Below are 60,948 nucleotides of genomic sequence, written 5' to 3' on the forward strand. Positions count from 1 at the left end.
GTCAGTTTTTTCAGTGATCATATGATGTTTCACTTTTATTCTGATAATGTGGTAAATCACATTGACTTACTAGTGTTGAACCTCCAGTAAACCCTACTTGTTCAAGATATGTAGCTGGATTAGATTTGATAAAATTCTATTGAAGACTTTTACATCTGTGTTCACGAGGGATCTCAGTCTGTAAATTCCTTTGTTGGACTGTCTTTGCCGGGATGTGGAATTAGGGTTTTGTTGACCTCATTAAATGAACTACAAAATGTTCTCTCTTCTGAAAGAGCTTGTATAATGTTGGTAATATTTCTTCATTAAATGTTGGATAATTTGGATTTTTCTCTGGAAAAGTTTTATATAATGATTAAAATATATAGGGCCACTCCCATTTTTATTTCTTTTTGAGTCAGTTATGGTAATTTGTATCTTTCAAGGAATTTTTTGTTAATATGAATTGTCAAATTCATTGGAGTAAAGTTGTTTAAATATTTCCTTATGATCCTTTTAATATGTAAAGGACCAGTAGATATTTCTTCATTTCTGCTATTGGTTATTTGTATTTTCTTTTTTTTCCTTCATTAGTTTTACCAGTTTATCAGTTTTACTCAGGGAACCAGTTTTTGGCTTTGCTAAATGTTTCTATTATTTATTGCTCTTCCTTTTCTAGCTTCTTAGATTGTTGGTTTTAAACTTACTGTCTTTTCTCTTATATGCAATTAAATGATAAATTTCCCTCTAAAGCATGTTAGCTGTATCTTACAAGTTTTGATGTGTTGTGTTTTCCTTTTTTATTCAGTTCAAAATCTGTTCTAAATTTCCTTATATCTTCTTTGATCTCACTCACCTGAGATACTGTGCAGTGAGCTGGGTAATCCCACAACGGTCCATTGCCCAGACTTTACAAAGTCCCACCGAGCTCAGTCTATACACATCAATGCTGCTGTCCAAGAACACAAGTCATATATCACATTTTAAGTTTCCTACAAAAGAAACAAGTAAAATTAATTTTGGCTATACATTTCACTTAACTTAGCAGATCCAAAATAATATTTCAACCAATATAAACATCATATATGTTACTACTGAAATATAGTTCCTGATCTTAAGAAAACTCTAAGTGGAGTCTACGACATGCAGGACAGCCAGACAGCTCAGGAGCCATGAGCGGCCAGTGGCTTATGAACTGGATGGTACAGGTGGAGACCCTTACCTCATTTTATGTAAATATCAAATATCTTTTGAATTTTAGTGTAGTTGAATTTTCCAGCAATGCGTTACCATGCAAATAGAGGCTTGAGGGGATTTGGGTGTTGGGGGTTTTTTTGGCCATGGTGCATGGCTTGTGGAATCTCAGTTCCCTGACCAGGGATTGAATCAAGGCCACAGCGATTAAAGTCCAGAATTCTAACCACTGGGTCACCTGGGAATTCCTGAGGTTTGAGTCTGCTTCTTTCCCTGAACTTTACCATGAGTTGTTCACCAATTTGGAAAGTGATGTCATGTATCAGCACAGCACACTTGAATCAGCTGCATATGTTATTAATAGCTGTTGTCTTCATGGTCATCTTCCCTGGTAGCTCAGCAGGTAAAGAATCCGCCTGCAATGCAGGAGACCCTGGTTCGATTCCTGGGTCAGGAAGATCCACTGGAGATGGGATAGACTACCCACTCCAGTATTCCTGGGCTTCCCTGGTGGCTCAGCTGGTAAAGAATCTGCCTGCAATGCAGGAGGCCTGGGTTCGATCCCTGGGTGGGGAAGATCCCCTGGAGAAGGGAGAGGCTACCCTCTAGTATTCTGGCCTGGAGAATTCCGTGGACTGTATAGTCCATGACATTGCAAAGACTCGGACATGACTGAGAGACTTTCATTTTCATGGCCATCCTACCTGTGCATACAGGCACTGCGTAGTTCAGTATTCTGCCTTCTTGTCTCCCAGTTTATCTGTGTCTAAGCATCTACTTACTGAAACACATGTTATTCTATACCACATTACTTTTCTTTCTTGTATATATTACAGTTGAACATCATGCTGACTTTTAAAAATTATGTATGTAGGTGGCTTATGCTATGTATGCATTTCTTCTCAGGTACTTACCATAGGAGATATTTAGATATATTCAAGCAATATTAAACTATTGCAAAGTCATGTAAGTACCGGTCATGAGTAGAGATGTAGAAAGTACTAGTTATTCAAAGGCATCTCGGGCCCCTGTGCTGGAGGCAGGGAGAGGTCCCGGGGGCCTTGCGGCAGAGGCAGAGCCCTGACTTGGGGCCCAAGTGCGTCTCTGGAAGCAGAACAGAAACCAGAACCAGTCCCAATGGTTGGGGTGGAGAAACGGGACAGGTCACTTGCTTTACTGGCTTCTTTATGTGGAAGCCGCACCAAATGTCCCTGATTCTAGAAAACTGGGTGATGCCTTCAGATTATTTTCCAAGGTAAAGGCCTTCCCAGAAAATATCCCCTACTGTGTCAGTGAAGTGAGGTGTTAGTCGCTCAGTCGCATCCAACTCTTTGCGACTTTTTTCTCAATGGCAGTAAAAAGATAAAGGACATGACCTCTTAGTACAGATGTAGTAACCAACAGGGAAAAATGAAAATGTATTTTTAGGATATTATGAGTATGAATTCTGAATTTCCATGACCCTCTAACTCTGTTTTCTAGTCTGTTTTACCCTAAGGTGAGAGGCCAGGGAAAACGGAGACCATCTGCTTGACCCCAGGGCCCCTCTTCATCATGCCTGCCCCACAGTAACTGAGCAGTTGGTATCTATTGATGAAGTTGCTGTTGGTCTCGCCTCTTCCCTGCACACATTGAGGGAATGAAAATGTCCACCATTCACCCAGCGCTTTCTGTGGACCAGCCCTGTGCCGGCTGTTTGAATCCTTCAAGATGGGGGTTATTGTCCATATTTCACAGATGAGGGAAGATCTGATTTATGTTTCTACGTGCTCCAGAGGCAGGCCCGGGGATTATATACGCAGTCACTAACTAAATGTGGTTGAGCTAATTTAGGTTTTAAGCTCATCTGTTTTTCAAAACAATGGCCAATTCAGCGGCAGTAACCACAGGTTGGTGATCTCATTGACTCTTCTGCGAGCCCTTATTCAACCAGCATTTGCTGAGAGCTGGCCCCACGCAGGGCCCGGGAGGCTTGGCGAACCCCTCATGCTGTGTGATGTGAGCTGGGCCCAGGGGAGGGTAGGAAATCCTTGCTCCCCCAGATGACTGCTCCGTATTCGAGGGTGAAGTTAGAGAGCTGCCAGAAAGCCCAGTCTTCGATGAGCGCAGCCTCCGCACAGGTGGTGGTCCTCTGGCTTCAATGAGAAGCAGCACCAGCTGCTGGCCTGGGCTTTCTTCTCAACATTTAGAGGAATCAGCCCAATCAAGCCTGTAGGCTTGAAAAGCCTGGACACTTCCAACATGCAGCCAAGGTGGAGGATCAGTGAACCTGTGGATGCCAGCCACTTGGACGACTGAAGCAATCACGTTCACCTCTGGCCTGGAAGGACTTCCTTGAGAAGGCCTGGTTGCCTCCCTTGCCGCAGTCGGGGGCCAATTTGGGGACTGGCAGTGCCAGCTCCAGCACTCACCGCTAGGAGAACTTGGGAAGCTACACTGACCTCTCACCGCCTCAGTTTCCTCATCTGTAGGATGGGGACATGAGAGTGCTCTCTTTATAGGCCTGCTGTAAGAATTGGAAGTTAATTCACATAAGGCACGAGGACAGTGCCTGGTGCACGCTAAGTGCTAGGTAAGTGTTAGCTGTTGTCACAAACTACAAGCCAGACTGAGACTCAAGTAAACGGAAACAGCAGCCTTCCTTTCTCCTCTCTGCTTGCCTGGGCGACTTCAGCTGTACACAGATACTACTGCCTGGTGTGGGTGGGACTGTGGGCATGGACTCAGGTGTGCCACCCCAGGCCTAGTAGCTGATGGCCACCCTTGGGGCCTGGGGCTTCCCAGGCAACACTAAGGGTAAGGAACCTGCCTGCACTGCCAGAGATGCAAGAGACCTGGGTTCAATCCCTGGATCAGGAAGATCCTTTGGAGGAGGAAAGGGCAACCCACTCCTGAAATCCCCATGGACAGAGGAGCCTGGCAGGCTACAACAGAGTAGCCCATAGCGTCAAAGGGTCAGACATGACTCAGCCCACACAGACACACAGATCCATGCCCACCCTCCATCCCCAGGTCCTACAGCCTATCCGAGTCGCACAATCTCTTCTTCACAGGTGTCACATATTTCCTAGCTCTTTTCTCAAGCATTCTCTAACCTGTTACTGTTTTGTTGGCTTGTCTCAGGTTTATATAAATCCCAGAATGAATTGTGTATGTTACCAAAGATTTAACGTCACATGTAATGTGGAAATTTATCATAGCATTCTTTACCTTTAAAAAAATTCTTGTAGATGTTTTCAATCTTTTCCTTAATCTGAACCATAAATGTATTTATGTGTGTATACATACATCCAGATGTATGTCAACTTACAGTCCCATCAGTGATGCATTGGAATACATAAAAAAAGGTGTTTTTTTTTGCCAAATCATGCAACTTTTGGGATCTCAAATCCCCAACCAGGGATTGAATATGGACAACTGCAGTGAAAGCCTGGAATTCTAACCACTTGGAATGCTAAACCTGGAATTCTAACTCCCAAAATATTTTTTAAATTATTGTTTTGAAATATAGTTGATTTACAATAATGTGTTAGTTTAAAGGGTACAGCATAGTGATAATTCTTTTTTTGGCCAAGCTTCACAGCTTGTGGGATCTTAGTTCCTCAACCAGGGATCCAACTGAGGCCTGGCAGTGAAAGTACCAAGCCCTAACCACTGGACCACCAGCAAATTCTCATGATTCAGTATTTTTGCAGGTTATTTTCCATAGGTTATTACAATAAAATGTATGTAATTCCCTGTGCTATATGGTATATCCTTGTAGCTTATCAATTTTACATACAGTAGTATCTGTTAATCCCATACCCCTCATTTGTCCCTCCCCTTTCCCCCCTCCCATTTGGTAACCACAAGTTTATTTTCTGTATCTGTGTGTCTGGTTTTTTTGTTTGGCCAGGCTGTGTGGCCTGTGGGGTGTGGGATCTTAGTTCCCCAATCAGGGATGGAACCCAGGTCCCCTGCAGTGAGTGTGGAGTCCTAACCACTGGACTGCCAAGGAATTCCATTGTTTTGTACATACATTCACTTGTATTATTTTTTAGATTTCACATATAAGTGATATTATATGGTATTTATCTTTCTCTACCTTATTTGACTAAGCATAATATTCTCCATGTACATCCAAGTGGCTACAAACAGAGGTATTTCATACTTCTTTATGGCTAGTATTCCCTGGTCAAGGAACTAAGATCTCATGTCTCGGGGTCTGTGCACTCTGGAGTCCTTGTGCCACAACTAGAGAGAAGCCCATGTGCAGCAACAAAGATCCTGCGTGCCACAATTAAGACCTGACGAAGCCAAATAAATATTTAAAAAAACAAGATCAGCATAAATACTTCTCCAAAGATGATGTGGCTTCCTTGGTGGCTCAGAGGTTAAAGAATCCACCTGCAATGTGGGAGACCTGGGGTCAACCCCTGGGTTGGGAAGATCCCCTGGAGAAGGAAATGACAACTCACTCCAGTATTTTTGCCTGGAGAGTCCCATGGACAGAGGAGCCTGGCGGGCTACAGTCCATGGGATCGCAGAGTCGGGCACGACTGAACAACCAAGCACAGCACAGCAATAAACACAGTAAGCGATGCTCATCGTCATCAGTTACTAGGAAAATGCACATCAGAGTTACAAGAGACCACCTTAATGCCCACCAGGATGACTATGATAAAAAAGGTGGCAATTACAGGTGGTGACGAGGCTGTGGAAAAGTTGGAACCTTGTGCAGGACTGGTGGGTATGTAAGATGGTGCAGATGCTTGGAAAACATTTTTGTGGCTCCCCAAAAGATTAAACAGTCATCATATGATCCTGAAATTCTACCCCTAGATATAGATCTAAGAGAAATAAAAATGTATGTCCATACCAAAGATTGTACACGAACGTTCACAGCTGAATTTTTAATAGTGAAAAAGTGAAAACACCTCAAATGTATCTTAACTGATGAGTGAATAAAACAGTGTGGTGTATCTACAAAATGGAGTGTTATTTGGCAATGAACAGTAATATAGTACTAGGGAGATGAGCCGAGATGAAAGGGCAGGAAGACCTTGAGCTTGCCGCAGCTCGTGAGCACACCAGAATTACAACTATTTACAGAATAACCATTGAAGAAAAGGACCAGAGCCTACATGAAGATATTGTACAACTAAAGGCATACCGAAGGAACCACAATGATGTTCTGGTTTTTTAAAAACATTTTATTTCTGACTGACTTCTCCACCTTTCCCGTGAAATGCACAAGGCTGAGAACTGGAGCCAGGCTCCCATTTCTGCTGGAGCACCGAGAGCCTGAAGGTCCTCTGGCCTAACTGGACTTTTCCAAGAAAAGTATACTCTTCTAGGTTCATGGTCTTTTCCCTTCACTTCCCCTTCCTCCTGTTCTAATGGGAGAGCATGACCACTAAACACTCCAGCCAGGTCAGTAGTTGGACCACTGCCCAAAACACCCAAACATCCGAGTTTTCTGTAACAACTGACGGTGGAGGTGCCCGTCCGAGGAGGACAAGGAAAAGGCCCTTGCCCGGGTCCCTCGAGTTTGAACAAAATGCTAAAGGAGGCCAGGCTGCTGGCAACTCTTCAGGTGATGATTATTCCCTGAGGGAGAATAATCATATCATATTTATGTCTGTAACATCGGTTTACTTAAGACATTACATAGGAATATACATCCCCAACCTTTGCTCCAAATTCTCATTTAGCTTTATTCCCCCATCAGAAACAATCTCTACATGTGAAACTTCCCAGAAGCGTGGACTCCTTATTTTATGCTGGTCTAGTTTAAAGGCAGCGTCAGATCGCTGTTGATGTTGGATACACATAAAAGGAAATGTATAAACTAGACTGTATTTTCTGGGAACACCTTTTTACATGACTCGGTGAGTAAGTTGTATCCGTTGCGCTGGTGAAGCCCGAGGGTAGAGCAGAGCCTGAGTCGGGTCTGTTTGCCCTCAGCATCAGGGTCACCAGAGCTGGCCTGGGACAATGGAAGGACCACTGGCGGCCGTGAACCCGCCTCGGCTGAAGCCTGCCAGGCGAGGTGCTGCTGGGGAAGGGCAGGAAGTGTGCACTTCTGAGGTGAACTCACGTGGACCCACGGAAACAGTGGCAGGATTTGAAGGAAGAAATGTGTTGTCACAGACCCACCTTACACTAAGAAAATTCCCACGGGAAGGCGAGGGAGAAAATGACTTCCAGCCAACTCCCAACCCCACCCCCAACACAGGTCCTCCAGGAGAGAAGGCAAGTTCTTGGAGTCTGGGCCCCACCCAGCACGGAGGGGTCTTCAGGCCCGGGGGTCCTGCCCTTCAGCACCCAGCCCACCATGGCGGCGGGGACCTGCGTCTTGATCCCCTCACATAACCTCGCACTGGAACGACTCTGGGAGGATGGCGGCAGGCCACGTCACAGCAGGTCCTGAGAGGAATATTCCAGCGCCAGCCATAGTCTCCAGACCCTCGCTTCTGGGAAGGCAAGGCACATCTTCCCCAGGTTCCCTAAAAGGTTTGATGTTATCGTGAAAAAATGGTAGAAAAGAGAGGAAAACCCGCTACCCACTCCTGGCGAGCGCCCCCGTGCCCTCCTAGGTGGGCGTGGCCAACGTCCTCAGCCGCCAGAGCCGCCGCCTTGCAGGGTGCGGGGCGTGGCGGTGGCGGGGCGGAGGGGCGTCACTGCCGGCGAGAAGTTTCCTCATCCCTGACCTCGCTCTCCAGCAAAGTTCAGCCTCTGTTAACTGTTTCCTGAAGGTGAACGGGAGCAGGTCTGGTCAGGAGGCAGAAGACCACCTGCTCTCCGGGAAGCCATCTTGCCAAGACTTAAGAAATCCTGACGCATTTCCAAGGGAAGCTCTGATGAGAGGAGCCTCGAGGAAACGCGGAAGGAGGGTCAGATTCTTTCGGATACAGAACCACCGAGAATGCAGGTCCGTGCTGCCAGCTTCCGCTCCTGGGGGGTGGGGGGGGGAATGACTGCGTTTCCGCGGGCGCCTTGGCAGTGCAGTCCCCTGCTCCCGGCTACATCCTGCAGAGCTTCAGCGGGAAGTTCTCCGTGATGAGGTGGTCGGGGTGAAGCAGCACCACGATGTTCACCTCAAACTCTGAGGGAGAGAAAAGACAGACAGGCTCAACGCTCACCGACCCCGGAGGCGGAAGCCGAAGGCCAGCCCCGCTCGGGCTCGGCCGAACTCCGGACAGGGAGGCAGCAGCTCCTGCCTTGGGGGTCTGCACGCGCACCCTCCCAAGCTTCCAGGAGAAATCGGTGTACTCTGTTAAGGTCCCGCATTCTCAAATACTCTCTTGTCCTCTGTCTCTACTGCACAGAATCTCCTGGAAGCCCATCTGCTCACATGTGCACTCTGGCTTTGTTTTTAACCTGTCCTACCGTCCTGGGTGGACTCGCGGACCCCACGCAGCCCACCAGGAGCACATTTCCCGGGCCAGGCGAGAAACAGCGCTTGGAAAAGAAGGCAAGCCGTCTCCTGGCCATCCCTTTGCAGCCTGATTGATTTGTCCATGACACCTCTTCAAACATTCCTCCGCTACCTTCAGCAAGCAGAGGAGTCTCCCCCACTCTCTAGGTGCTAAGGGTCAGCATGTGGATGACAGGGAAGGGGGTGCCTGAGGAGGGGGCCCCGAAGAGAGACAAGCCCGGGTCCCTCCCCAGTGTGAAGCGAAGGGGCTGCGGGCTGGCTCCTCCAGGGCCCCCCTGTGGCCGGAGTCCCAAGGACAGCATCTCCACGTATGGCCGTCGCCTTGGCCTGGCACTGGCCAGGGCAGAAGTGTGTACCACAGCGGCTGCCGTGTTCCCTTCCTTTCTGATGGCTGTCACAGGTCGCAACACCCTCTGGGCTGCCCAGCGCCATCCTGCCCTAGTCCTCCCACCACCTCACTGGCCTTCCTGGAAGGGACAGAGGAGGCCCAGCAGGCACAGAAGGCCCACGGCAGGACGGCGGCTGGCTCCCTCCCAGCTCAGAGGACCAGGGATTCAGCTGGGGACAGCTGCGGGCCTGACCACGCCCAGGAGGTCCCCTGAGGCGGGCATCGTCGGGCTGGAGGGGCACAGTGAGTGTGCGCCTAACGCAGGACGCAGGGCTCACCCTATTCCCCCTTGAGAACAGAGCCTGACCTCCCAGCCATGAGACGATGACCCCAGGGAAAGGAGAGGCTGCGGCACTCAATGACCGCAGGCCCCCTCCTTCCCGCGGGGCCCCCTCAGCTGAAGGGGTGGCCACTGCACAAGCCCCCAAGCAAACGAAACATGAGCCACAAGGACAGAAGCACCGCCGATGTCTTGGCTGATGGGCTGAGGGCGTTACTTCTATGGAGGAATCATGGGCGTTGCATTAAATGTTACATGGACGCTTTGTCAAGTCTGACAGAAATAAGGTGCGGACAGTACAGGTGCCTAATGCACAGTGCAGCAGAAAAAATTAATTTTTGGATCTTTCTTAAAGTTTACATAGCAAAATCAAGTTGAAAAATCGACAGATAAGCTCCTCCTCCTTAACTTAAAAATCAAAGGTGCAGATGACCCTTGAACCACCAAGGTCAGGGAGGCTCCCACCCAGAATTAACAGGTTGCCCCTTATTTGGCACTTCCACCACAATTGCAGTTCTCTATCTGCAGATTCAACCACAATACAAGGTGAATGGAGAAAAAGCAGGATTGAAAAGTGCATCTTAATGCGACTCAGATTTTGTGGTCCAAGTATCTATCATGTGATCACAGAAAAGCACCGACTCCCCCTCAGGTGCTAGAGCCAAAGCCCTTGGGAAGATGACTGTTCACTGGGCTCTCACATCTTGTGTCCCCATCAAATGCCAGCCCATCAGAGGGCCAATCCGACCTCCCCACGAGCTTGGCCGGCTGGTCCCTGGCCAAGTTAGTGTCCTTCAGAGAGCGCGTCATGTGAGCAGCCCATGCTGTCTCCTGGGGGACAAAGCAAGTTCAACCCTGGGCACCACCCAGCTGCTCTACACGCGTTTTTCTGCAGCAACCAAAGGGCTGGGTGCTCCGCGATGCACCCACGATCAGCAGACCAGCAGATCCATCCCCTCCCAGGGGCACCCTGAGGGCGTGCACGTACCCACTTTGAAGTTGGTGGTCTCCAGCGTCGGGCAGGTGAACAGCCGGGGGAAGACCATGTAGATGGGGATGGAGAGGCCCCGACACACGTCCCCATCGGCGATCTGAATGTTCTGAATCTCTGTGGCGTCGCGGGCATACCCTTCTGCACAGCCTGGAGCAGGGAGAGGGGATCATGGGGTCAGGACACAGCGCACGTCTGTTCAGGCCAAGGCAGCAGCCAGTGACTCTTGGAGAAGGTGCATCGACAGGAGAGTCCCCTGCTGTCCTGCTGGCTCTGCGGGACCCTGGAGACGAGAGGCAAGCTTGTGGCTGTGGGCTGGTGGTAGCAGAGGGTCAGGGGGCCTTACCGCATGTCTCCACACGCACCAGCTGCAGCTCGATGCTTTTGATGGCAGCCTCCGAGCTCTCCACCACCAGCTCTCCCGTCAGTGGCTGTGTGATCACACAGTTGGTTGAGTTGAGATGTCCTCTGATGAGAAATTTTGGGAGCAAGGCCCTCTGAAAGGAGACAAAACCAGACACATCAGAAATGGGAGGTGCCAGAGGAAATGACTCAAGCCACTCTGATACAAAGAAGAACTGGACACAGACTCTGGTAATTTACAGGAAACTCACTGGGAGTCTGGCTGACAAAACTGGCAAAAATGGACAACAGCGCTTACATCTTCTGTCATCCTGAGTAACAGACGGAACAATTCAATGACTATCTACAGACCTAAGGCACCTGACAAAGACCAACTCTCTCACCAAAGCACCCTGACTGCCTGCTTCAGGTCTGCACAACTCTGTGTGACCAAGCACCATGACATGAGAATGTCTGAGGGACTTCCCCGGTGGCGCAGTGGATAAAAATCTGCCTGTCAACACAGGGGTCTTGGGTTAGATCCCTGGTCCAGAAGGATTCCACATGCCGTGGAGCACTAAGCCACTGTGCCAGAACTACTGGACCTGCGCCCTAGAGCCCATGCTCAGCAACGAGAGAAGTCACTGCAGCAAGAAGCCCGCGCACCGCAACGCAGTGGCCCCCGCTTGCTGAAGCTTGAGAAAGCCCTCGCAAAGCAGTGAAGACCCAGCAGTCATAAATAAGTCAACATTTCTAAAAATGTCTGAGGAGGTTAACCGGGAGTGTTTAAAGATAACCTGTCACCAAGGAAAAAAAAAAAGATAATCAATTTTAAAATGTTCCCAAGTACACAATTTTGAAAAACCGAGAGATTAATTTTATTTCTGAAAAGAACAACTTTTCTTCCATGCTTGACTGAACACCTATGGATCTTTTCTCTTTGGACAGAGGAATATGGCCATGGGTGAGTGATGGTGTGGTGGGAAGAACAGATCTGAGGAGCTAGAGACACTGCCTAGCAGTCTTTCCTACGGTCATATCCCAGTTACTGAAGTCAATTCAGAGTTTAGAACACACTGTCCAATAGAAACATGAAGTAAGCCACAAATGTGAAGAAGCCAATGTGTAATTTAAAATTTTCTACTAGCCACATTAAAAAAATTAAGAGGAAGGAGGCGAAATTCTTCAGTATATTGAAAATGCTGTCTCTTTCACATACAATCAGTATTTTACAGTTATACATGATGCTTTAAATTCTCTTTTTTCATACTGAGTCTTTGAAATCCAGTCGGTCCCTCAACTCCTGAGCCTACGCCGGCTGTGCTCCACGAGAAGCCACTGCAGTGAGAAGCCTGGGCGCTGCAGTGATGGGGGGCGGGGGAGGCAGCTAGAGGAAGCCTGCACAGAGCAATGAGATCCCAGCACAGCCGAGCGAGAGAGGGAAGGAAGGCAAGTCGCCCTGGTGCCGGGGTGTATGGAGCACGTTACCTCTTTGACGTTCTGTAACGTGTCAGGTGTGATCGTGAAGTCCACGGGGCTCGGAGTCCATTTCCCCTTCTGAGGCTAAACCAGGAGGAAGAACCGAAGTCAGGAGAGTCCCACAGCTCCACCGTGTCTTTCCCCGTTTCAGGAAATGCAAGGCAGCACAAGAACCGGAGACCTTGGTGCTAAGAGGCAGGGCGCCTGGGTTCTAAAACACAGTTCTGCTAGGAAACAAGGCGTGTCTGTCCAATGTCTTCATCTCCATGACTCAAGTTTCCTCATCTGGAAAATGGGGGGCCAGGCTTCTTTGTCTCTTAAGGTCCCTCTCAGGTCCAGAATTTAAAAGCAGAGCGGCATTACTGGGAGACATTTATTTGAAGCCGTCTCTGAGGATAAAATCTTACACTGAAGTGTCTCTGTGATGGGCCCTGTGCAGTGCTGTTGCTGGCCCTGGACCCACTGCGCAGATGAGGTCAGTGAGGCAGAGGGCTCACCTGGTCGCTCAAGTCCAGAACAGAACGGACAGTCCAACCCAGGCGCCCTGGCCCCACAGCTGGTGCTGTTAGCCACTCAGCTGCAAAACTAACCTTCTACCAGGAAGACTCACACCTGTAACGTGGCAGATTACTTATCAGCGTTACAGTAATTCGTTAACAAGGACCATCTCCATCACACAGGCTCAGAATCCACCAACACAGCCAAGCGTCCTGAGGGCCTGCCCAGTGCCGTTTACTCCCAGGCTGGGGCCCAAAGGACAGAGGCTCTGATGGCAGGGGAGCCGTGGAGGGGAAAGGGCCCCGGCCAGTCTGCCCACTTTACTCACCAAAAGCTTACTCTCGGAAACAGTCTTCTTGAAGCTACTCTTTTTCTTTTTACTAATAGGTTCATGAACATATTCTTTTGTGAATATATTTTTCCTCACAGCACATAAAGGAATATTTAACTTGTCAACTGTGGGTCATGGCGTAGTTTGCCTTCTAGGGAAATTATTCACAGAGACCCTGACCCCTGGGGGCTAATTGTGGGTGACCCCCAGGAGCAAGGAGGAAGCCCCAGTGGCTCTGCCACCGCCACCAGCCTGAGTGGTCACCGGGCGCCCAGCTCTGGGCAGGGGGCTGAATTTGGGCTTATTCACAAAGGTGGAGGCTCTTTTTATTTAAGACATGAAATGGCATGTGACTTTTTATTAAAGACATGAAATGGCATGTGATTTTTTTTTTTAGGGAACAATCTACATGAAGAAGAAAAATTTTTTAGCTTCCATTTGAAAACCCTTGGTTGGACAGAAGGAAAATATCTGTTTCTAAATGAAGTGACTTCCAAAAATGAGAAATATTTTCATATTTTTTAAAAAACCATAGCACTGAAACATGTATTGAAAATTTATAAAGAGGGAAACTACACATAACTGAAAATCCTAAAAAAGTCACAACACTGACGCAAGGGCATCGGTGATTTCGCTGATCTTATGCGGAAGGGCTCTGTCTTACATCTTCAGTGAGTCATCACTAAGGCATCCGTGGACATTTCGTAACAGGGTTAAGACTTAGGCCCTGCCCCAAAGGGCTGGAGAGACTGAGACACAGGGACTCCAGGGCCATGGGCACGAGTAGCAGCCCCAACATGTCCCCTGGGGGAGGGGACCTGGGCCCCTCGGCTGGCACGAGAAAGGACCACTTAAGGACACTGTACTGTAGAGTCCCAGCAGAGGGTGTCAGAAGAGCCTCTCCCTGCCCCCCTCCCCAGCACCCCAGCATGTTCCTGCCTCGTGGGCCGAGAACGCAGGGCCCTGGCCTTCCTCCCCACAGCCGGGCACGTTTCTCCCAGCTGTTTACGGAAGCGGCCTCGACGGACGAGATGATGCCTCCCTCCAGGACCAAGGGCGGGCTTGCGCACCGTCTGCTGAGACGAAGGTGGGCCCCCCAGCCTGGGGCTCCTCAGGTGAGGCCCAGACCCCTCAGGTGCAGCACCCCGGGGGCTAGGGGCATCGCCCGGCGGGTCTGGCCCAGGGGATGACGTGCACAGAGACCCTGCTGCTGGCCAGCACCCACGGAGCACTAGCAGCTAACTCACTGCTGCTCAGTGGGTGCAGTCCCGGGCCCCGCAGAGGAGTCCTGCTACCGAGCCCAGGCCCCCGAGGCCGGCTTACGGCGGAGTGGACGATGAACTCGCAGGTCTTGGTCAAGTCCTTGGCCAGCAGGGACCGCCGCATGTCACAGCGCAGGGTGTACTGCAGAGAAAGGCAGAGGACGTTCTTGAGCGGGTCTGCTTTCATCACAGAATCACACACAGACAAGGCTCTGTCCCGTTAATGCGTCATATGAAATCAATGTACGTAACCGGGGAGTTAATGCTCAAAATGAAAAGTATTTCTGTAATAGACACCTCAGCCTGTGCCCAGGGCCATCCTATAGCTGGACCCCTGGAAAGGGTGCAGAGTCTCACGGAGCCCCACCTGTCACACGGGGAAAGACCTGCGAGGCAGAGCTGGGAATCAGCATCACTGTCTGAGCCCGGACAGGGAACACAGCCTCTCTGAGCTGCAGCTTCCTGCTCTGGAAGATGGGGACACTGATGCGACTTTAGTGAGGACCCGGTGAGATGACAAGTCAGGGCTGGCACGTCGCAGCTCTGGGTGAAACAGCAGCGACTTTGTAGAAAGGATGAGAAAACACGGCAGCAGAACTGCAAACCCTGGGGCATCGAGACTTCACAGGCCAACGAGGCAGACACCGGCCACCCCCCCCACCCCATACCTTCTGCAAGACAGGCCCTGTGCCCTGCGAGGTGGAGCCCGCCACAACCTGGGCACCGAGCTGGAAACTCGGCCTGACTCAACACTGTCCCTTCCCATCCCGTCCATGGGAGCGAGAGACTGGTAACAAAATTCTACGGCACATTACTGTCTTAAACAAAAATCACGCATGTTCAATAAAGCGAGTTACTGTTTTAATCATCTGGAGAAAAAAACATTAAAAATAATTTGTAGAACTGGAACCATATGTGTCAAGAAGTTATGACTATTATGACCGACCTGTCCAGGTTAAACAAGAACTATGTACTTAAGGTACTTACTATGTACTAACGTTCTCCTGGGAGATGAAATGTTAGAAAGGAAATAATAAAGAACACCCTTGTCTACAGGGCCTTTATATATGTGTGTGTATAGTCTCACACACACACACACACACACACACACACACACACACACACGTTGCTACTGTCAGTTGCCAAGCCGTGTCCCACTCTTTGCCACCCCAAGGACTTAGCCCACCAGGCTCCTCCCCGTGGATTTCCCAGGGGCAGAAACACACATACGTTCTCCATCGAGATTTCGGCCTGGCCTCCCCAACCAGACTAGCTCAGCAAGGACTGCACAGCACGTGCGTGTGCTCTGCTTGCATGTGCCACGCACACACGCATGTATCTGTGTAATCGTCTCTCCCGTGCAGCCTACACGCTACGGGCAGTATGTTGTTGGGGCCTGCCTGGTCTCCCTGATTCTTTTCCCCATGGGAACGACCCTTCCTCATTTTCAGTCTCAGGGGTTTGGGAGGGCCGGCTTCCCCCAGCCCACCCTGGTTTGGAAGTGACCAGAAAGCCAGGAACGCTGCTAGACCATGGGAAGAATCCTTTCTGCGGGGGTGGCCAAGCCAGAAGAATGTTCTCTGCCTCCAAGAACGCCAAACTGGGGGTGGACTGGTGTCCCCCCCACCCCGGCCTAGACAATCCCCTGGAATTGTGAGTTCCAGGATCCAATGTCCCTTTCTTGGCTAAGCCAGTTTAAGCGAGACTTCTATAATTTGCAAATGAAAGAGTCTGAATAATGGGTACCAACTTTTGGTCACTCAATGTTTTTTAAATAAGTGTGAAAGCAGTAATTGGTAATATAAGGCAGCTGGTGATGAGTGGGAGAGGGCAGAAAGATGGAGAAAACAGGAAAACACCGATGTGTTTTAGGAACTGCATGGAAACCTGGGTTCGATCCCTGGGTTGGGAAGATTCCCTGGAGAAGGGAATGGCTACCCACTCTAGCATTCTTACCTGGAGAATCCCAAGGACAGAGGAGCCTGGTGGGCTACAGTCCATGGACTCACAGTTAGACATGACTGAACGATTGTCACTAAATTCTTTTATAGCACTTTCTTGATTAATTCTGACAACACAAAGGTAAGGATGGTTGACATAATATACAGATAGTCACCCGTGAATTCATTTATTTAATCCTTCAGCAATTATTTACTTGGCATGCTCTGGGTGCCAGGAACTAGGCTGAGTAAGCACTTCACAAAGAGACCTCATCAACCCCCAGGAAGGAAGGTCATGAAGGCCGTCTGGGCCACAGAGGTGGGATCTGAGCTCACACCTGCCTGCAGCCAACACCCACGCGCCGCATCTGTACGCAACACGGTAACTCAGGCCCAGTCTGTCTGCTGCAAAGCCCTGGGTCTTTCCACTCCGTCCGGATCTTTCCCAATTATTAATGAGTGATCTATATGGCAAGACCTACAGGAGGTCAAGGAGGGTGAGACATGAGCAGGGCTCCCAGAGGAGGTGTAAAACTCGATTTCTTTTTTGGCCATGCTGTGTGACTTGTGGGACCTCGTTCCCTGACCAGGGATGGAACCCATGTGCCCTGCAAGGGAAGTGTGGAGCCTTAACCACTGGACGGCCAGGGAAGCCCCAAGATGTGATCTCTTCTGACTGACAGTAAACTCACCATGGACAGGAAGGAGGAAAGAAGACACAGGCCAACAGATTTAAAGCAGACTCCTAGAAGGGATATTTCCACCATGAACAAGGAGGACAGGCATCTCGATCATTTACTTCTGAATAAACCATTTCAGCAGACGTGCTGGTACCGCTGTACTTTGTGTTAAGAGTATAAAACCCCGCTAGCAGGGCCACAAGAATAGAACAAAAATCAAACTACCCTGTGATTTAAACAACTTTTAAAGGGAAAGGTGGTTGTACAGAGGACCACTAGAAGGACTGACAGCTTCCTGGATGCTCTATCTGCAAATAGGAACGAGAGACAGATGCAGCGTGGCTGAGGAGAAATCAGAGCAAGTATGATCGGGCCCTCCACCTACGATCTGAGGAAACCAGCCCCTGCGAGCTGGCCACCTACTGCCGGCTACATTTTAAATCCTTCATGTTGTCAGGCTTTTTACTATTTTTACATTACGGTACCACAACGCAATTCAAACGATAAATGAAAAGTGTCTCTGCACCCATATGATTTGAGAAAGACGGATGTTAAGGCTCAACAAGAACACCTTCTCTCCCAAGACACACCCCCGGGAATCTTCACGGCAAGTGTGATGAGTCCTGGCGCTGGGAAGGCCACACCCTGTGGGACCACGGTGGGCACTGCGCCTCTGGGTGGTACCTGCCCTACCGTCCAACCGAGGGGCTGGAAAAAGGCCTGTCCAGAGGCTGGATGAGCGCATGGATGAATGCAAACGAGACCAAGAAGTCGTAATCCTAGTGTCTCTCAAGACATATGCTTCTCAAAAGCAGCAATGACGAATTTGAGTTAAGAACTGGGAATTAGATGACACTGGAGAATTTCTGTTCCTACTGATAGGTGTGAAAATGTTAACTGGCGTTATGCAGAAAGAACGTCCCTATTTTTTGGTGATTTTGAGATGAAGTGTCAAGATTCTGTAACTAACTTTGAAATGCTTCAGAATATAGATGAAACAAAGGTGGCAAAATTCTAATAAATGTTGAATCTAGGTGATAAGCAAAAGAGTGACCAGCTCTTATAAATATGAGGTTGAGAGGACATCTCTATGGTTTCAGAAATTTATGAGCTATTTGGGGAGGTGCAGAATTCCATGTTCCAGCATTCTAAGGTTGACCCTCAAAGTGGTAAAATCTGATAACCAAAATAAACTGAGGTCAGGGTGATTATTTACTAAAGAATTAACCACATGCTAACTCTCCTTCTGCATCTGAACTGGTTTCCAACTCACACACAGCTGCACCAGGACCCCAAGTTTTACATGTTCATCTGATGCCCTTCTAGGCAGTATGTGGAAACGGGTGACACTTCCAACTTTATTTTAAACAAATGAATCTTTTAGTAAGAATGCTAAACACAGGAAAAGAAAGTGATAAGTAAGAAGTATGACCACAGAAAACTGGGTGTTATTCTATTGTCTCTAATGAATGTGTGCTTGTTAGTAAATGGACAGCATCAAAGAAGAATGTGTAGGTAAACCAGGTTGATGCTGATTCTGGCAAGAGAAAAAAAAAATTTTGAAAATGCGATGTTTGAGATATTTTCAGTCTTGCTAAAAAAGTAAAAAAAAAAAAAAAAATGCAGTTTTCATTCACTTTCTTTCATGGTAAAAATATTCTGCACCTTGAAAGCGGGTCAGAAGACTTGGGTCTCTACACCAGCTGTGTGTCTATGCAAGTGGCTCCCTTTGAGTCCAGACACTTTACTGTTCCTTCTTATGAGCGGCCTGAAGCCTTCAGAGTATTTACTTCTGAAACAGGTGCACTGACAAGAAAGGACTAGAAAAGTTTTTGTACAGAAAGATATTGACTGCAACAGATTACATCACACTACATGTGTTTCTTTTTGACTGATCTTTCAAGCCATTCATAAAACCCACATGCACACAAATCTTGGGTTAAACTCTCAGGAGTGTTTGGAACATTTTTAAAGTGTTGCATTTTTAAGCAGGGGAATCGTCTCTACCAGAACTAAATTTTCAGCTAAAACTTAATAAATCAAAAAAATTTCCTAACTGCCAGCCCTCTTGCACACACGTAAGACAAAATGCTTTTGTCTCATCCGGCGAGGGACCGGCTGCAAGGCTGATATCACAAAAGTACCTTTCTTTCCAGCGAATAAAGGAAAGGCTCTTTTTCTCTCGCTCTGAGTCATGACTCCAAACTGCGCCTGAGACAACAATGGGGACTGTGACAGACATCCTGAACCGGCAGAGGTGGACAGGAAGTCATAAATCCACCTCCCCCCACTCATTTACACGGGCTCTTCAATAAAGAATACAAGCCTATGTCAGAGCAGTAGCCTTTGGGTATGAAACAAAGAGATATTTATACGTTCGAAATAGACAAGCCGGTGCGGGCACCAGAAAGACGTGAGGGCGTATCTATTACCAACAATAAAAGCACCCCCCGATGGTGTCAGCGCGGCCTGCACAGAGCCCCAGAGAAACAACGGGATTCCTGAAGAGCAGCTCCGGTGTGGGTCCTCCAGGGCCTCCATCAAGGATAATGGTCCTATTTCCATATACGCACTATGTTCTGCAGGGCAAGATGAGAAATCAGCACACAACATACATGGGAGGCGCTCAGCAATGCCTACGGCGTTAAGTTCTTGGGCCCATTTATTCCCGAACTTTCAGTGACACAAAGAGGAAGCCGTCGTGCCGAAGAGAAGTCAGGACACGCACCTGGATGTTGACGAACACGCCATGGTATGTCTCGTACAGAACTCTGTTACTCTTCACGTGCAGCGGAAACTCGAAAGGAATTTCTGTTTTGCCGCCGGGAAATTTTCCTGGCTTCACCATTTCGATGGTGCTGTTGATGACCTGGATGGGCTGCAAGGAAACGCACAAGTCGGTCCATCAACCCGTGCTCCCGGTCACGTGACCGTGTCTAGAAAATCACTTCCTGGGAGACCCGGCGCTGCCCCCCACCCCCGGCCCCCACTCAGCTGCTACCATCCTGCTGCTGTGGGCAGCCTGGCCCTGCCCAAGCTGGATTCATTTTTAGGACTGGACGCTGTGGTGTTGGGAACAAGTAGGAAATGCACTGATACATTTCTCTCTTATCCCCAAGTATCTCAGCTTGACCGTCCCCTAACACCCCCTCTGAGGTGTACCCCCACCTGCAGCACTGCAAGGAGCCTGGGGGGGAGCAGAGCCCCCTGCTCCCCACCCCAAGCCCCGGGCCTGCCCCAGGCAGCCGGCAGGCCTCCGTGGCCCGGCCCTGGGAGCCAGACTGTTCTCACACGCGCCTCGACGGCAGGCGCCACACCTTCCTGAGGGAAGGCACGCTGAGCCTTGGTTTACCACCACACCGAGGAAATCCACAACTCTGGAAGTGAGTCTCTCAAGTGCTGACGGAAGAAAAGAGGAAAGCTGCGGGGACACGTGGACAGGCCCTGAAATCTGCATGCCCTCTAGGAACCTTCTTTCCCCTTCACTCCCTCCTCAGAACTTAAAAAAAATCTGCCCTTCAGAAAAAGGAAACTAAGTCCAGCAGAAAGTTTACCTCCTAGAACACAGAATCTCAAGCGACAGGAAAGAAGGGGTCCACTGGCGTCTTACCTGGACGCAGCTGGACTAAAATAACAGTTATACTAACAGTTTTGCTTTAGGAAGGGGAGTGGGGAGAAGGCCCAGGCACAACCTCCCAGAGCGCTCTGGGCTCTGTAAGGGTTGAAGGTATCCCCCTCAAGTCCCCCTAACCCTGTCTAATGGGAATAAAAACAAGCAGACTTTCAATAACAGCATATATTCAGAATCAAAATATCTGCATGTGTTTTTCCATTTGATTAGTGAGTCGCAAAAGCACGCCTGCCACCATTCCTGGCAAAATAACAACAGAGAAGCTAAGACAGCACGTGCAAACCAACCCCAAACATTTGGAAAAGGAACTCAAGACGTGTGAGTCGGGCATTCTTACCTTCACGGAATTATAGAAGGCTTCGAACACCCCCACGCTCTTGGCGCTGAGCTGCAGGTTCACAGTTCCTTCCACCGTCAGGGAGAGGCCCTGGTGCTGGACCGAGTCCTTCCCAGATATGACCACCACCCCGGAGAGCATTTCCTGGGGAGGGGAGACAGCCACCCGACACATTAGCACGGCTCTTTCATCCGCCTGGTTCACCAGCAAAGTCGGGCTCTGGAACCATCAATGTGGTCCAAGATGAAGACGCTCAGCGGGCACTTGTCACAGACAGATGCCCGGATGTCACAGGGGGGAAGGCCCGGCCCTGGGGGGTCTCGGGGGGAGGAATCTCATCCCCCCACCACCTTCCGGACACAGCTGATTCCCACTGGAGAATCCCAACACAGGTCCGGTTTCAAAAGGGCAAAGAGCAGGGCCTGGGGGATGGCAGATTCAGAGCCGCCAGGCACAGGCGTGTGTACGATGACCCCTTCAGAAGGAACATGACGCCGGGAAGACCCTCTTCTTCACCTTCTTGCTTGGTGACGCTAAGATGACGACACGCTGGCAAAGGCATGAGCGGCTCAGAGGGATGTCCTCTGCCCAGCGAGCCCGGCGGCCACCCCTCAGCACCCACCGCCCCTCACCCCGCCCCACCATCCTGCTTCGCACGCTGGTGGACAGTCCAGCACAAGAACGACTCCGCAGCAGACCATCCTTCACTTCTCTGAAGACCCTGAAGTCGCAGAACACCTACATTAACCCCTCTCCTGCCTGTCAGCGCGGACATGACAGTCTCCACCTGCGATGGGGGTTTGTGTGCAGCAGAAAGCTGAGGACTGTGGTGCTGGAGAAGATTCTGGAGAGTCCCTTGGACTGCAAGGGATCCAACCAGTGCATCCTAGAGGAGATCAGTCCTGGGTGTTCACTGGAAGGACTGATGCTGAAGCTGAAACTCCAATACACTGATCACCTGATGCGAAGAAATAACTCATTGGAAAAGACCCTGCTGCTGGGAGGGATTGGGGGCAGGAGGAGAAGGGGACGACAGGGGATGAGATGGCTGGATGGCATCACCGACTCAATGGACATAAGTTTGAGTCAACTCCGGGAGTTGGTGATGGGACAGGGAGGCCTGGCATGCTGCAGTCCATGGGGTCACAAAGAGTCAGACGCGACTGAGCGACTGAACTGAACTGAACCGAACCGAAGAGAATCCACAGCAGATACAAAACAAATCCTTCCTGAAATGACCTTCAGATTCGGGTCGTGATTGCTGTCACATGGGGATGTGATGGCAGAAAAAGAAAAAAAAAGGTGGGAGGGGGGATGGGGATGGGGAATACATGTAACTCCATGGCTGATTCATGTCAATGTATGACAATACCCACTGCAATGCTGTGAAGTAATTAGCCTCCAACTAGTAAATGAAAAATAAAAAAATAAATTAATTAAAAAATAAAAATAAAAGCCACATTAAAAAAAATTTTAAATAGCCCCACAGATCAAAGTATTAAAAAAAAATTTGTCCTACTGGCATTTAAATCTGTTTACCTTTTATTTCCTGTAATCACTGGATGAAAAAACATTCACTGAGTTTTCACATTCTGTGAAATTAGGGGAGCAGGGGATATTCTATGTATCTTGAAGTGAAGTGAAGTGAAAGTTGCTCAGTCATGTCTAACTCATTGCCACCCCATGGACTATACAGTCCATGGAATTCTCCAGGCCAGAATACTAGAGTGGATAGCTATTCCCTTCTCCAGGGGATGTTCCCAACCCAGTGACTGAGCCCAGGTCTCCCACATTGTAGGCGGATTCTTTACCAGATGAGCCACAAGGGAAACCCTCTGTCTCTTAAATATTCTAAGTATTTCGGTTTTGTTTACTGCTCCCCACCCCAAAGCCCTGAAGTCTAAATTAAAACAAACAGTATCAGCTCCATTTTAAGCAAAATTCAAGAGGTAGAATGCATTTTGTTCTTAAAGTTAAAAAGCTCATAAACAAATTTAAATGAAAACTCTTCTGAAATACTAATTTAACTTTTAAATTTTTAATAAAAATTAGTTCTATTAACTTTTATACAACAGAATGAAGTAAAAACCTTATTTTCTATCACTTAAATCCACGAGTATATTTTTTAAAATATACTTAAGTGTCCCAGAATTGAAATCGGACAAAACAATTTCACAAACTTTATCAATTAAACAACACATTGGCACTTGGTTCCGCTTCTATTTAACTGTAACATTTTCAGTTAATCTCACGGGAACAGAATCTGGGTTGACCGCTGAATGCCCCAGAATAAGCACAACATCAATAGAACGGTTTCCTTCCTGAATCCCCATGGCAGAAGGAGGAAAAAGCGGTGAAGTGCCTGGGAAATACGCAGAGTAAGAATTTTATGGCTCTTTTGTCATTCTTTGATTTCAACTAAGAAATGACAGCAGAGAGAATACAAATTAAGAAAATGTGTGTGTGCTAGTTGCTCAGTCGGGTCCGACTCTCTGCGACCCCACAGGCCCCTCCGTCCAAGGGATTCTGCAGGTAAGAACACTGGAGAGGGGAGCCACGCTCTTCTCCAGGGGGTCTTCCTGCCCCAAGGATCGAACCCAGGTGTCCTGCACTGCAGGTGGATTCTTTACTGTCTGGGTCACCAGGGAAGCCCACGGTACAGTCATAAAACCTGAACAAATCAGCCTGTACATGAGGCCAAAGGTCTTTCTTCAGGGAAAAAATAGCAAAGCAAATAACTAATCGAGAAATAACAAATACCAAATACACAGCAGTAATTAAAATAATAATAAGAGAACACATTGTTTAACTGCATACAAGTTAAATTTGTAGTCGATAAAGTGAATTATTTTTCTAGGAAAATATAACTTATCCACACTAACTCCTGAAACGCCAACATTTTGGCCACCTGATGCGAAGAGCTGACTCATCTGAAAAGACCCTGATGTTAGGAAAGATTGAGGGCAGGAGGAGAAGGGGATGACAGAGGATGAGATGGCTGGATGGCATCACCGACTCAATGGACATGAGTCTGCGTCAACTCTGGGAGTTGGTGATGGACAGGGAGGCCTGGCATGCTGCAGTTCATGGGGTCACAAAGAGTCAGACACAACTGAGTGACTGAACTCCAAAGGAGATGGGAAAGCTAAACAAATAAGTTAGAAAAATTGGAGAAAGTTGCATATGAGTCCCCCACACCCACAAAGCACCAGGCCTGGAGAGCTTCACAGATCATTCCCAAATGTGTAAAGTACAGAAAACGCCACTATTAAACTACTCCAAAACACAGAAAAAGAATTTATTTTTTAAAAAACTAAGCAAATACAACAGTGACACCAAAGTAAGACAAAATCTATACACACACCCATACACACAGAAAACTAGATTTTTCTCATAAATACCAACGTATAAGCCGTAATGATATTAGCAATACAATCCAATATCAATGTAAAGAAATACTACACTATAACTCTGTGGAATGTATGGATAGCTCAACTGTTAAAATTATTAATACAACTCACTACTAATAGCTCTTTAGAGAAAAATCATACAGTCATCTCCACAGATGCTAAAAAGTCACTTGCTAAAACTAACATCCATTCCTGATAAAATTCCTAGTAAAATAAAACCAGAAGGCTATTTCTTTACCCAGAAGCCAGCATCAAACTTAATAGGAAATGAGATACGAATTTAAGCTAGGAGTAAAACAAGGATGACTACTATCACCACTATTAACATACAACATGTGCTGTGCTGAGTCGCTCACTCATGTCTGAGCAATTCATGGAAGCCCAAGAATACTGGATTGGGTAGCCTATCCCTTCTCCAGGGGATCTTCTCAATGCAGGAATCGAACCAGGGTCTCCCTCATTGTAGGGAGATTCTTTACCAGCTGAGCTACCCGGGAAGCCCACAACATGTACTACTTAATGCAATAAAAGAGGAAGAAGTATGAGAACTGAAATGGAGCTGAAATTATCACTATTTGTGGATGACATGACTGTACGCCTGAAAGAGCCCAAGAGGTTTACTGCAAACTATCAACGTGAAGACTTAAATTAGAGAAAGTAGGGAAAACCACTAGACCATTCAGGTATGACCTAAATCAAATCCCTTACGATTGTACACTGGAAGTGAGAAATAGATTTAAGGGACTAGATCTGATAGACAGAGTGCTTGATGAACTATGGACGGAGGATCATGACACTGTATAGGAGGCAGGGATCAAGACCATCCCCAAGAAAAAAAAAAGCAAAAATGCAAAATGGCTGTCCAAGGAAAAGAAAAGATGTGAAAGGCAGATATACCCATTTGAATGCAGAGTTCCAAAGAATAGCAAGGAGAGATAAGAAAGCCTTCCTCAGTGATCAATGCAAAGAAACAGAGGAAAACAATAGAAGGGGAAAGACTAGAGATCTCTTCAAGAAAATTAGAGATACCAAGTGAACATTTCATGCAAAGATGGGCACAATAAAGGACAGAAATGGTATGAACCTAACAGAAGCAGAAGATATTAAGAAGAGGTGGCAAGAATACACAGAACTATACAAAATAGATCTTCATGATCCAGATAACTACGATGGTGTGATCACTCACCTAGAGCCAGACATCCTGGAATGTGAAGTCAAGTGGGCCTTAGGAAGCATCACTACAAACAAATCTAGTGGAGATGATGGAATTTCAGTTGAGCTATTTCAAATCCTAAAAGATGATGCTGTGAAAGTGCTGCACTCAATATGCTAGCAGATTTGGAAAACTCAGCAGTGGCCACAGGACTGGAAAAGGGCAGTTTTCATTCCAATCTCAAAGAAAGGCAATGCCAAAGAATGTTCAAACTGCCACACAATTGTACTCATCTCACACGCTAACAAAGTAATGCTCAAAATTCTCAAAGCCAGGCTTCAACAGTACGTGAACTGAGAACTTCCAGATGTTCAAGCTGGATTTAGAAAAGGCAGAGGAACCAGAGATCAAATTGCCAACATCCGCTGGATCATCAAAAAAGCAAGAGAGTTCCAGAAAAACATCTACTTCTGCTTTATAGACTATTTCAAAGCCTTTGACTGCGTGGGTCCCAACAAACCGTGGAAACTGCGTGAAGAGTTGGGAATACCAGACCACCTGACGTACCTCCTGAGAAATCTGTATGCAGGTCAAGAAGCAACAGTTAGAACTGGATGTGGAACAACAGACTGGTTCCAAATTGGGAAAGGAGTATGTCAAAGCTGTATATATTGTCACCCTGCTTACTTAACTTATATGCAGAGTACATCATGAGAAACACTGGGCTGGATGAAGCACAAGCTGGAATCAAGATTGCTGGGAGAAATATTGATAACCTCAGATATACAGATGACACCACCCTAATGGCAGAAAGTGAAGAACTAAAGAGCCTCTTGTTGAAAGTGAAAGAGAAGAGTGAAAAAGTTGGCTTAAAGCTCAACATTCAGAAAACTAAGATCATGGCATCAGTCCCATCGCTTCATGGCAAATGGATGGGGAAACAATGGAAACAGTGACAGACTTTATTTTGGGGGCTCCAAAATCACTGCAGAAGGCGAATGCAGCCATGAAATTAAAAGACACTTACTCCTTGTAAGAAAAGTTATGACCAGCCTAGACAGCATACTAAAAAGCAGAGACATTACTTTTCCAACAAAGGTCCATCTATGTAAGGCTATGGTTTTTCCACTGGTCATGTATGGATGTGAGAGCTGGACTATAAAGAAAGCTGAGCACTGAAGAACTGATGCTTTTGAATTGTGGTGTTGGAGAAGACTCTTGAGAGTCCCTTGGATGGCAAGGAGATCCAACCAGTCCTGAGTTCCTAAAGGAGATCAGTCCTGGGTGTTCATTGGAAGGACTGATGCTGAAGCTGGAACTCCAATACTTTGGTCATCTAATGCAAAGACCTGACTCATTGGAAAAAACCCTGATGCTGGGAAAGATTGAGGGCAGGAAGAGAAGGGGACGACAGAGGATGAGATGGTTGGATGGCATCACCGACTCGATGGACACGAGTTTGAGTAAACTCCGGGAGTTTGTGACAGACAGGGAGGCCTGGCGTGCTGCAGTCCATGGGGTCGCAAAGAAACGGACACGAATGAGCGACTGAACTGAACTGATCAACATGAAGAAAATTTCAGGAAGGAAGATAGTGGGGTAGAAAATTAATATACAGAAATCAACAAGGCAACACGTGCACAACAAAAATCAATGAGAAAACATGTTGGAAAAAAATACTTTCTTTTCAAAAGCAAAAAAAAAAAAAAAAAAGGCTTCCCTGGTGGCTCAGTGGTAAAGAATGTGCCTGCCAATGCACGGGTTCAACCCCTGGTCCGGGAAGATCCCACACGCTGCAGAGCGAGCGAACGAACCTGTGCGCCACAGTGTTGAGCCTGTGCTCCACAGCCCGGGAGCTGCGACTTCCGAGACTTCGAGCCACAGGTCCTGAAGCCTGCTGCTCTAGAGCCTATACTCTGCAGAAGGGGACATCGCCCCAGTGACAACCTCACACCGCAACGAGAGAGAAGCCCAAAGCAGCAAAGACCCAGGTGGCCAAAGTAAATACAGAAGTAAAATGATTTTTTTAAAAGGCAGCAAAGTTAAAATATGTAAACCAATTTAACAGGAAATGAATAAAACCCTGATAAGATGAAAACTTCACCATACCCAGTTTTTGAAGTTTTATTACTCTTAATGTGTCTGCTTTGAATCTATAAAGGTAACATAATCCAATGAAAGCAACATCAGAATTTTTTTTCTCTTTTTTTAGAAGGGCATGGTATGGCAGGGTAAGACAGATTAGAAAGCTGATTTTTAAATTCATCTGGAATAATAAATAGGTTCTAAAATGAGGAGGAAAGAGGGGGACTAGCCCTGTGAGATACTGTAATGCCACAATAACTTACCAAGTGTGGTGCAGGGCGTATGTGGGCTGAAAGATCAATGGGACAAGAGAGAAACCCCAGAAATAGACCCAGATTACAGAGGAATTTAATAGACGGTAAAGGAAGCACTTTAAATCCAGAGGGATTTATTCACTAAATAATACTGGAAAACTAGCCAGAGATCTAGAATAAAAAGCAACCGCCAGAAAACTGGCAAAATAAAAGAGAAAACACTAAGTTGGATTCATACTGAAAACCTTTGTAAGCAAAAAGTTCTAAATACAAACACCTGAATAACCAAAAGTTTAGAAGAAACCAGAGAATAATTTTTATCACATCAAAGTGGGGGGAAAAAAAAAAGTGGGACACACCTTTCTAAGAATGATTCAAAACTCTGAATAATAAATGTGACTGCCGAACCAAAAATAGTTGGTTATATAAAAGTGATTATGAGCAACATTGCTTACATAAATGATAAACTAGGGAAATAATGCAACTTAATAGGCAAAAAGCTAATTTCTCTAATATTTTAAGAAATAAAAAAACAAACCACCTTGGGCTTCCCTGGTGGCTCAGTGGCAAAGAAAGAAACTGCCAGGCAATGCAGGAGATACGGGTTCGATCCCTGGTCTGGGAAGATCCCACACACTGCAAAGGAAGTAAGCCCAAGCGCCACAGCTATTGAGCATGCGCTCGGACCCCAGGAGCAGGCACGACTGAGTTCACACGCTGCAACCACCAAAACGGGAGCGCCCCAGAGGCTTCACTCCCCCGGGGAACCCACTGCAAGGAGAAGCCCACGCACGCAACTAGAGGGCAGCCCTGTGGCAAGGAAGACCCAGCAGAGCCAAAACAAATAAACAAAATCCTACAACCCAAAACCAGCTGCGTAGCCTCACAGAAAAACCATTCCATTCTAAGTATCATGAATATAGTTCATAAGAAACACAAATTGCTCGTAAGCCCATGAAAAAAATGTTCAATGTCAAAAGTAACGTTTTGAGAAAAGATCATCACCATTTCCCCCCATCAGATTAGCAAAGATAAAAACGGTGGTCATATTGTGGCGGGGTAGGGTGCAACAGGGAGGGAGGAGCTGAGAGTCCGCTAGATCAGCCACTGGGCAATTCCAGAAACATTCTGTACACAGTGGGCCCAGCAACTGCACTTTCAGGAGCTTTCTTCAGATATATTTGCACAGTGAATGACTGATGAGTAGTTACTCACTGCGACATTGTAATAAAAAAAATGTAAACAACCTAAATTCCAACAACAGGAAAACAGTGGGTTGGTTTTTTCTTTCCCTTTAATGATATCTCAGGAGATCATTCACATTTAGTACATGTATGCTCTTTAAGGTTACATATTGCACCACGGGTTCGATCTCCGGGTCAGGAAGATCCCCTGGAGAAGGAAATGGCAACCCACTCCAGTATTCCTGCCTGGAGAATCCCATGGACAGAGGGGCCTGGTGGGCTACAGTCCATGGGGTCACAGAGTCAGATACGAGTGAGCGACTACACCACCACCACTTCAGAAAGGCACTTTCTGCCTGCCAGACCAACTGTCTCTTTAAATTAAGAGAAAGGTCATGGGTCATGGTTTTTGGGCTTCCCTTGTGGCCAAGCTCTAAAATCACTGCAGATGGTGACTGCAGCCATGAAATGAAGACAGTTGCTCCTTGCAAGAAAAGCTGTGACCAACCTAGACAGCATATTAAAAAGCAGAGACATTACTTTGTCTACAAAGGTCCGTCTAGTCAAAGCTATGGTTTTTCCAGTGGTCATGTACAGATATGAGAGTTGGGCTATAAAGAAACCTGAGCACCAAAGAATTGATGATTTTGAACTGTGGTGTTGGAGAAGACTCTTGAGAGTCCCTTGGACTGCAGGGAGATCCAACCAGTCCACCCTAAAGGAGATCAGTCCTGGGTGTTCATTGGAAGGACTGATGCTGAAGCTGAAACTCCGATACTTTGGCCATCTAATGCAAAGACCTGACTCATTGGAAAAGACCCTGATGCCGGGAAAGATTGAAGGCAGGAGGAGAAAGGGACGACAGAGGATGAGATGGTTGGATGGCATCACCGACTCAATGGACATGAGTTTGAGCAATCTCTGGGAGTTGATGATGAACAGCGAAATCTGGTGTGCTGTAGTCCATGAGGTTGCAAAGAGTTGGACACGACTGAGCGACTTAACTGTGGCTCAGCTGGTAAAGAATCCGCCTGCAATGTGGGAGACCTGGGTCGATCCCTGGGTTGGGAAGATCCCCTGGAGAAGGGAAAGGCTACCCACTCCAGTATTCTGGCCTGGAGAATTCCATGAGTCCATGGGGTCGCAACGAGTCGGACACAACTGAGCAACTTTCACTTTCACATTGCACCACTGTGGAAAGGGGGTAGGAAAAGAACCTTTATATGCATTTACTTGTCTACGCCTAAAATACCTTTGACCGAAATCACTAGACATCAAGAGGCTTTCATTGCCCCATAGAAGAGGACCTTGATGGACAGTGGAGGGCACAGACATTTCTTTTGGAACTCATGGAAACGGGTTCGATCTCTGGTTGGGGAAGACCCCAGATGCAGCAGAGAAACTAAGGTTGAGTGCCGCGACTACCTGAAGCCCGCACCCCAGAGCCGGCGCCGGGCAACAGAAGCCGCTGCAGTGAGAAGCCTGTGCACCTCAGTGGAGCGGGGTCCGCCTCGCTGCGGCTGCAGAAAGCCCGCGCAGCAACACACGCCCGGCACAGACAGAAATAAAGAAGGCAGAGCCCCTGTTCTCAGGGGTCATGTATGTCAGTACTGCATTCTGATGGTGTAGTAATAAGGGTGGGGGCAAAAGCAGGTTTCTTCTTAGTTCAGTAGGGTATAAATACAGGTCTCCATACTTAGGAAAATGGGGTGGCAAAAATCACAGCTGTTGTCTAATGAGGCCATCTCTGAAATTTCTAGTTGTGAAATTTTCTTGAGAATCTGGAAAAGAAACCTGAATCCCTGAATAAAAGTTTAGAAGGGGCAAAATGAGATTGCCAATACCAGTTAAAAAAAGGAAAAATCAGTTAAGGGTAAGTAAATAACGAGGTCCTAAGCACAGGAATATTAAAATCGAATCATGGTGTATGCTGTGGTTTCAGGGGCCACATACTGCATATTCGCAAAATTACGAGTTAGTAGAGATGACCGGCTTTCAGATGTCAATAACATAAAAACTCAGAGAAACTCTATAGCGTTGACACTTCGTTTGGAACTACTGGCCTAAGTGAATCTAAAGACCCCAGACTATATAACCCAAGAGGTTCAGGAGAACTCTGACCGCAGAGGCGTCTGAGAGATGGCCTGATTACAAGGCCAACTAATGACTGGGATACAGGCAGCTGGCCACAGGCAACGCTCTGAGCAGCCGACGCTCACTTCAGTAATGAACAGCAGCCACCAAACTGAATCCCAGTCCGAGGGAAACGCGTGCATGAGTGAGGACAGTATACCATCCAAACCCATGCAGCAGGCAGACTCCAGGACCAGAGGCGGAGGGGTGCGCCCACGGCCCAAGGGCTGTTGAGGGCAGGGTGGGTGCCTGGCGCCCAGGAGAGGAGGGGCTGTCCCCACCCCGCCCCACTTCAGGCGGGCCCTGCAGCTCCGGGGACCACTGTCCATCCCGTGGAGGAGGCAGAGGGCATGGCGCGTCAGTCCTGGGAACTGTGCAGGAGCAGTTGAAGGGGCGCGGAGAACGTTCCTTCCCATCTGCCAGTCCCTGTTACTTGTTCTCAGCAAGTTAAAACAATTTTTTTAAATGTGTAAAACAAACTTTTGAAATATACGAAACAAAAAAAATATTTTTAATGTTAAGAAGGTTATTCCCCCCACATCACCCCCGATTATTATTGAAGGAGGGAATTTCTATCCATAGACACCTTACTTTCCTACTGATGGGATTTCTGCTACTTTCCGAAAGGGGATGGTTTGCGTTTTAGAGCTAACAGCCTTTCTTCTTATGAAACAAAAGGCAGCCTAGTTTCTGGCAGATATCAGGCCTGCTGTGTAACTGCTCAGTCATGTCCAACTCTCTGTGATCCCGACCCCATGAACCGTAGCCCACCAGGCTCCTCTGTCCATGGGATGCTCCAGGCAAGAATACTGGAGTGGGCTGCCATTTCCTTCTCCAGGGGATCTTCCTGACCCGGAGATCGAACCCGGGGCTCCTGCATAGCAGGCAGGTTCTTTAGTGTCTGAGCCCCCTGTGTCCTTCGCGTGGCAGCGGTCTGACACTGAAACCACGAGCATGGGTAAGAACACCACGGGGAGACAGGGAGGTGAGGATGAGTGGAGCCCAGCCGTCTCTAGAAAGCACAAACGCCAAGGTCACCAAAAGAACCTGCCTGACAGCTGGGAGGACAGCTGGGGTAACCCTCCCAGTTCCTCGGGGGAGAGCCCTTTCTGAGCTCAGAAACCCCTTCTGAGCATCAGTCAGAAGAGATAAATCAGGTACAGGTTCCCATCAAGAGCTAAAGGCTACCGACAACCGCCTACTGCGCTTCCCTGGGTACGTTTAAACACCAGGGAGAACAGTGAGGTGGAGAGTCCGCCAGCTTCTGCTGGGTCTCCTGGCCCAAGAACCTCAGGTCAGCAGGATTCAAGAGGGAAACTGGCAGAAGATTGACCAAGGATGGTCAGTCCACAGTTAACCTTGGTAATAATCATGGATCATGGGCCAATAATCTATATGGTGTAGAGGGCTACTTTGCTGTATTTTTACTTTAATCCTCCAGTAAATAAAAGCAAAGTGTTTTAAGCCTGGTTGCACTGCACTGCCTTAAAAAAGTTAATAGGGGCTACAGGTTTGGGGACGAAACAAAATAAAATGAGTTGATATGAAAAAACTTCAACCTTGTTGGCTTTGGCTGGTCATTACATCCTACAACTAGTACTTTTCACAGTGAACCAGCGGGCCCCTGCTGTGTGCCAATGCTTCAGCAGCCACTTTGGGAACTGAGCAAGTGTCAGGGAGTGCAGAATGGGAAGCCCACTTCAAATGAAAAAGCTCTATTATCTGCTTATAAAAGGAACTATTTTCATGGGTATTAGATTTATTAAAACTGATGTGTTAGAATGCTAATTTGATAAGATTTCATTTAATAGACGTCTCATTGCTTAAAACTGGGAGGAGGGGGGTGGACTCTATCCTAAACAATGCTCATTTTCTTGAGCTGTTTATGAGAAAACATTCACTGTAGTTTGTGGGATGAAGGGTAAGATATAATTTCCACCACTTTGAGAAAAGCACTGTTTTTCTGAGCCAGAATTTTCTCCAGCCTATGAATGAAGAGTAGACTGACTGTTCCATATAGACAATAAAAAAACAAAGACAATATTTTTAAAAATTTTTATTGAAATGTAAGTTCCAATGTTGTGTTAGTTTCAGGTGTAAAGTGATTCAGCTATATATTTATATTATTTTCTTACGTTCTCTTCCATTATAGGTTATTACAAGTTAACTGAGTGTAGTTACCACCACTATACAGTAGGTCCTTTTAGTTATTAATATCTATTATATATATATTAGTATGTATATTTCCATCCCAAACTCCTAATTTATCCCTCTGCATAAACTTTAACAGCCATAAGTTTGTTTTCTGTGAGTCTGTTTTGTAAATAAGTTCACTTGTATCATTTTTCTAGATTCCACATATAAGTGGTATCACATGATATCTGTCTCTGACTTCCTTCACTCAGATAACAGTCTTAAGGTCCATCCATGTTACTGCAAATGGCATTCTTTCATCCTTTTTTATGCCTGTGTAGTATTCCATAGTTATATATCCTCCATGGTTGATGAACATTCAGGTTGCTTCCATGTCTTAGTTACTGAGAAAAGCGCTGCAAGGAACATTGAGAGGGCATGTATCTTTTCAAATTGTTTTTCTCTGGATATACAGTCAGGAGTGGGACTGCTAGATCATCGAACAGCTCTATTTTTAGTTTTTTGAGGAACCTCCCTGCTGCTCTCCATAGCGGCTGCACCAATTTACATTCCCACCCAGTGTAGGAGGCTTCCCTTCTCTCCACACCCCCTCCAGGTGTGCTCTTTGTAGACTTTTTGAGGATGGCCATTCCGATTGATGTGAGGAGGAATCTCATTATAGTTTTGATTCACATTTTTCTAATAATGAGCAATGCTGACCATCTTTTCACACGCCTTTTGACCCTCTGTATGTCTTCTTTGGAGAAATGTCTATTTAGATCTTCTGCCCATTTCCTGGTTGGGTTGTTTTTTGATACTGAACTGTATGAGATGTTTGTATATTTTGGAGATTAATCCCTTGTTATTTGCATCATTTGCAAAGATTTTCTCCCATTTTGTAGGTTTTTTTTTTTTTTTGGTATATGGTTTTCTTTGCTGTGCAAAAGCTTTTAAGTTTAATTAAGTCCTATTTGTTTATTTTTGTTTTTATTTCCATTATTTCAGGAGATAGATCCAAAAAGATATTGTTGACATTTATGTCGAAGAGCATTCTGCCTGTTTTCCTCTAGCTTTATAATATCCAGTCTTACATTGAGGTATTTAATCCATTTTGAGTTTCTTTTTGTGTATCACATTAAAGAATGTTCTAATTTCATTCTTTTACATGTAGCAGTCCAGTTTTCCCAGCACCATTTATCAAAGAGACTGTGTTTTCTCCATTGTATATTCTTGCTTCCTCTGTCATAGATTAATTGACCATATGTGCATGGGTTTATTTCTGGGCGTTCTATCCTGTCCATTGATCTGTGTTTGTTTCTGGGCCAGTACCACACTGTTCCGGAGCTTTGTAGTATAATCTGAAGTTAGGGAACTTGATCACTAGTGCTCGGACCAGGACAGAATTTGCTGCAATAAGCACCAAACGGGCAACTAATGAGCACTCTCACTGCGGCCCAGGGTTCAAATAGCCTTGGGTAACTCTGAAAATACGTCTCATGCATTATGTAAGGGTTAGGATATGATTGAGAAGACAAGCCTTTTCGGGAGCATCAGATAATTAGTGAGAAAAAACACTCACTTAAGGTTTGGATAACTCCCACAAAATTATCCTGAGATTCCTCCTAGGTCAAAGTCCTACCCTAAGGATCTGTACCAGCATTCACTAAAACTGACCACTCATGTATCAAGAATCCAGTAGAATAAAGCACAACAGTGAGGCTTCCTTTTTTCACAACATTCTAGCTTTACAATTTTTCTTCAAAATAATGAATTGGCATATAAAGGATTTTTCCTTTTTAATGTTTTTTTTTTTTTTAAACAAGAAATTACATGAAAGCCAGTAAGACAAAATGCAAACCTAGATGTTTTTGCAGTAACAGCAATCAGCCCATTGTGCACAAATTCCTCATCACCACAACCTGGCTATGCTGGACGGTAAATCTCCCATTGATGTTTTTCACAACCATAATATTGAACAGTGTCATTTTCATGAGTATATGGGCCAGGATTTCAGAATGTAAAACAATTCAAATTTATAAAAACAAATGAACCATATTTACATTACAAAAATATTTACTGCAGGGTTCTTTGAATCAATAAGCTCCTCTAGTACACTGAAAATACACTGTAATGTACAATGCATTTGAGTCAAACTTTTGGTTCAAGAACACACCTACCGCATGGAGAAAAGAAATACACAGGAATGCCAAAGTCACGCCCAGTTTGCAGCACCCAAAATGCTATCATCTCTATTTGCTCTCCTGGGTTGCCAGTACCCTCTTCCTCCAAGTCCAGTATAAGAAAATATCCAGCAATCACTACAGCAACTGACAAGCACGTACCGTGCGATTTGTGAGGTGTAGGAACACTGTAATTCACATCAGTGACTGTGAAGTCATGGAAAATCGTAGTGCTACCACCACCTACCATCTGACCCCTCCCTCATAGCTCAGCTGGTAAAGAATCTGTCTGCAATGCAGGAAGCCTGGGTTCAATTCCTGGGTTGGGAAGATCCCCTGGAGAAGGGAAAGGCTACCCACTCCAGTATTCTGGCCTGGAAAATTCCATTATAGTCTATGGGGTCGCAAAGAATCAGATATAACTGAGCAACTTTCATTTCACTTCACTTGGGTCTCAACCTATAGTAAATATCTTGAAACATTATCTCATTTAATTCTCATGACAAAGTCTCTAAGCAGGCCCAGACTCATCCTCCAGATGAGAATTAAGACCTGGAGAAGTTGCACTTAGGAAAAAAAAAGCCTGCTTTTTTCAAAAGGGCTACCATTTAGTAAGCCAAATAGCCGATTTATGAAGTTAAAATATGAAAACGAACAAACAACAAACATGAGAGTGAGTGAAGTTGCTCAGTCGTGTCTGACTCTTTGCGACCCCATGGACTGTAACCCGCCTCTGTCCATGGGATTCTCCAGGCAAGAATACTTCCAATGAACACCCAGGACTAATCTCCTTTAAGATGGACTGATTGGATCTCCTTGCAGTCCAAGGGACTCTCAGGAGTCTTCTCCAACACCACAGTTCAAAAGCGTCAAGTTTTCGGCGCTCAGCAATCTTCACAGTCCAACTCTCATATCCATACATGACCACTGGAAAAACCATAGCTTTGACTAGACAGACCTTTGTTGGCAAAGTAATGTCTCTGCTTTTTAATATGCTATCTAGGTTGGTCATAACTTTCCTTCCAAGGAGTAAGCTAGTAATGCATATACCATCTATAGGAAGGACTGATGCTGAAGCTGAAACTCCAATACTTTGGCCACCTGATGCGAAGAACTGACTCATTCGAAAAAAACCCTGATGCTGGGAAAGATTGAAGGCAGGAGGAGAAGGGGATAACAGAGGATGAGCTGGTTGGATGGCATCACTGACTCAATGGACATAAGTCTGAGTAAACTCCGGGAGTTGGTGATGGACAGGGAGGCCTGGCGTGCTGCGGTTCGTGGGGTTACAAAGAGTTGGACACGACTGAGTGACTGAACTGACTGAAATAATCTACAGCGTTTTGGACCACATGAGACAATACTGATGCAGACGCTGACAGGCGATTCACTTTGTAAAGAGACAAACTACGGTATTGATAAATACAGTACAACACCCTATAAATGTATTTTCTCTTCCTTACGATTTTCTAAATAACATTTCCTTTTCTCTAGCTTGCTTTATTGTAAGCATACAGTCTATAGTACCTACAACACACAGAACATGTGTTAACTGTGTATGTTATTGGTAAGGCTTCTGGTCAACAGCAGTTTATTGGTGGTCAAGTTTGGGGGGAGTCAAGAGTTATATACAGATTTTCAATTGCAGGGGGGAGTGGTCAGCAGCTTTGCCCCGCACTTTGTTCAAGGGTCAGTTGTACACGGCAACCTCTATTAGGAGAAGCGACACTGGCTTTTCTTTCACACTCGCCAAATGAGGTCTCCTTTTATAATGCACTCACTGTAACACAAATGTAAGTGTAAAAGTGACCGAAGGCTGGGAAGTCATACGCCGACAGGTGCAGATCCTGTCCCTAATCCTCGTACGAAGGGGTGTGCCCAGGAGGGGCGGGGCTGGCACCACCACCCACCCAGCACCCCCCCCCCCCCAGGAGAGGTCCTGGCTGCCTCAGACTTCCGGGTGGGTCAGAGGGATGATTCCAGCTCTTCTTCTTTTTCAAATGTACTTTTCATCACTTGTTTTCATTCCTTTGCCAACAAAGGCCCCTCTAGACAAGGCTATGCTTTTTCCAATGGTCATGTATGGATGTGAGAGTTGGACTTTAAAGAAAGCTGAGTGCTGAAGAGTTGATGCTTTTGAGCTGTGGTGTTGGAGAAGATTCTTGAGAGTCCCTTGGACAGCGAGGAGATCCAAGCAGTCAATCCTAAAGGAAATCAGTCCTGAATACTCACTGGAAGGACTGATGCTGAAGCTGAAACTCCAATACTTTGGCTACCTGATACGAAGAACTGACTCCTTGGAAAAGACCCTGATGCTAAAATAGAAGGCGGGCGGAGAAGGGGATGACAGAGGATGAGATGGTTGGATGGCATCACCGATGCCATGGGCATGAGTTTGAGCAAGCTCCGGGAGTTGGTGATGGACAGGGAAGCCTGGTGTGCTGCAGTCTGTGGGGTCGCAAAGAGTCGGACAGGACTGGGCGACAGAACCAAACTTTTATTACTTCTACCATACTTTAAAACACAGAAAACATCTCAGCTGCTCTAACATCTCAGAATAAAATGTGTTACCTTTTGAACGAAAATAATAAGTATTAAAACTAAATGTACATATTGCCTGTCACTGCCCCCCCCCCTTTTTTGATTCATTTATTTTTTCACCTTTTGGCTTCACTGTACAGCATTTGGGATCTTAGTTCCCTGACCAGGGACTGAACCCTCGGACCCCTGCAGGGGAAGCACAGACTCCTAACAGTTGGACCGCCAGGGAAGTCTCCCAATTCTTACTTTCGGTATTTTCCAAGCTACAGAAAAGTTACGAGAATACAAAGTACTGAGAAAAATGAAACCCTCACACACTAACGGTAAGAACGTAAAACTGGGCAGGTGCTTCAGAAAACTGTTTGGAAGGCCCTCAAATACCTAATATAAAGTTAGCGTTGTTGAGTCACTAAGTCACGCCCAACCCCCTGAACTGTAGCCTGCCAGGCTCCTCTGTCCATGGGATTTTCCAGGCAAGATGACTGGAGTGGGTTGTCATTTCCTTCCCCCGGGATCTTCCTGACCCAGGGATTGAACCCGCATCTCTTACACTGATGGCTGGGTTCTTTACCACTGAGCCAAAGTTAGCATATTACCCAGCAAATCCACTCCGAGGTATATATCCAAAAGAAATGGAACATATGTTCACACAAAAACCTGTATAGATTAATGCTGTTCATGGTAGCATTAATCATAATAGTCAAAAAATGAAAACTACCCAAATGTCCATCAACAGATGAATGGATAAATCAAATATGACGTATCCACACAACTGAATAGTACTGAGCCATGAAAACACAGGAGGAATTGATGTGGGCTACAACAGCATAATGTGTTCAAAGTTCATGCATAAGTGAAAGAAGTCCGTCACCAAAGACCACAGAGTACAATCCTTTATACCTGACCATGTCCTAATTAGGCAAATCCACCGAGACAGAAAACAGATCTGTGATTGCCTGGATCTAAGAGGCAGAGGGAATGAGGAATGAAGGATTCTGGGTGCGGTGTTTCTTCTGGGGAGGGGGGGTGATAAAAATGTTCTAAGATTAGATGGGTGTGATGGTTGCACAACTCCGAATATACTAAAACCACTGAATTATACACTTGAAAAGAGTGAATTTTATGGTATTAGATCTCAACAAAGCTTTTTCTTTAAAGGCATCAAATTAGACCCATAAGGCTTTCAAGCAGAGTCAGCAACTGTTAATATGTTGGTACTGTTGCTTTCTTTCTCCCCACATGCACGCGCGCGCGCGCGCACATACACACGCACACACACAATTTACGACCAGGCCATTTAAAATTCGGTTATTATTACACTTCACTCCTAAGTACTTAAGCATGTAGAGCATTCGCCCACATAACCGAATACGAACATCAGACTGGGGGGATTTAAAGCTCTTATTTAACATATACCCCATATTCAAATTTATCAAAAATTAGGTATCATATTTGGTTGTCATATCCCTGTCATCTCTTGAATCTTAAAAAAAAGTTGTCCTGTCTTTTTAATGATACTGACATATTTGAAGAATCCAGGCCAATAAACGCGCAGAATGTTCCTCAGTGTTGAATACGCCTGTTTCCCTATGAACCGAGTAAAGTGACGCAGGTTGGGCAGGAACGCCACAGAGCTGAGCGGTGTCTTCCGAGCTTCCTACCAGAACCCTCTGTTACAGCTGGAGAATGTGCCAATTGCGGCGGTAAGGCGGTATCACGGCTGGTCTCGGTTAGGACAAGGACGGTAAACTTCCCGCACTATAAACGTAGCTTTCCCCCTTTTTAATAATCTAGAGATGACCCAATTATCTTGCATCCGTGTAAACGTGAAGTTTCCTCAATGGTCTTGCCCCCAAAGAATTTAAGCACCCCTTTTGAGCCCTCGCTGCATTCACCTGACCAGCCACTCCTCTCAGTTTTATTCCGCACACTCTCAGAGGTGGCTGCGATTTCAACCCTGGCTGCATACGGGCCAGGATCACAGGGGTCTCTAGGTATGAGGCTCCGGTCAGTGTAAATTCCCAGGGCGATGGATTCTGATTTAGTTACAGTAAGGGCTGAGATTGCCCGAGTTAGAGGGAGAAAAACCTTGCATTCTCCTTTGGCAAACAAGCAAACTGGCGCCAGAGGAGATAAAGTGGCCAGTGGCACAAAACTTGTTCATGGCATCGTTAAGACTTTTTTAATTTGCATTTTAACATGCAATTCCTTCCGTCCCCAAAACCAGAGAAACGAGTAACTTTTGTACGGCCTACAGTGTATTTCTGCTTCCAAGGTTACATCTGCCTTTCTGGCCCTAGACCTTTGCATTCCTCTTACTAGCGAGGAACCGAGCGTCTGCTGGCCGAGCTCCTCTGACCGCAGTGCTAAGTCACAGCTCAAGCCCCCGGACGGGCTGGGTGTCCAAGGGGCCAGACGGTTGAGCGCTGCAGCCCAGGCGCCCTACACGCCCCCCAACCGCGGCGGCGACCCCGGCGGACGCCGCTGCAGAGCAGTCAGCCGTGCAGGCGAGACGCACCTGGCGGGGGACGCACCTGGCGGAGGATGCACCTGGCTGCTCCCACCTGACCCGGACGCACCCGCCCAGGAAAACTCAGAAGTGTGCCAGACCCGGAGAGACCACAGAACCTGCAGGCCTGCCCACCCACCCCCCACCACTTACCCCAGCGTGATAAACCTTATTCGCTCTTTTAATCTTAATGTCCAGGGTGGTCCCCATCGCGAATACTCCGCCTCGCGCACCACTTCCTGCCGCGCGTGACCGGACGGCGAGGAGGGCTCGCCCCACCCCTCCGCCTGGGGCCCCACCCCTTTCTTCTCCGCGCCCGCAGCTGCGTCACGTGACCCCAGCTGCCGCGGCCAGTACGACTTCCCCCCTCCCCCCATCCTTCTTCCTTCCGGCGCAGGGGCGGGCCTTAGCGCGGGTCGAAGACTGTCACTCTTGGCCCGGCCTCCCCCGGGCGTGAGGGGCGGGATCGAGGAAACCCCACCCCTTCCGTAAAGACCAGCCTTGAGGCCGGAAATGCCTCTTCTTCTTGCCCGTTGACCAGGGGGAGGAGGTAAACTCGGCTCTCCCGGCGTGCCCCGCGAGAGGGGCGGGGCCGGAGACGCGCCGAGGGCGCAGCCCGTGCCCGCAGGCTGAGGCTCCCGTCAGGCTGTGCGGCGCGAGCGGAGCTACGCTACCGCGTTGCCTTTAAGGAGGTGATAATGGAGACTGCCTTCTCTTCTAATCCCTTCCTTTAGTTGCCTCTAGTCCTCCCACCCCTCGCTTTCTTCCGGCGGCGCTGAGGACATAGGCCTTGTGTCCATTCTCGGCGAGGCGGTCCTCCCTGCCCTTTCCACAGCCCCGCGCTCCCAGCCTGCAAAGCGCTGATTGGCGGGCTTCCCCGACACCCCCGCCGGCGGGCACCTAGGTCTTCAGGGAGCGCGGGCGGCCTGGCCCCGCCCCGCCGGGCCGCGGGGGCTTGTGGGTACTCCCACCGACGCGCGCCCTGGACTAGGCGTTGAATATTCATATTCGTGCGCAGAGTCTGACGAGGCGCGGCTCGCAGGCCCCGCGTCTTGGCGGTGCGTGGAAATGTATAACCTCGAAGCTGAGAGGGACCTGCCTAGTTTTTTTATTCTTAGCGAGCCCCCTCACCTGGACACAAGAAACGTATGGCTTTCCGGAAGGACTGCCTCCAGGCAGAACAGCCGACTACGTTTATTGACATAAAATTCCAAGGTTTTAAACAGGGGGCTTTCCAATAAGACAGGCATATTTTTAACTGTTTTGGTCCCTGACTTAATACAGCGAGGAAGTGCTTTTTGGTTTTTAAGATTCTTCGATTCCGATTTTCTTTTTTTCTTAAAGTACGTTACTTTCAGGATCATGTGAGAATTTTTCTGTAAAACGGTTTCCTGACTCACGAGTACTTCTCTCATGAGAATGTAAGGTGTTTTCTAGGACAGCCGTGATGGTGCTATAGCTGCAGTTGCTTTTGAAGGTTGATAACAGGTATTTCCCAATATTCAGATCTCAGTTTTCAGCTCCTCTCTGCCCCCCAGGGCTTCCGTTGCGGTCTAGGGTAACTTCCCTGGCAGCTCAAACTCAGCAATTCTAAAAACAATTCATTAGGGACTTACTAATCACTGTCTAGTCTATTTGCAATTCAAGAAGTGGGACCTTCTCTGCCAGTCTCACCCAGCATTTCCAAATGGTAAAGTGTTAATCCCAGTAGACAGTACAAGAAAACAAACAAAAATACACATTCTAGACTTGTTTGCTTCAGCAAACCTACTTTATAGTTATTGCGCAACCCAGCATTTCTGGTTCACAGAAGACAAGTGTACTGTGTTTCACTCGTCTGTGTGGGTTGTACACAGTCTTCACCGAACACTGCTGCACTGCGAAGTGCTCTAGCTCCAGCAATTATCAGTATAATCAGTTTGTTGAACTGCTCTCAATGTGATGGCTTCCGAAAAGAACAGTCCATTTTTTTTTCCTCAAGTCACTGCTCTTTTGAACTTCTATCGCTTAAGCACCGCTTGGGTGACACCGTGACCTTCTGGTTGATTTCAGTTACTGAGCTTCAGACCCTGTCAAAGTGCCAATCTCCCGGCTTGAGAGGGACCTTAGATTCTGAGGGTATAAAGGTACAAGTCATGGTTCTGACTCTCAAACACTTCCTTAGCATCTCTTCAAGGCCTGGCTTCTCTGTTGAGGCAAATATCTAATCTTCCACTGCTAGAGTTCTTTTTTAGTGGATCCCTGCTTCTCTGTTGAGGCAAATATCTAATCTTCCACTGCTAGAGTTCTTTTTTAGTGGATCCCTGCTTCTCTGAATAACTGGCCCTTTGGATAACACATATGGGAAGGCCTGAAGGGACTTGTCCTCTCTGTATGATTTCATGGAAGATCTACTTCCAGCTTGATCTTGACCATCACCCCACTGCCAACTCCCAGCAGGATACCAGTCTTCTGGGTGAGGGTCCAGCAAGACAGCCAGAGACCATTTATCTGCCACTGAGTACCCCTGACTCTTGAGAAACACACGTCCTTACCACACAAAAGGACCAGACTGGAAGCTGCCCCGCCGTCTCTGGTTTCCACCCTGCCATCTCCCTTCAATCGTCTTCCTGCCTTTTGAAATACAGACAAATTAATCAGCAAGAATCCTGCCTAGACAGGTTTGCAAGTAGGGAGTGGAACACCCGCCTCTCCTGCCGGTAGCCCCTACTGGTATCAAGGAGAGGTTATCTTACCGCCTCCCCCATTACATCTCTTCCCACCAGAGATTCTGTGTGCTCCACAAGGCCAGCCACCTCCTTTGATTCCTTCCCTTGCCTTCCTATATAAACTGCAGAGAGGATTGAGAAAGTGTTTCGTGGAAGCTGGGCCAGATCTGAAGCTTTTATTAATCCCTGGGGAACGTGCCTGTCTCTGATTGTGGTGTCTTTTGTTAGAAGATGGGGTAAGGTGTTGTTTTCAGCCATGACCTTAGTGCCTCTCTGGGACCAGAGGAGAAGGCTCACTGAACATCCTTTAGTGGACGCTGTGATGCTCTGTTCAGACCCTTTCAGGACTGAAGGACATGTTCCCTGACTTAGAGTATTGCTTTCAGCATCTCTCATTTAAGTCACTCTTCAATACTTACTCTCAGTTGGAGAAAACTGCTTTCCCCAAAATCGTGGTCCCTTGGATGGTGGCGGGGACAGCCCATATGTAAAGACTAGTCAATTTAGGGTATAAAGACCTCTTTGCCTCACCCCAGTTTGGGACATTTGCAGCTCCAAAGCTCCCTATATTAATATCTACTCTACATAACAAATTACCCCAACAGTTAGTAGTTTAAATTGGGTCATGAACTTAGGAGCAGCTTCATTGGGTTTTTCTGGCTTAAGGTCTCAGGTGGTAGAAGTCGTGATGTCAGGGCCACAGTCATCCGAAGACTTGACTAAAGCTGGAAGATGCAAGATGGCTCCCTCACGTGGCTGTGGGCTGGAGGCCTCATCAGGCAGGACTCTTCATAGGCGACTTCTCCCAGCTGACTTCTCCCAGAATAGGTGAGAGCTGGGAGAGCAAGCAGCGAGCCAGAGTGGCTTGTGTGGCCTGACTTCTCTCATTCACGTTTCTTCTGTCTGCTAGAAGAGAGTCGCTAATTCCAGCCCATACTAGAAGGAAGGGGAATGAGGCTCTACCTTGGACTCTGTGACGCCATGGACTGTAGCCCGCCAGGCTCCTCTGTCCCTGGGATCCTCCAGGCAGGAATGCTGGAGTGAGTTACCATGTCCTCCTCCAGGGGATCTTCCCCACCCAGGGACTGAACCTGTGGCTCCTGCGTCTCCTACATTGGCAGGTGAATTCTTTACCATTGTGCCACCTGGAAAGTTTTTTTAGTAAAAAAAATATGTATACCACAAAAATATTTAGGGTTATTGGAACTTTCCTGGTGGTAGAGTGGTTAAGACTCTTTGTTGGGTTGTTTGCTTTTTCAATATGGAGCTGTATGAGCTGTTTGTTTGTTTTGGAGATTAATCCCTTATCAGTTGCTTCATTTGCAAGTATTTTCTCGCATCCTGAGAGTTAGCTTTTCATTTTGTTTATGGTTTCCTTTGCTGTGCAAAAGATTTTTAAGTTTAATTAGGTCCCATTTGTTCATTTTTTGTTTTTGTTTTCATTACTCTTAGAAGGTGGGTAAAAAAAGATCTTGCTGCAATTTATATCAGTGTCCTGCCCATGTTTTCTTCTGTAAGTTTTGTAGTATCCAGCCATACATTTAGGTCTTTAATCCATTTTGAGTTTCTTTTTATGTATAGTGTTAGGGAGTCTTCTAATTTCACTCTTCTTTTTTTTAAACACTTTAAAAATTTTTTATTTATTTTACTTTGGCTGTGCTGAGTTTTTGTAGCTGTGTGGGCTTTTCTCTAGTTGTGGCAAGTAGGGTCTCATTTCTTGTGGTGTGTGACGAGGTGCTTCTCGTTTTGGGGGCTTCTCTTGTTGTGGAGCACAGGCTCTAGGGTGCTCAGGCTCAGTCGCTGTGGCTCCCAGACTCTACAGCACAGGCTCAGTAGTTGTGGTGCTTGGATTTAGTTGCTCTATGGCATGTGGGATCTTCCCAGACTCAGGGATTGAACCTGAGTGTCCTGTATTGGCAGACAGATTCTTTACCACGGAGCCACCAGGGAAGCCCCTAATTTCACTCTTTGACGTGTAGCTGTCCAGCTTTCCCAGCAGCGCTTATTGAAGGACTGTCTTCTCCATTGTGTGTTCTTTCCTTTGTCATAGATTAGATGTGTGGGTTTATTTCTGGACTTGCTCTCCTGTTCCAGTGATCTGTATTTCTGTTTTTATGGGTACAGGGTGTTTTTGAACCCATGCATCTTTCATCCCAGGGAGAATACATCAGCAGGAACCCAAGAGGGAGATGAGGATGTGAAGGGAGAAGGCAAGACACTGTCAGTTGAGTTCCAGCTGAATAGTGAGACTGATTTTTTCCTCATCCTCAGTTGAAATGATTGCTAGAGAGCTAAACTGGGTTAATTTATAGAGAGATGAAAGTGTCACTTTTTTGGCCATTTATATGTTGTGCCTGTAAATTTTCAAACAGCTACATATTCAAAAATCAATAAGCATTTCTACTTAACAGCAATAACCAGTTAGAAAATAAAATGAAAATAGGGATTATATTCTCAATAGCAATAAGAATCTAAAATACTTGAAATGTAATATACACTTGAGTTACATGAATAAAGCTATAAGGCTGAATTAAGATATTTGTATTTTGAAAAATGGAGAGATGTATAGTATTTCCGAATAGGAAATCTAAATACTTTAAAACGTCCAGTCTTATAAAACTAAATTTTAGGTTTAATTCATTCCTCTCAATACAATTTTTAATGAGGAAATTTAATGAACCTATGTTAAAATTCTTCTGAAAAAAAATAATGAACACTAAAAAATGATTTATCTTTTTTAAAAAGTTAATTATAGGGGGACTTCTCTATCAATCCAGTGGTTAAGACTCTGCCCTTCCAATGCAGGAGGCTCAGGTGTGATCCCTGGTCGGGGAACTAAGATCCCACATCCCACATGGCCATAAAGTAAAAAACTAAAAATAAATAAATAGAGCCAAGATATTTTAAAAAGTTAATTTTGGGAAAAGAGCCCTGCTTAGCACAAAACATAATAAAGCTATAAGAGTTAAAGCCACATCATTCTGTCATAAGATCTGTTGGACAGGATAGCTCAGAATGGATCCCAATATATTAGTATATAATATTATTATATCACATGCTCTATTAGTATATAATATTTTAATATATGGTAGAAGAGGTATCACAGATCTGTAGAGACCAGAGGATTATTCAGTAAATGATATTAGGCTAAATGACTTGATATTTATAAGAAAAATTTATTTAGATTTTGCTATCTCCCCACAAGTCCTTTTATCCCATCTTCTTCAAAAAGCCATATCAGGGCGGGCATATACATTTACAAAATATGAAAAATCTATGTGAGGAAAACTAGTAATATCTTGCAAAAGATTTACCAGTAGATTTGAAGGAAGAAAAAACATCATGGACTTGAATAGGAAGGTTCAACATCACCAAAATGTTAATTTTCTTCTACTTAATTTACAATTTTAAAACAATGCCAATAAAAATACCATCTTCTCTTTATTTCGGGAGCCAGGCAGATTTATTATAAGTTTATTTGTAATAATTAATAATCAAGAATAGCCAGAAAAATCCTGACAAGAAATCAGCAAGTGGGAAGGGCAGACCTAGGCTGTATTTTACAGGTGTTCACACAGGTGACTCGCTTTAACCGTAAATAAATAATAAAGCATGGGGTGGGAATTTCCACCCCATGGAGGGGGAGGGGGAGGGACAAAGTTTTTTTCTATATTGCTTTAACTTAATATAACAATGTATCTTGCCCAGGACTTGTTTCTCCTTAACAAGAACCTTCTGACTAATCTTGTTATCTCCAGGCTATGTTATGGGAGTGGGTCTGATAAAACCTTTCTATTGTTAGTTCTAATCTTATTAATTTGTTGTTGGGGCAGTTCAGTTCAGTTCAGTCACTCAGTCTGACTCTTTGCAACCCCAAGAATCGCAGCACGCCAGGCCTCCCTGTCCATCACCAACTCCCAGAGTTTACTCAAACTCATGTTCATCGAGTTGGTGATGCCATCCAGTCATCTCATCCTCTGTTGTCCCCTTCTTCTGCCCCCAATCCCTCCCAGCATCAGGGTCTTTTCCAATGAGTCAACTCTTTGCATCAGGTGGCCAAAGTACTGGAGCTTCAGCTTCAGCATCAGTCCTTCCAATGAACACCCAGGACTGATCTGCTTTAGGATGGACTGGTTGGATCTCCTTGCAGTCCAAGGGACTCTCAAGCGTCTTCTCCAACACCACAGTTCAAAAGCAATTTTTTGGCTCTCAGCTTTCTTCACAGTCCAGCTCTCACATCCATACATGACCACTGGAAAAACCATAACCTTGACTAGATGAACCTTTGTTGGCCAAGTTATGTCTCTGCTTTTTAATATGCTGTCTAGGTTGGTCATAACTTTCCTTCCAAGGAGTAAGTGTCTTTTAATTTCATGGCTGCAGTCACCATCTGCAGTGATTTTGGAGCCCCCCAAAAATAAAGTCTGACACTGCTTCCGCTGTTTCCTCAACTATTTCCCATGAAGTGATGGGACTAGATGCCATCATCTTAGTTTTCTGAATGTTGAGCTTTAAGCCAACTTTTTCTCTCTCCTCTTTCACTTTAATCAAGAGGCTTTTTAGTTCCTTTTCCCTTTCTGCCATAAGGGTGGTGTCATCTGCATACCTGAGGTTATTGATATTTCTCCTGGCAGCCTTGATTCCAGCTTGTGCTTCTTCCAGCCCAGCATTTCTCATGATGTACTCTGCATATAAGTGAAATAAGCAGGGTGACAATAAACAGCCTTGACATTCTCCTTTTCCTATTTGGAACCAGTCTGTTGTTCCATGTCCAGTTCTAACTGTTGCTTCCTGACCTGCATATAGGTTTCTCAAGAGGGGGGTCAGGTGGTCTGGTATTTCTATCTCTTTAAGAATTTTCCACAGTTTATTGTGATTCACACAGTCAAAGGCTTTGGCATTAGTCAATAAAGCAGAAATAGATGTTTTTCTGGAACTCTCTTGCTTTTTCGATGATCCAGCGGATGTTGGCAATTTGATCTCTGGTTCCTCTGCCTTTTCTAAAACCAGCTTAAACATCTGGAAGTTCACAGTTCACGTATTGCTGAAGCCTGGCTTGGAGAATTTTGAGCATTACTTTACTAGCCTGTGAGATGAGTGCAATTGTGCGGTAGTTTGAACGTTCTTTGGGATTGCCTTTCTTTGGGATTAGAATGAAAAGTGAACTTTTCCAGTCCTATGGGCACTGCTGAGTTTTCCAAATTTGCTGGCGTATTGAGTGCAGCACTTTCACAGCATCATCTTTCAGGATTTGTTGGGGCGTGGATCTGGTGAAAGTATAGAATGCCTTGATAACGACTAGTGAGTGGGGGCACTCTCTGTCCCCTTTCTGATGTCTATATCAAAAGCTTTCTCTCTCCTTTTTCACTTTAATAAAACTGCTACACAATAGCTCTTGAGTGATCAAGGCTGTTCCCTGGTCCCAAAGCTAAATCTTCTTTGGAGATCACAAATCCAACATCTTTCACCGTAAGCTATCAAAAGTAACAGAATAACCAAATTGATGGCGAAATTTTCCATGTTTTTGGAGTACAAGACTAAATATCATTAAATGTCCATTCTTCTACTCAATGCAACCCCCTTCAATAAACTCAGTAGCCTTTTTGATAAAAATGGACAAACTAATTAAAAAATTTTTATGAGAATACAAAGAACCCAAAGTAGCCAACATAATTTTGAAAAAGAACGAAGCTGGAGGATTTGAATTGCCTAACAAACAACCATATTAATAAATGGTCAAGAAATTTCAGCAGGCACTTCACAAAAGAGAAAATATGAATAGCCAATAAGCACACTTAAAGATGATCAGCATCTTGGGACTTCTCTGGTGGTCTGGTGGCTAAGTCTCTCTGCTCCCAATGCAGGGGGCCCAGGTTCGATCCCTGGCCAGGGAACTAGATCCCACATACTGTGACTAAGACCTAGTGCAGGCAAATAAAAATAATTACTAAAAAAAAAAAAAGATGATCAGCACCTTTAACTATTAGGGGAATGCAAATTAAAATCATGCCAAGAGAGACTTCCCTGGTGGTCCAGGGGTTAAGACTCCGTGCTTCCAATTCACCAGGCATGGGTTCCATCCCTGGTCAGGGAATGAAGATCACACCGGCTGTGTGGCATGACCAAAAAAAACAAAAAAAATCACATCAAGATATACTATGCAATAAGCATGGCTAAAATGAAAGAAGTTCGTCTATACCAAGTGTGGGTGAGGTTGTGGAGAAACTGGGAACTTCACTTGCTGATGGGAATGCAAAATGAAACAAACATTTTGTAAAACGGTTTTAAAACAATTTGGCAATTTCTTGTAAAGCTAAACATACACTTCTGATATGGCTTAACATGATCCTAGGTGTTTACCCAAGAAAATGAAAATGTATATTTACACAAAGACTTGTACTTGCATGTTCATAGTAACATTATTCATGATAGACAAAAATTGGAAGCGACTGAAATTTTCATGAAGTGATGAGTGGACACACAGATAGTATGTCAGCACAGTAGACCACTACTTATCCATATAAAAAACAAGTTACTGACACATGCAACAGCAAGGATGAATCTTAAGACACGCTGAGCAGAAAAAGCTGACTCTAAGACTATATACTTAACATAAGTTGCACACAGGCAAAAACCAAGCAGTGGAGACATAAAATGGATCACTGGATACCTGTGGTTGGGGGGCTGACTACAGGCAGGAGGAACTTTTTAAAATGAAGGAAATAATCTTTATCTTGAGTGGGAGATAGTCAGACGGGTTATTCATGTTAAAGCTTTAAAGCTCCTCAAACTGTACATCCATGGTGGTTGTTCAGTCGCCCAATTGTGTCCACTCTTTGCGACCCCATGGGCTGCAGCTCGCCAGACTTCCATATGCATGGAGGATATGTTTTGTTTTATATAAATTATGTTTCCAGAAATTGATGTCAGAAGCTAAATAATATGGTTATGCAGATCATATGCTAACATAGAAAAATAGTTGTGCTCAAATGAAAATTGAAGAATTCGGAATTTTATCTGTAATATGATTGCAGCTGTGAGAAACAGGCAAACAAAATAAATGCAAGATAAGTCTCTAAATTAAATAAACAAAAAACGTGCAGAAAGTCTAGAAGAATGTGTTACCTGACAGAGAGACTTTGCAGCTGTGATGAAGTCAAGGAAGTTGAAGCAGGGAGATTAGCCTGGATTTCCCAGGTGGACTCAAGGTAATTAGAAGGGTCCTTAGAAGAGGGAGGTCGGAACCTCAGATACTGGAAAATGGGGTGCACCTTGAAAATGGAAAGAAGAGCCATAAACCAAAGAATATAGGCTCTAGAAATGCCCATAGAAACTGGAAAAGGCAAGGAAACAGTCTCTCCCCTGGAGCCTCCGGAAGGAGCTCATGAACTTGGATTTTAGTTGCAGAATTCTCGTTTCAGACTCGGAGGTCTGGAACTGTGTAACAGAGTGAATGTGTGTTGTTTTAAGCCAGCCGCTGAGATTGTGGTAATTTGCTACAGCAGCCGCGAGAAAATAACACACTTGCTTTGTTGTTTTTCAGTCGCTCAGTGGTGTCTGACTGTTTGCCACCCCATGAACTGTAGCCCGCCAGGCTCCTCTGTCATGGGATTCTCTAGGCAAGAGTACTGGAGTGGCTTGCCATTTCCTTCTCCAGGGGATCTTCCCGACCCAGGAATCAAACCTTTGTCTCCTGCATTGGCAGGTGAGTTCTTTACTGACTGAGCCACCAGGAAAGCCCCGCTACGATTGCTGAAGTGTCTGTTATTTTGTGCTTTCTGGCACTGGCAACTGACTCTGGTCATACCTAATACAGAGTTGGGTACCTGGAAGGAAGATAGGGGTGACAGGACCTGAGGAAGCTCAACTGCGGCACTGAGGTAGCAGTGGGATGGTGAGGACTCGGTTACTGCAGGTAGGAAACACGGCAGCTCTTAGTACATAGCAACCAGACATTTGGTTGCATGTTCCCAGTATTACCTTTACTTATTTTTTTTTTAATATTTATTTGTTTGGCAGTGTTGGGTCTTAGCTGCAGCACACGGGGTCTTTGCTGCAGCTCACAGACTCTCTAGCTGTATGATGCATGCCTCAGCAAGCTGAGGCACGGGGACCCAGCTGCTGTAAGGTGTGTGGGATTCCAGTTCCTCCAGCAGAGATCAAACCCATGCCCCGATGCTGCAAAGTGCCTCCCCCACCACTGAACCACCAGGGAGGTTCCCCAGTGTTACCTTAGAAGGCATACTGCCTGCTGACCAAGGCTGAGTGTCGGGAAAAATGGTTTAAAAATTCAGAATGTGGAGCAGCATGGGCTGCTTCCTTTTTACTTCCTGCAAAGTCCAAGGGAGAGGTGAACTGGGAGTGAGGGTGGGGAAGCCAACCAGTCTGTAAACAGGGGATGCTGTGGTGCCAAGGAAGCCCTCTCTGATGAACTGATAATCTGGGGTCCGCTTCCGTACCCCAGGCAAAGGCAGCGCCGCCTGATGGTTGTACTTCAGTCTCCAAGTTTCACAAATGGCCTCATGTTTTAATTTTTCTGCCTGAGGGTGAGAGCCAGTCAAGAGGTAAGCCTGAGTGTAAGTGCGTGCCCTTCCCAACTAAGCCCATCATTTCATGTGTCCTCACAGTATCAAATGGTAGAGAATTTTTAAATTTTTATGATTTTGGTGTTTTATCATGGTTTGTTCTTCATAAAGACTTCATCCCAGCTTTTGTAGTTATCTAAGAAGTTTATCATTAAAAAATAAAAGATGAACAAATACTACTTTTTACATTATGAAGACAGGGATTTTTATCTTTCCTTTATTTAATAACAGCAAGGCACTGAGACACAGTATAATCTGTTACCTTCTTCATGGTCTACCAGTCTTGAAACTGAAGGTTGGCAGAGAATGGAAAAAATGACACTGAAACCCAAAAGTCTTACTTCTAATTTTCCTATGTTAATGACTTGATTTTCTCATTTTCATGGTAGAAAGGGATATATGTATGTCTATGGACTTCCCTATGGCTCAGACGTAAAGAATCTGCCTGCAATGCAGGAGACATGGGTGCGACCCCTGGGTTGGGAAGATCTCCTGAAGGAGGGCATGACAACCCACCCCAGTATTCTTGCCTGGAGAATCCCGTGGACAGAGGAGCCTGGCGGGCTACAGTCCATGGGGTCGCAAAGAGTTGGACATGACTGAGCGACTAAACCATGAAATATGAAAGTTAATTTTCTCAATAATGCCCCCATCAAAGTCAGTATTTAAGACTTCAATCGTGTCAATGTGTTTCTTACTTTGTTCCATTACCAACTGATGGAAAGAAAAGATGTATAAAACCCAACGAATGGAAAAGTAATAAAGCCTTAAAGTCAAAGTGAAAATCACTCAGTCGTGTCCGACTCTTTGTGACCCCATGGGCTGTATGGTCCATGGAATTCTCCAGGCCAGAATTCTGAAGTAGTTAGCCTTTCCCCTCTCCAGGGGATCTTCCCAACACAGGGATGGAACCTAGGTCTCCCTCACTACAGGCAGATTCTTTACCAGCTGAGTCACAAAGGCTGTTGTTGTGTAATCGCTAAGTCATGCTGACTGTTTGTGACTTCATGGACTACAGCCCATCAGGGAAGCCCACTTAGGAAGCTTACATGGCAGTAATTATTAGACATGGGTTAGACAGGAATTTGTGTCCTCAGTGAAAAAAGCCTCATGGTATCCTCTTGCTAAAAAGAACCTAAAATCTTATTGACATGCCGTTCCTCCAGATGAAAGAGCCAAGGCCCCAGGAACATCGAAGTAGGTGCCAAAGGTCACCTTGCTAGTTAACAGCAAAGGCATAACCAGCACCCAAGTTGTTCTCAATATTTGGTGTGTCCTCTGTGATGGTTACAGAAGTTTTGTATCATCAAGGGTAAGATGAAAGATCTCCTAAACTGCAAACATGTCTAGATGCATCCTCAGAAAACAACGGGATCCACTTAACTTGTGCTCTTCTGATTGCAAAGAAACTTGTATTCTGGTGAAGCAAAAGATTTCTGTCTCTAGAGTAATGCAGAAACTAAAACCAAACCAAACCTTGGACAGCAAGGAGATCAAACCAGTCCATCCTGAAGGAAATCAACCTTGAATATTCATTGGAAGGCCTGATGCTGAAGCTGAAGCTCCAATACTTTGGCCACCTGTGGCAAACAGCAAACTCATTGGAAATAGCCCCTGATGCTGGGAAAGATTGAGGGCAGGATAAGAAGGGGGCAACAGAGGATGTGGTTGGATGGCATCATCGACTCAATGACATGAGTTTGAGCCAACTCTGGGAGATAGTGAAGGACAGGGAAGCCTGATGTGCTGCAGTCCTTGAGGTCACAAGGAGTGGGACATAACTAAGCAACTGAACAACAAAACCAAAGAAAGATCATGTAGATGTTCAAAGTTCATGAGCAAACACAAATCATCTAAGGAATAACACTGAAGTCACATCTCCTCTTGTAGGCTGTCAGGCCTTGAATTTGAGAATCACTCAGCTTTGTGTCTCCTACCCCACTGAGCACATAGTTGGTGCTGAAATTTCTTTTTAATGAATGAAGTATATAAATCATTGCTTTGTTACCCTAGCATTGTGCCTCTTTCAAAAGAAGCACTTAGTAAACATGTGTCTAATTTCCTGTGTTGTCAGAGATATTGTTAATCATACTGTTAAAAATAAAGACCTCCAGGGCAAACTGAACTAAATTCTCTAAACCACTAGATGCTCTTTCCTCTTTGGGCTGCTCAGCTGTGCAGCTGGAAATGGATGGTGGGGTGAGGGCTTCAGCTTCAGCTCTCCCTCAAATACCCCGGAATGTTGGCTATGTCAGAAAGTGTTTAGAGAATGCCTCGGAAGCTGAGTGGATAATTCCAAAGCAGTATACTCACAAAGATATCTGAACCAGAGAATATGCACTCGAAAATAGATGCATAGAGCACGTCCACAGAATATCAAGTTTTTACCAGGTTTAGGGGCTGCAGCCCGGTCCTGTGAATTGAACAAAGTAACTATAAAATATGTGGCACGTGTTTTTACATTGATCTTCTTATGGTAAAATACATATAAAATTGTGATCAAATTCATAGGCATGTTATAAGTGCTATGACCTGATAAATGACACTGGCATGTTTCAGAAAAAAGCTTGTGGAAACAATGATGTCTTTTAAAAAAAGATATACAGGACTTCCCTGGTGGTGCAGTGGATAAGAATCTGCCTGCTGATGTGAGAGACACTGGTTCGATTCCTGGTCCGGGAAAATGCCGCATGCCGAGGAGCAACTCAGCCTGTGCTCCGCCGTGGCTGAGCCAGCACCCTGGAGGCCAAGAGCTGCAACTACTAAACCTGCATGTTGTAACTGCTGAAGTTCGTGTGCCTAGAGCCTGAACTCCTCAACAGGAGAAGCCACTGCAATGGGAAGCCAGCACACCACCACGAGGGGTTAGCCCCTGCTCGCCACAACTGGAGAAAGCCCGTGAGCAGCAGCAAAGACCCAATGCAACCAAAACTAAATAAATGAAAAATAACTGGAAAAAAAATGTAAATAAAAAAAGACATGCAATGATTTTTCACTGAAAATTAGATATCTTTAGTTGAAATCTGAGAACACCAGCTGAGTATTGAACCCACACTAAGAAAACCATCCTCTCATATTCTCTGCCAGCTCGCACAATCAAAAGGATGTGCGGGTTTACTCAACTGACAACGCAGAGGCAGGAGGGAATTGTCCAGGCTTGGAGTTTCTACTCCTGGGAAGGCTCCAACCATGCCAATGTGAAAACATTCTGTTTCTGAGAGTTGAGAGCAAATCAAAAGACTGAGCGGATCTGCCTGGTGGAATACTACTCAGCAATAAAAAAAGAGCAAACTTCTGATCTACGGAACAGCCTATATGGATCTCAGAAGCTTTCACTAAGTGAAGTAGTCAGATGCAAAGACTGCACACTGGATGATTCCACTTAGGCAAAATTTCTATCAAATGCAAAATTATAGAGACAAGGTAGATCGGCAGTTGCTGGGGCCACAGGTGGGAGTAGGAAGCAAACAGGCAAAGGCAACTTTTCAGGTCAATGGAAGTGTTGAAACACCAGATTGTGCTGTTGGTAATTCACTAAAACTGAAGTCAACTGTATCCTTATAATGAGTGACAATTATGATACATAAATTGTATATCAACAACTCTGTTTTTGTCAAAAGGAGATATTATAAGAGATCATTCTTTCAGGACCGGCCTGTTGCACAGACAGATTGCCTCACTTCTAATATTCATTGTAGCCACTGTAGTTTTTTTTTTAAACATTTCTTATACAACCATTTTTAAAGTCTTTATTGAATTTGTTACAATATTGCTTCTGATTTTATGTATTTGGTTTCTTAGCCTTGGGGCATGTGGGATCTTAGCTGCCTGATCAGGGATTGAACCCACACCCCCTCTATTGTCTCCCAAACAAGGTGCTTTGATATACACATCAAGATACTGTTGCATTAAGCCAGGTTTCCAAAATTGCAACGTACGATTTCAAAGCATAATTATTTTATTCGTCTACTCGCAATACCAACGCCATGTCCAAGAATATTAGTATGTCAGATGGAGGGGAACAAACACACTGGGGGGATGGTGGTGTGCCTGGGAGCCCAGGAGAACTTCCTGAGCTTTTCTTGAGCCAGACAGCTGTTTAGGGCGGCTCCCGGGGCAGGAGGAGGGGTATTTAGGGTGTAGACTTAAATGCCTTCACTGACAACTGTGGCATGCTGGTTATACTCATCACCACCACCACCACAGACATGTGAGCAATTATATTGGGAAAAGTCATCTCGGTCAAAGGCAGAAGAATGAACGGAACATTCTGGAGGCAACTTGACTGGGGTTCCTGTCCACAGCAAGCAGTTCTCATACTTGTTGCGTTGCATGTCAGAATCTCCCAACTTGTTAAAAAAGCAGGTTCCCAGGCTGGGCCCCAACGCTGCCAAACTGAACGCCCGGGAAGGAAGGCTAGAGTCTGAACCTCCAATGAGCTGACAAGTGATCTTTATGCCGCAGGTCCTCAAAACACAGGTGAAGGAACACTGAAGAAAGAAGGAAAAAAAAAAAAAGAAGGAAAGGAGGGAGGGAAGGGAGAGGGGGAGACAGATAGGAAAAAAGGAAGGAAGAAGTAGGAAGGAAAGAAAGATGAAGATGAGGGCCTTGCTGTCTAGTTACTTCCGCTGAATTAGTTTTAATTCCTTCTAAGCTTCCCACTGTGTTTCATCTCCACATCTGACACTGTGCCCTCATCTTTACCTGTCTCAGCCCTGCTTTCATGTCGAGGAGTCTCACCTGTGTTGGGCTGGAGACAGACAGCAGTTGAAGTATTTTCTCCTGCACACCCCCCTGTCCCCCACTGCCCCACCATGGGTCAGGACTGAACTAGAGGCAGATAAGCCTTTGCTCACAGGCTCACCTTGGGATCCCCTGAGAAGAAACTGCAGGTGATTCTTTGTTCTGAAACCCTGCTGAGGGGGAGGGAAGCGAGGGTCTGTTGGGTCTGACAGCCCAGCCCAAACAGCACCCTTCCCCTGGGGAGGACACCTGTGGTCACGTGGGGAGAGAGACCTGCCCTCCCACCTGCGGGCAGTGGTCCACGTGGATCACTTAGCTCTAGAGATACCCTTGCTTTCCACACCTCTGGGCAACGACCCAGCCCATGGGTAGTGGTCCTTGGCCACCTCTCAGAGATTCTGCCCACCCGCCAGACCACTGGGTAAGCCCTGCTTAACAAACACACTGGCCCATGTCTGTAACGTGTGTCCCACTGCCTCAGCCACTGGCGTTTGGACCGAGAATGGCCACTTAACCCAAACTGGCCCGATTGGAGCCCTTTTCCTGGAAACTTGCAATGATAATTAAGATATTGCCATCTCAGTGTGAGCTGCCTTTCTCGTACAGAGAAGGAGGAAAACCAGAACTTTAACGTTGCGTTTCTTTACTCCTGAGGAAGGAGTAGCCTAGAAGTCTAGCAGGGAGAGAGGAGAGTTGTCTGAGAAAGAGGACTCCCTGGAGTGACTCGTTTCGTTTCCCAGTTTGGTCCCCTCTGGGGCCAAGCTCACCTCAGCGCCATTCAGTCTCCTGAGACACTCCACTACTATTGGGATACAGGATCCTTCTATGGTTGTTTAATCTACCCTTGACCTGCAGTCAGAGTCCTCACAAATCCAGATACAATCATATTTCCCTTTGGCCCACCCTCCTCCTCATTTTGGGCTTTCCAGGTGGCGATAGAGGTAAAGAACCTGTCTGCCAATGCAGGAGACATAAGAGATGTGGGTTCAATCCCTGGGTCGGGAAGATCCCCTGGAGGAGGGCATGGCAGCCCACTCCAGTGTTCTTGTCTGGAGAATCCCACGAACAGAGGAGCCTGGCGGGCTACAGTCCATGGGGCCACAAAGCTGGACACGACTGAAGTGACTTAGGACACACGCACCTCCTTGTTTAAACTCGTAGCCCTTCCTTCCGCAGACAGAAGGCAGACCACACTGTCTTACTGTTGGTGCAAGTTGAGAGCTTTCCTCAAAAAGTGATCTGGTTTGAATTACTGACTATACATATGCTGACTGTATTTGAAATTATGAAATAATTAACCTTTAGAAACAAGAATGGAACTTCGGATATGTTTTGTTTTAAAAAGAGTTCTTCTCCCTACAGTGTAGCATGTGTAACTCTGCTCAATATTATGTGGCACCTGATGCAAAGCGCCAACTCATTAGAAAAAACCCTGATGCTCGGAAAGACTGAAGGCAGGAGGAAAAGGGGAAGACAGAGGAGGAGATGGTTGGATGGCATCACCAACTCGACGGACATGAGTTTGAGCAAGCTCCAGGAGATGGTGAAGGCCAGGGAAGCCTAATGTGCTGCAATGTACAATATGCTGGGAAGCACGAATGTTTGCAGAGCCAGACACAACTGAGTGACTGGACAATAACAGTCTATAAAAGTATTGAATCACTATGCTGTATACCTGAAACTAATGTAGTACTGCAAATCAACTATACTTTGATAAAAGTCTTTTAAAATGAAAAACATTAAAATTCTTGTCTTTATACTAGGCACAATAGGCTATTATTGAAGTGTTTTCAAGATTGAAAAAAAAATATTATCTGGCAGCCTGGATAGGAGGGGAGTTTGGCGGAGATTGGATACATGTATATGTATGGCTGAGTCCCTTCACTGTTCACCTAGAACTATCACAACACTGTTAATCAGTATACCCCAATGCAAAATAAAAAATAATATTATTTTAAAATAATATTTTGTTTAAAAAATAATTTAAAAAGTCTCTGTCTTCAGAGTTACATATTGAAATATTGATGCCTGAAATGATATGATGTCAGGATTTGCTTCTAAATGATGCCACAGGGTAGGAAGTGGGTGAGGGCATAGATGAAACAAGTTGACCTTGAGCTGATAATTGTTGAATCTGGGTCGCTGGGGTTCATCGTATGAGTCTGTGTACTTTTCTACATATTTAAATTTTTCCATGATAAGTAATTCTAAAAATATCAATGGAAATTTTTTCAAGGGATTGCCTTGGAAATAACACAAAACTCCTGCTGCTGCTGCTGCTGCTAAGTAGCCTCAGTCGTGTCCGACTCTGTGTGACCCCATAGACGGCAGCCCACCAGGCTCCCCCGTCCCTGGGATTCTCTAGGCCAGAGCACTGGAGTGGGTTGCCATTTCCTTTTCCAATGCATGAAAGTGAAAAGTGAAAGTGAAGTTCGTCAGTCGTGTCCGACTCTTTGAGACCCCATGGACTGCGGTCCACCAGGATCCTCCGTCCATGGGATTTTCCAGGCAAGAGTACTGGAGTGGGTTGCCATCACCTTCTATCAACACTTAAAAGTAGGAAGATGCTTCTTAAATTGGAGATCCAGAAGTGTCACTCCAAAGGCAGTCACCACTAATGGGAGCAGCTTTTGTGTACTGTGCAGCTAGTGTGTGCATTAAAACATGCCAGGGGTGTATGTCCCCACCTTCCCTTGAATGAAAATAACAACCTTGTGCTTGTGTTCAATTTATCTCCAATGGTGCAATCCAAAATAAAATATCCTAAGATCTATAGCTTTCTTTTATATTAGAAAACAAAACTACAGGACTTCCCTGGAGGTCCAGTGGTTAAGACTCTGAGTTTCCACTGCAAGAGGGTGCAGGTTCCATCCCTGGTGGGGGAACTAAAACCCCACATGCAGAACAGCGTGGCAAAGCAAAAACAGACAAAGAAAAACTACACACAATTATATACTGAGTGGTTTTTGTTTTCTTAAAAATTATGTGGTAGATTTAAAAGTAAGAAACATTCTCTCAAAGTAGAATATTTTCCAAATAGGTTGAAAGCATGTGTGCAGGAAAATAAAGCATCTTGGGTGCTCTCCAATAGCCCCCAAAGGCTCTGTATATCCATGCATGCCTTCTTATTTAGAGGAGTGAGTAGGAGGTGGAGGGGGAGGGTGCTTGTTGAGTGTTCAGAGCATCTGATTTCACTCTTTATATATTCGCTATGCTTCCAGTGGTCTTTTCTGGGAACATGGATCTGTGGAGAAGTATTTAAAGTTTAAGTTGTAATTGTCCATTTCACCTTCATCCCTGTCCGTTTTCAAGGTGGCCAAAGTCAGTTCTTCTCAGGAGGACCCAAGGGGACCATCTGTTCCCTGTATGATCCATCACTCTCCTGTTTGTATGGTTATCCTCATGCTTAGAGACATTTGGGGGCCCACCTCTGAGACCAGGAGCCCCAACTGCCCGTTTAATATCCAAATGTCCATTTCTTTCCATCGGTCCTTTCCTGCCTCTGCCTCCCTTGCTCCTTCTTCCCGTTCATGTTTACTTTGATTGAACTTTGCAATACTCCTCTCCCGGCTGGTCTTTCTACTGCCGGTTTTCACGCTTGTAACACGTGTGTATTCAAACCAGTTCACACTGCCTTAGTTGTGGCTCCTTTGATTTCAAGTGCTGAAGGCCCACTCTACCTCATGGAAACAGGAGTTCACTGCAAGGACATTTCCAATCAAAACATACTGGGATCAAAAAAAGGAAAAAAAACAACAACCAAATCCATTTCTACGCTCAAGGGCCCAATGACTACCTTCATTGCACCTCCAGGTATTGATAAATGAGACTAAAGATTTAACATCACAAAGAGAGCAACTAAAAATTTCCTTGTTCCTGTGAAATACTTATACCACAGAATAAAGCTAATAATATGGCTCAGTCAATGAAGCCATTAATAGTTGACATCAGTTCTCCGTGGAGCCATGTCCTTTTGCAGTGAGGGTGATAGTAACGAGAAACAGAATCCCACATGAGGCCTCACCTCACCACATCCCCAACCCAGGCTAACTTTTAGTCCGTTGCAAACTTCAGCTCTTAAAACAGTATTTAATTTGAAATGTTTTAAAGAAGAATGCAAAGGCCTTTCAAACTATAATTTCTTCTCTGGATTGTATTTCTATAGCCGTGACTGACTATGAAATAAAGTATCATACTGTGTCCTGTAACTGTTTAATACTAACACAGTAAAATCACTTAGGTACAGACATAAGAAGAATTTTGTTCAACCTATGTAATATGTTTGGACAATAACTTTGTATACGTATTTTAAAATGATTTTCCTTATTTATTTATGGCTGTGCTGGGCCTTTTCTCTAGTTGCAGAGGGCGGGGGTCACTCTCGTTGCGGCGCGTGGACTTCTCACTGCGGTAGCTTCTCTTGGAGCAGAGCATGGGCTTTCGGGTGAGCGGGCTTCGGTAGCTGCGACGCGGCGGGCTCAGTAGTTGCAGCACATGGGCTTAGTTGCTCCGCGCCTTGTGGGATCTTCCCAGATCAGGGATCAAACCCACGTCTCCTGCGTGGGCAGGCGGATTCTT

General features: G+C 45.9%; 1 protein-coding gene and 1 long non-coding RNA gene across 3 annotated transcripts; one reads left to right on the forward strand and one right to left on the reverse strand.

Moving 5' to 3' along the window:
• Positions 1-6,344: 6,344 nt before the first annotated feature.
• Positions 6,345-40,631, reverse strand: VPS26C (VPS26 endosomal protein sorting factor C). Of its 2 annotated transcripts, XM_020870863.2 has the most exons (8): positions 40,488-40,628; positions 20,753-20,896; positions 19,513-19,662; positions 14,226-14,306; positions 12,083-12,157; positions 10,599-10,749; positions 10,250-10,402; positions 6,345-8,260 (listed from the first exon to the last, which is right to left on the reverse strand). In XM_020870863.2, exons 1-8 carry the CDS (start codon positions 40,542-40,544, stop codon positions 8,178-8,180), a joined length of 894 nt encoding a protein of 297 aa, XP_020726522.1. In that variant the 5' UTR covers positions 40,545-40,628; the 3' UTR covers positions 6,345-8,177. The 2 variants fall into 2 exon arrangements, with proteins under 2 accessions (XP_020726522.1, XP_020726523.2); XM_020870864.2 differs by lacking the exons at positions 6,345-8,260; positions 10,250-10,402 and adding an exon at positions 10,412-10,535 and having other exon boundaries at positions 10,618-10,749; positions 40,488-40,631.
• Positions 40,632-40,889: 258 nt separating this feature from the next.
• On the forward strand, positions 40,890-58,139 carry LOC139034842 (uncharacterized). The gene is made up of 3 exons (XR_011487430.1): positions 40,890-41,026; positions 50,586-50,747; positions 57,733-58,139. It is a non-coding gene; the product is annotated as an uncharacterized lncRNA (long non-coding RNA).
• The last annotated feature ends 2,809 nt before the right edge of the window (positions 58,140-60,948 follow it).

Source organism: Odocoileus virginianus, chromosome 4 (genome assembly GCF_023699985.2).
Source record: "Odocoileus virginianus isolate 20LAN1187 ecotype Illinois chromosome 4, Ovbor_1.2, whole genome shotgun sequence".
NCBI lineage: Eukaryota > Metazoa > Chordata > Mammalia > Artiodactyla > Cervidae > Odocoileus > Odocoileus virginianus.

Coding starts and splice junctions, on each gene's coding strand:
- VPS26C (XM_020870863.2), bottom strand. CDS start 40,544: ATGGGGACCACCCTGGACATTAAGATTAAAAGAGCGAATAAGGTTTAT. Junction 10,750..12,082: donor CGTTACAGAACGTCAAAGAG/GTAACGTGCTCC, acceptor GTCTCCTTTCAG/AGGGCCTTGCTCCCAAAATT. Junction 8,261..10,249: donor GACCACCAACTTCAAAGTGG/GTACGTGCACGC, acceptor TCTCTCCCTCAG/AGTTTGAGGTGAACATCGTG.